The sequence below is a fragment of the Heloderma suspectum genome, chromosome 4 (genome assembly GCF_057233095.1).
Source record: "Heloderma suspectum isolate Gila_16-S chromosome 4, 16-S_ref, whole genome shotgun sequence".
Lineage (NCBI taxonomy): Eukaryota > Metazoa > Chordata > Lepidosauria > Squamata > Helodermatidae > Heloderma > Heloderma suspectum.
The window spans coordinates 264,676,098-264,741,352 of record NC_139461.1 but is presented as its reverse complement, the minus strand read 5'-3'; the positions used below and the strand labels follow the sequence as shown (position 1 = coordinate 264,741,352).

The following is a 65,255-nucleotide window of genomic DNA, read 5'->3' as shown; positions in this document are numbered from 1 at the left end:
TTCTTTACCCTGTTTGCCAGCTGAAGAACATTCCATGGAATCTGGTCTCACCACTGTTTTGTTCTAGCAAATTGGGAGCTACTCTGTGATATTCTACTAAGGACTGGGAATTATATATTGGTTGACGATCCAAGATGGCGACGGAGTAGTAGCTTGTTTTGGCATTCCTCCCTATCTGTGAATTATTGGGGAGTCACTTGTGGTCTGCCTATGGATTAAGGACCCTTGCCTGTGGTCTCCTCCCTGTGGCAAACCAGAGCTTCTGGCAGGATCTGGCCCTTGAGCTGCTGACAAGTTTTAACTGCTCCATTTCCTTTGCAACTGTTTTCTTTGAATATTGCCCGTGTCTATTTAAGTTAGTGTGTTTGTGCTTATGTGTCAGTGTTTGTGTGCTTGTGGGGTTGAAACTTTTGAATGAAATGAACTGGTGAACCTCACACCGCTGGCAACTAAGGTTGTATTTTATTTTAAGGTGCTTGCTGGCCTAGCTCAAGCTATTTTAATTTATTTTATTGTGAATTTTCCGCTTTGTCTTAATTTTTACTATTTTAATTAAATTTATTTTAATTAGCAAGTATGGTTCTCATGAGACAAGGGTATAAGGCCTTGGGGATCTTCTCTCCCCCAGTGCTTGACCTTCCCCACCCCAAAAAGAAAACAAATAAACAAAAATTCCATGCTTTTTTGCTTTAAAAAAGAAAGACGGCAATAAGTCTTCCTGTTCTCTTTCCACCTCATCAGTCTGCCCTAATATCTTGGATTGGTCTGTAAATTACCTCCCTTGCAACAATTCTACCATACAGGATAGGGAAGGGGAAACTGATCTTGCAACAGAAATTGCCCAAGCTAACATCACACATGCTGCAAGTACAAAAGAGTCCCCTCCTGCATGGCTGGGAGGTAACCATAGGACCTCTGTGTTTACTCTTGAATCTTCCCCTATCCTAACTGTGGAAATTCTTCCATCGGTGAAGAGTGAGCTTAAAGTGGGAATGAAGATTTCATCATCATGGACTTAACAAAGAAATTTTTGGCAAAATGCTACAGTTTCTTAACTACCATGGCTGAACTATATAAGAACTTTGAGGCCTCAGTGGACACCCTCTCAAAAAACGAAGTTATAAGTGATGGGCTCCCTTCTAAAATAGGTCCAAAAAAGGGCACAGTTAACAAACAGCTTAATAAAGTAAAGAAAAATTGTCAAACTAGGAAGATAGATAGAAGAAAGTATAAAAATGTTAAAACCTTTAGGAACAGTAAAAAAAAAACATCCCAACACTACAATAAAATGAATTTCCGCAAACTTTTCAAATTATTAGATGACCCCCTCCCAAAGTCACCAAAACATCAGCACCAACAAAGAAAGAAGTTTAAGACATCATTATCTAAAAGAGCATCTGCTGCCGCTAAGGGATTATCGAAACAACCTTTAACTGAGACCCCTGAGAGCAGGATTCCTAGTGTCTCTCCTTCTGCACAAGATATAATACAAGATCAATGGCAGCATGTACTTGTCTTTGGGACAGACTTAAGGATCAAAAATCCAAATGGAACTCCTCAAAGAATTAAGCCAAAGATAAATGAAAAATTGTGTTTGGTTCTAAGCCGCCAAAAGTTGGTTTTTTCAAATTTTCCAAAGCCCAACGGTGCACTTTCTCAAATAGAACATAAAATGCATTTCCTTCAATTGGTTGATAAAGTAACTCTGCAGCTCATTAATTTTGATGAGATAGTAAATATAGAGTATTTGTTTTATGATTATCGTCATGCCCACTCTATGGTGACTTTTAGTTCTTGGCAAGTTTTGAAGAACATATATGCTAAAAAAAGAGGATTATCTAAAACTGGGACTGTTTGTGTCTAGATTTTTCTAAAATAATAACACAATGGCTATATACCATAAGGATCCAGGATCATTACTCACCACTCGTAATACTGGGAAGTTAATCTGTTTAGAAGATTTTTGGTACCAGGGCCATTCTCTTTACCCAAATACGTCAAGTATGTTAGAAGAAGAACACTTAGCCCTTCAAAAGCAGAACACCCCTGTAGAAGAGGTGTTCCTTCTTCACACCCAAGCCCTGGATACAGCTCCACAGTACAGGAAGACCTACCAGAGATAATACTTAGTCAGCTCCATCTTGACCTGCAGTGCAGGGAGGAGGATAAATCTCTATTTCCTCTAAATGAAGAATGTACATTTGAAGAGGAACTCTTCCCTGAAGAGTGTAAGCTGTTGAAAAGCTTTGATGCCCTTCCAGGGTGGGATCAACAGGCGATTTTAATGAGACTATCGTCTTTACAAAAATTATAAACATCCAAGCAGCATCAGGGCATGAGGACTTCTCTGAGTAATGCTCTTCCAGTTGGCCATCCCCCACAACAAACAGAAGTGGCATCAAGCAAGACAGAGACTAATCCAACTAGGAGGTTGTTCATAATGGGAGAATGTAGACCCCCTTCCCCCAATCTCCTGGAGGACAAATGTGGGAAGGAAAAGCCAGCACATTTACGACCTTATCAATAGGATTTATTCAAACTATTCTCTGGTATACGTGATATGGTCATTGTCAACTCTGCCCCTTTAAAGGGTCCAGATTTAGTTCAGCAGGGCTATTTTCAAGACAAGCTCCAAAGTGTTGTGGCAGAGCTTAATCCACTGCCTACCCCTTTTGTACCTGCAATAAGAGATAAAATTACTGCCCATTTACTGACTCCAACTATACTACATGCTGCTCAAAATTGTATAGTTGAAGACCATCCCATAGGAGTAGACCCTCTATGTGAATATCACCAACCTGTACCTAATAAAAGTCCATCGAAGGGCAGAAACTATAGAAAAGAAGTCACAGACGTTCAGCGTAATAGAGATACCTGGTAAACCTGCCCCTAGCATGTCTGCAGAGGTAGAGCAATGTTGACTACCCACCCATCCTCGCTCTAAACACCCTGTGTTGATGAAGATTCTCTCCTGGAATGTTGCAGGTTGGACTTCTAAACTAGCAGATGAGAACTTTAAAGAATTCTGTGACCAATTTCAAATCATTCTTATTCAAGAATCCTGGGTCACATTAACAACTTTTCCCTCTCTACCTGGCTATGTTCCCTACTCATCGCCTGCAATTAAAGTAGAAAATAAAGGGCATCCAAGAGGTGGTCTTGCCACCCTGGTCTCAGTTGACTTTAACGCAATCATATCACCTGTTGATATAGGCTTTACTAACAATTTCATAACCCTCCAAATTGCCTGGACATCTGGTTTAAAATTTTTCCTGATTAATATTTACTGTCCCCCATATAATTTAAAGCATGAGGGATCCCAAATTTGAACAGATTTAGATCATGTACTTACTTTTTTATTTGACACTAATGTTGACCCTCTAATTATATTAGCAGGAGACATGAATGTCAGAATTGGGCAAAATAACAACAAGATAGGAGAAAAGATGGGATTAAGCCCTGAAGAGCTCACCCATCTCCCCATCAGGAACTCTAAGGATTCTGGGATTAATAAAGCTGGTCAATTACTATTTGCCCTTGTTCTTAAATTCCATCTACATATTTCTAATGGGAAGGATGGAGATTATGATACTGATTCATATACATATGTTGGACTGAGGGGCAAGAGTGTGTTGGATTTTATGATCCTCTGTCAACCTGTTGCAGCCCATTTTCTGAACTTCAAGGTTGCCATCAGGCCAGACAGTGATCATATGCCAATCCACCTCTCTCTTTCTTGGAGCATGGGAACCTTGCCTTACCCTTACCTACAATACCATCAGAAAATCTGACTGTTCAAGGCAAAAGATGTATACAGTGGAATGGAAAGATACAGGAAGAGATATCTCAATTCCTGGTGTCCCCTGGAATGCTGTTACTAAGAGATAAACTTCTGATGGCCGGAGATCCCCTGGTAATCTTCGAGAAAATGGTTCAAATGATTAGACCTTTATTAGTCACCTCTAAAGCTATCCATTCACTGAAACATCCTAATAGAGGTTGGTTTGATGTTCAGTGCATATCCTAGAAGCATACTCTAGCAAAGGCCATAAGAAAACTGAGGTGTGAGGGCTCCGTTGAAAATTTTACTTGTTTCATATTTCTCCGAAGAAAATATAAAAATTTGTTTCGCTCAAAAAAGAATGCATACATGCGCAAATCATGGATGGAATTGGGCCTGGTGGCTAAGGAACAGGACTCATCTCGATTTTGGGCTTTAGTAATCAAAGGGCTCCGTGGTTTTAGTAGCCCTATTGACAATAAAATTACATCAACACAGTAGCAGACCTATTTTTCTGCACTCTACAGTCACTCCTCACCGTGGACTGCTACAGCCCTACTATATAATACGGAGCTCACGTTGTCCCCTCATTGTCTTGAATGGGATCCAGTTACTTCAGATGAGATAAAAGGCTTAATCAACTCCCTCTCTACAAAAAAAGTGCCTGGTGAGGATATGCTCCCCAGAGAATTGCTCAGAGCAAATTCTGATTGGTGGTGTCCAGTCCTCGCCACCATATTCACTTTTATAAATTCTCATGGGAGGGTTCCTCAGGGCTAGGGGGGTTAGTATCATAGTGCCAATTCATAAGAAAGGCTCTAAATCCGATCCAAAGAACTTTAGACCAATTAGTCTGCTAAGTATCATCTCTAAATTATACACCAAATATCTAATACGCAGACTAGAGTCTTGGGCTGCTGAAAACTCAATCATTGCTGAACAACAGGCAGGATTTAGAAAGGGAAAGTCCACAATAGACCAATGTTTTGTCCTTCACCATCTTATTCAAAGGGGCTTGCGTAACTCAGTGAAGCCATAAGCTATGCCGTGCAGGGCCACCCAAGACGGACAGGTCATGGCAGAGAGTTCTGACAAAATGTGGTCCACTGGAGAAGGAAATGGCAACCCACTCCAGTATTCTTGCCAAGAAAACCCCATGGAACGTATCACAAGGCTAAAAGAGATGACGCCGGAAGATGAGCCTCTCAGGTCGGAAGGTGTCCAATATACTACTGGGGAAGAGCAGAGGGTATTTCCAAGTAGCGCCAGAAAGAGTGAAGCGGCTGGGCCAAAGCCGAAAGGACACTCAGCTGTGGATGTGTCTGGTGGTGAAAAGAAAGTCCGATGCTGTAAAGAACAATATTGTTTAGGAACCTGGAATGTAAGATCAATGAATCAAGGTAAGCTGGAGGTGGTCAAACACGAGATGGCAAGATTGAACATTGACATCTTGGGAATCAGCAAACTAAAATGGACAAGCATGGGTGAACTTAATTCAGGTGACCATTAAATCTACTACTGTGGGCAAGAATCCCTTAGAAGAAATGGAGTAGCACTCATAGTCTACAACAGCAACAAAGGCCCAGAGAATCCTGGGAATTGTAGTATGCACAATGGAGATCTGTCCTGTGCTACAGCTGCTGTTGTAGTTGCAACAGGATAGAAGAGTCAGCAAGTTCATCACTTGGTAAGCCTGCCAATGCTGCTGGGCATTAGTAGGCAGCCTGTGGGGGGGGGGGGCAGAGCCCCGCCTCCTGGGGAATCCGGCAGGGGCTTGAGCCACACTGTGAAGCGTACAACCTGGCTCAGCGGCCTAGAGGAAGAGAAAGAGAGTAGTAGGTAAGAAGGGAGGAGGTTGGCTACAGCAGTGTTTATTTATTTGTTATTTATTATTATATTTATATCCCACCTTTTTTCCTTTTGCAAGGAACCCAAAGTGGCTTACATGGCCTTCCTCCTCCGTATTTTATCCTCACAACAACCCTGTGAGGTAGGTTACGCTGAGAGTCAGTAACTGGCCCAAAGTCACCCAGTGAGCTTCCTGGCCAAGCAGAAACTAGAACCTGGATCTAGAGTCCCAGTCCAACACTCTAACCACTGCACAACACTGGCTGCAACTATTAGACACCCCCATTCCTCACTATCCTCCTGCTTTTTGCTGCAACCTGCTTCATTCAAACATGCTCGTCATCCTGCTCTGCCTTGGAAGCTAAAAGAGGGAAGGCAGGAAGGAAGAGAGGAACTATGTCAGTACAAGTCCTGGGTGAGTCACGCAATAACAAAGGAAGATGGAGCAGAAGGGAAAAACCACTCAAACAAATGTATTCCCTTGCCCAGATATGAGATGCCCTGCTGTATCAGACCGGGGGGGTCTATCTAGTCAAGCATTCTGTTTACAGTAGTGACCAGCAGATGCTTCCAGATCAAGGGTGGGCAACTTCTGACCCTCTACATATATTGGTCTACAACTCCCATCAGTCCTCAGCTTTGGCTATGCTGGCTAGAGCTGATGGGATTTGTAGACCAAAACATTTGGATGCCACAAGCTGCCCACCCCTGTTCTAAAAGCTTACAAGCAGGACATGAAGGCAACAGGCTTTTCCTTTCCCAATTCCTGGTATTCAGAGATATGCTGCCTCTGACCTTTAAGGTTTCATTTAGCTGTTATAGCTAATATAACTACTGATAGACATATCCTCCATGAATTTGTCTAATCCACCCATCCCCCAATCTAAGCTACGTTTGTATGATTCTCTGGGCAAAAGGCCACCATTGGGTTTCCCCAATCCTACCCTCATCCCCAAACAAGAGCAGTACACCCCTCCTCCCTCAGCTGATCTGTATTGTAAGAATACCTCCACTTCAGAATTTGACTCTGAAGTCTTGATCTTACAGTAGCAGTCACCTCTTGGCAGTGATGAATGTAGAAATGTGTATTGCAGGAGCAGTTACATTCAGAGTGTGCTTCTGTGGAAAAGAAAGAAAAAATGATATCCATGATAGTCACAAATGAAAATTGATATGAAAATAGGCAGAGGAAGCTACTGTTTGAAAAATGTGGGAGTATCTCCTTACATAATATTTACAAGGTCGTACAGTGTATAATCCCCTTCATGGATCACTACCTTGTTGTATTGTTCATTTAAGGCCTTCTTAAATGAACAATGCAAAGAAATCAAGGAAAAGAATAAAATGGGAAAGACTAGAGATCTTTTCAAGAAAATCGGAGATCTCTAGGGAACGTTTTGTGCAAAGACGGGCATGATAAAGGACAAAGAAGGCAGGGACCTAACAGAAGCAGACGAGATTAAGAAGAGGTGGAAAGAATACACAGAAGAACTATACAGGAAAGATCTGAATGTCCCTGATAGCCATGATAGTGTGGTCACTGAACTTGAGCCGGACATCCTAGACAGTGAAGTCAAGTGGGCCTTAGGAAGCATTACTAACAACAAAGCTAGCGGAGATGACAGTATTCCAGCTGAGCTACTTAAAATCCTAAAAGATGATGCTGTTAAAGTGCTGCACTCAATATGCCAACAAATTTGGAACACTCAACAGTGGCCACAACACTGGAAAAGGTCAGTTTACATTCCAATTCCAAAGAAGGGCAACGCCAAAGAGTGTTCAAACTACCGCACAATTGCGCTCATTTCACATGCCAGCAAGGTGATGCTCAAAATCCTACAAGCTAGGCTTCAGCAGTATGTGAACCAAGAACTACTGGAAGTACAAGCTGGGTTTCGAAGAGGCAGAGGAACTAGAGATCAAATAGCCAACATTCGCTGGATCATGGAGAAAGCAAGAGAATTCCAGAAAAACGTCTATTTCTGCTTCATTGACTACGCTACGCTCCTGAGAAAGCTGTACGAGGGTCAAGAAGCAACAGTAAGAACCGGACATGGAACAACCGATTGGTTCAAAATTGGGAAAGGAGTATGACAAGGGTGTATATTGTCACCCTGCTTATTTAACTTATATGCAGAGTACATCATGAGAAACACCAGGTTGGATGAATCACAGGTCGGAATTAAGATTGCCAAGAGAATTATCAACAACTTCAGATACGCAGATGATACAACCCTAATGGCAGAAAGCGAAGAGGATCTAAAGAGCCTCTTGTTGAGGGTGAAACTGGAGAGTGCAAAAGCTGGTTTGAAACTCAACATTAAAAAAACGAAGATCATGGCATCTGGCCCCATCACTTCCTGGCATATAGAAGGGGAAGAAATGGAAGCAGTGACCGATTTTATTTTCTTGGGCTCCAAGATCACCACAGACGGTGACTGTAGCCATGAAATTAAAAGACGCTTGCTCCCTAGGGGGAAAGCTATGGCAAACCTAGACAGCATAGTAAGAAGCAGAGACATCACCTTGCCGACAAAGGTTCGTATAATCAAAGCTATGGTTTTCCCAGTAGCAATGTATGGCTGTGAGAGCTGGACTATAAGGAAGGCTGAGCACAGAAGAATTGATGCTTTCGAACTGTGGTGCTGGAGAAGACTCTTACGAGTCCCCTGGACTGCAAGGAGGTCAAATCAGTCCATCCTAAAAGGAAATCAACCCTGAGTGCTCATTGGAAGGACAGATACTGGAGCTGAAGCTCAAATATTTTGGCCACCTAATGTGAAGAGAAAACTCCCTGGAAAAGACCCTGATGCTGGAAAAGATTGAAGGCAAAAGGAGAAGGGGACGGCAGAGGATGAGATGGCTAGATAGCATCACCGATGCAATGAATATGAACATGAGCACACTCCGGGAGAGAGTGGAGGACAGGAAGGCCTGGCGTGCTATGGTCCATGGGGTCACAAAGAATCAGACATGACTTAACGACTGAACAACAACAGTGTATAATATCAGTGGCTGTTCACAATAGCAATACGAAGCATGTGTTTTCCTTAATATTCAATAAGATAATGGCCTTCATTTTGATGAGGAAATGCACAGCATAAACGCAAAGGAAATTTTGACATGTTTTGTGGTGACTCCTATGGCTATGTAAACCAGAAACCACTTACTTTAGGCAGCTTCATTCTACAAAAAAATATGTATTCAAGTTCAAATGAAACTGTTATTGAACAGTAAGTACATGGATTTGTGTAACTTGCCATCTGTTTATTTTTGTTTATAATCAAAATGTCATGTATATCAAAAATTGGAAGCACCATTTATATCTCCCCAGCCCCATATAGAGTGGGAGGGCATGGAGCCCATAGAGTGGGAGGGCATGGAGCCCATGTATGTGAACAGGAAGGCAGGAGTGAAGGCTTGAACGGGAAGGCTGAAGGATTTTCAGTGCAGGAAATTCCTACCTCCCCTTTGCTACTGATCAACACACTGTAAGGGATTTCCTGCATTAGCCAATCCTGCTCCTTTCAAGACTTCTCTTGGTGACCCATCTTCAGGGTCCTCACCCTCTTTGTGTGTACATGGTGCTGGAAAATCTGGTGTGACTTACACCAGAGTTGCTTTATATAGAGAAAGCACGGCAACACAGTATTTAGTATTGAAAGCAATAAACACAGGCTAGAGTCAGTTTAAAAGAAATTCAAATCAACTTACTTTATTACACACTGTCAGAGAAGGCTCTCTAATGCTGCTTAACTACAAGCATTAGTTAATGCTGGGTTTATGAGCGTAAGTAACCGAAGGCATGAAATATGGCTACTAGCTTCCTTCAGAGAGAGGCTGCATGCAGCTTGCTGCAGAGGCAGAGGAAGAAGGAAGAGGAAGGGAATTGCAGACAATAGGAACTGATCAAGTTAGAGGACATTCTCTACCACCCCCTAGTGTCTGGAAGCATGCAGAGTTGTGCCTATTATCCAACAGATAGAAGCGGAATCTTTGTCATGCCCATTGTTCTGTGCGTAGGTTTTAAGGTGGATGTTTGGGACTACCTGGAACCAAAGGTGGCAACACTATTTAGATTTCTGTTTATTACATGTATTCCTCCAAGGAACTCATTGATTCATCTGCCATGGAATCTTAGCCTGGCCTGCAGTGTTGAAGGAGGGTGTTTCAGCACACAGTGTGTTATTGTCTGTTGAGCCTTAAAGCAAGTTCATGTGGAGGGATGGCGAGTCTTTGTAGGCCACACAATTGTTCCTGGTGACCTGAGAGTGCCCTCACCACTCCCCTGGCGCTGTGCATTACAAGAGAAGATCAGTAGTAGTGATCTCAATAATTGTACAACACCTAGCTTTTCAGGAATAATAATAATATTTAGAACAAGCCATTTGCACACTTTTTTTCAGAAAACTTGTTCTCCATTCCTGATCTTCTAAGGTTGCAATCCTTAGAGATTTTATTATATTAAGCAGTATTACTTATAAATTAATCAGTAATCCTGTACCATCCACCTGGAAGTAAACCCCATTAAACTCAATAAGGCTTACTTCTGAGTAGACAGGTATCAACTCGTCTTATCATTGAGGAAGCCTAGGGTTGGTCCCGAACATAGCTAGACGGCCCTGCTTTAATGACAACCCTGGCGGTCTCACAGAGATCACTGAAGGCACCTGGGTGGGTGACATTAGTTACTGAGCTCCTACTTACCTTTAGTGCAGACGTTCCACAAGATATCAGTGATAGACTAAGGATGCAATCCTATGTTTACACAGAAAAAAGTCCTTCAACTCCCAGCATTCCCCATGCTCAGGAGCGCTGCCCACATCTCTTAGCGCAACCCTATGCATGTTGAGATAGAAAAAAAGCCCTACAACTCCCAGCATTCCCCAGCCAGCATAGCTGGCTGGGGAATGCTGGGAGTTGTAGGGCTTTTTTTCTATCTCAACATGCATAGGGTTGCGCGCTAAGAACTAAATTTAGTGATTTTCTTTGTTTCTTTAGTGATCTTATTATATTATTATGTATGTTCTTTTTCTTCCCTTTATTTTTTAAAAAAAACTTTTACTTCCAAACACAATTTCACGGGGGGAGAACGGGGCTGCCCTTGATTCTATCGCCAACCCCACGACGACAGCGGCCTCAGCAACGCGAGCCGGCTCGACTAGGCCTCGCAAGGCAGGCGTTGGGGGGGCTGCCTCGGGGTCCTCCCGTCCTGCAGAGGCCGCTGTCGGCTTCCGCGGCACGGGCCGTCGAGTCCCGAGTCTCCACCCCGGGCCGGGTAGACGCTGACTGACCCCACCCATCGGCAGCTGAGCGACTCGAGCCGAGCGAGCGAGCGAGCGAGCGCCCGGAGGCAGAGCGCGACGGCGGTAGCGGCAAGGCCGGCTCGTTCCGGGACAATAGAGGCGCCGGGCCTGGCTGCGCTGTGCGATCGGGGGCCGGGAGCAGAGGCAGGCGGCAGGATGCTGGCGCTCTTCACCAAGCTGCTGGACTGGTTCCGGGCGCTCTTCTGGAAGGAGGAGATGGAGCTCACCCTGGTGGGGCTGCAGTACTCGGGCAAGACCACCTTCGTCAACGTGATCGCGGTAAGATGTGCCAGGTCACGGGCGGGCCCGGCCGGGCCCGGGGCGAAGAACCGCCGTCGCCCCCCTCCGCTTCCTTCAGGGTATCTCCCCGCCCAGGCAGCAGGACGGAGGCCTGCCTGCCTGCCTGCCTCCCTTCGAGGGGAGAAGGACGCCCCTCCCCAAATCATGTGCGTGGAAGGAAGGACCCCCCCCCGCTGGGAGGGGGACACGATTACCGTCGCCTCCCCCCAAAACGAGACCCTCCTTTGCCGCTTTCTGTAGGAAGGAAGGGGAGCTGCTCTCCTTTCCTTCTCCTCCCCCCGTGTAAATGGGGTGGGGTGGGCGGCATGTGCAATGCGGGCAAAGCCTCTAAGAGCCCTCTCGCATTTCCTCCCCCCCACCCGCCCTTTACATTGCTTGTCGTCCTGGCCGTCTTTCTGGGGATGAGGAAGAGGGCCGGTTTCGATGATGATATTATTATTATTATTATTATTATTATTATTATTAATAATAATAATAATAATAATAATAAGTCTCACGTCCTAAAACCGATTCAGAGTGCGGGGGGGCCGCACGTATTTGACTCGGACCGTCTCTTGACGGTCTTTTATGCTGCTTTTCAACCGCTTTGTGGGCCGGGGGGGTATTACTGAGTGGAGAATCGCAAAGCTCAGGGTTGCTGGATATAGGCTGGGTCCCTCGTGGGGCGGAAGGAAGGACGCTTGTTCCATCTCCTGTGATGGATGGTAATTTCATCTCCATCGTTTCTGATCAATATGGCAATTAGCAGGGACTGTGTCTGTGTGGGGTATTTTAACCTTAGAAAACGAAATTTAAAATTACAAGAGGATTTTCTGTGCAAGCGGTTTAGAGCACAGTGTAAAGAAACCATCTTGGGAAAACAAGAAGATCCCAGTTGCAGAGAATTTCCCAGATGGAAAGCATTGCATGCTCCCCCCCCCCCCGCCCCATGCAGTCTGCAGTAATGGCTTCAAAGTGTGCATTTAATGAAGGGGGGGAAGGAAAGAGACATTAGACAGCACATGGGATGTTGAATATTGTCCACTGGGAATATTGAAAGCTATCTTAAGCTTTCTGTCCCAGGGCCTTGAATGGAACCTGCTGATCTGTGAGAGCTGTGCCGTTGATTTAGAAGGGTACATTGTTCTAGGTGAGTTTGCGGAACTGGAGTTCTTCCATCTTCTGCTCTTCCTGGAAAGAGGATTGCAGCATGGCTCACGCCAGAATCACGCGGCACCACTGTGAATACTAAGCATTTTTTGTTGGTAGAAGGAAGTGGATGGCAGTCATGAAGGTTACTATTGCCTATTGCCTCTCCCCATCCGGCTTTCATAAATCTGGAACCATCTTGTCATTCCATCCCAGCTTTTGGGATATAATACTAGGGGCAGGTTTGTGTTTATTTGCCTGGGAGTTTTCATTTCTCAAGAGAAATCCAGTTTTTATCACCACACCCACACCCCATCAATCCTTTAAAAAATATTTTTACTTTACTGTGAGTGTTTTCTTAAAGGTAATGCTGGAAATCCAAGCGCATCATGAGACATTTGACTTGAGTGCTTCTAAATTAAACTTCATACGTTTCAGTATAATTTTGAATATGATTTGCTGTACACTTTTAAATATATTGTCTGGGGTTTTCTTTTGCATTCATTCATAATGTTTTGTAAGGTGGAGAAGAGGACTCTGTAGACATTGATTCTGTCTTGATTTCTGAGTGCTGAAGACATGACAATGCAAATTCATAATATGCCAAATAGCGAGTTCTGTCTAGTGTATTAGAGATGCTCTAGCCCCGTCCTCTGATTCAGCAGTGTTTTCTGGATAGAGGCATAAATCTGGCACATGGTTTCTAAAGGTTTCAGACAAAGGTCTCTGGAACCATACACCTTCACTTTTTAGTATGCTTATTTAGATTTCTTTCACCAGAAGTACCGGAGGCCTTGTTTTATCCCAATTTTTTAAAATGCATTTGTCCCGCTCCTGTTTTTAAGATTTGCTGCATGACTAGTTTGAACCTGGTTCTCCCGCCTCCAGAGCAGGCAACATATTGCCAGGTTTTTTTTTGTTTTTTTAAATTGCTATTCTGATGACAGGGTGGCGTTAAGGATATGGCTTTTAAGAAGAGTGGGCCAACCAGCTTGTTGTGCAAAATAATGATATTTGGCAATGACTGCTAATTTCAGTGTTTGGGGTGATGTAGACAACTTGGCAGAGGCAGAGGAAGCTTTTAGTCAACCTCTTGTTACAGCTGCAGCCTCCAAGGTCCCAAGGTGGGGGAGAGGAAGGTAGGCAAGTGTGCAGAGCAAGGGGAGGCATCCCAGTCCCTTTGCAAGTGACCTGATTCACACATAACACTAACTCATTGTTTATTTAACCAATAGTTTGTTGTCCTACCCAGGGTTTGTCTGGCAGGTGATAGAACAAGCCATGGTTTGTTCTCTCAATCTCTGGGTTGTTTCTTCCTTTGCCTGCTCCCTCCCTGTATCCCAAATGCCTTTCTGGCACTGTAGTACTGGCAAGTAGAGTGGCTGGGTGTTGTTGTTGTTTTTACCACTCTTGCTTTCTGCCTCTGTAGTCTGGCTGAGCAACCCATGGTTCTGGGTTTGCACATAATGCAACCCATGGTTTAGACAATTTTTATTTATTTATTTATTGCATTTATACCCCGCCTTTCTCCCTCTCTCAAGGAACTCAAGGCGGCTTACATTATCCTCCTCCTCACCGTTGTATCCTCACAACAACAACCCTGTGAGGTAGGTTGGGCTGAGAGTTCTTCTATGACAACTCAGAGTTCTTCTATGGTTTGTTAGCACGATCATGTTGACACATTACAACAACCCAGAATTTAACAACCCATACCATGGGTTAGCGTTATGTGTTATGTGTGGGCTAGGCCTCTGTCTTTGAGTCTTCCTTGTTCTTTGCTGCACAAGCTCATTTACTCTCAACTGCTTATCTCTTTCTTTTGCTCCAGTCTCCATGCCTTCTGCCAAGCGGGTTCTTATACCTGAAGAAACATCCATATCTTTCTTTGTCAAGCTACTTTCCTCTTGTCTTTTAAGTAATATGTAAGACCTGTTTATTTAGGGGTGGGGAAGTTATTTTGTGCTCCTCCACAGCTTGTTAACCTCCTGGGCAGGGCACATCTCTTATGTTCTACTCAGCACCTTTCCTGTTTAGGAGCTTTCTGGTAGCTTTTTGTAAACAGCCATCTCCAGTAGAATTACTGTCGTGAGAATAAGGCTGTATCCTTGAATCCATGTGCCTACCCTAAGTCTTCCATTACAGTGTTAACTGATTTTGTAGCTGTAAGACTTTCTAAGTGATGCCATACAGAAAACTCCTTTTAATATAGACGGTTGCTTTATAAATGCCTGTGCAAGAAAAAAAAGCTGCATCAGATAACCTACACAAGCACTTTTGGAAGGAGGGAGGTCACCTGTGAGAATGTTTTATATTATATGGTAATGTAATTGAAAGAGTGTTACGTGCTGAGGATAAATTTTTTTTAGTCGTGTTAACACCAAGCCTAAAGCAGTCATTACTCTCTATTATTGTTGAACTAAAGGAGTGTTAAGAGTAGGTCACTTCGTGCATTTCAGTATAGGATTTGTTAAGGTGTTACTTGTAATATAGCTAGTAACATACTTAGAATGTAATATAATGATCTTTTAGACTGGTATGATTAGGCTATTGCATGACATTAAAAAGTCATAAGCAAACGAGCTCCACAGATGAAAGCTTCCCTTAGTCAGGTTTTGCCCTTTTAGTGTCTGAGGTCATTCTATTTGTTCTCTGCTTGTCTGGCCTGTTTTCCTGGAAGACTGAGCAAGCCCTGAATGTCTAATGAGCAGAAGAGCTTCGTGTGTGTGTGTGTGTGTGTGTGTGTGTGGAATCCAACACAACTTTAGGCTAATCTTAGAAACAATCACAGCACAAAAACACAAGTGTAAAAAAGTTTCTCTTTTTCCTCTTCTGAAGTAATGCAGGCTGCTTGACATACTGGAATAGAGCAGGAATCCAAGAAACTTACAGGTGAAGCTGCATCATATAGGCAGGCTTCTCTAACCTTGTGCCCTCCAGGTGTTTCAGACTTCACTCCTATTAGCCAGAGCCAGCACGGGCAATGGTCAGGAATTCTGGGAGTTGTAGTCCAAAATATCTGGAGGACACTAGGTCGAGGAAGGCTGGTATAGGCCTTGGCGTAGCTTTACCCAAGATAGTGTAATGTTTGCTGGTGAAAAGTGTGCGGAGATGCTTCTGTTGCTATAACCCCTGTATAGTTTGGGCTGTTTCTGTGGCATGTGTATCAAATTACAGTGTTTGTTGTATGTTATTTATTACATTTATATCTTGTCTTTCCTCCAGGAGCTCAAGGTGGCAGACATGGTTCTCCATCCTTCCTCTTATTCTCTCAGTGAACCTGTGTGGTTAGACTGGGAGACAGTGATGGACCTTAAGATCCACCAAGTCAACTTCATGGCTGAGTCAGGATTTAAGCCTCAGTCTCTTCCATCCTAGTCTGATCCTCTTAACCAGTACATCACACTGGCTCTTAACAACGACAGATGTATCTCCCTGCTTTTGTTAGCAAACCCCTCCTAATGCTGCATGACATGATAGTGTCATGCTGAGTGGAGCTTCAGCTAAGATCACTGGGTGATATATTGGCTGTAGCTTTTTCGACTTCCTTGCTGTAGCTCACATGAGTCCTCAGACTGATTCGTACAAAGCTGCTTGCTTGCTTTTATGCCCCATGTTTACAATAGCCAGGGTCTTAGAGCCAGTGTGTTTTTGTGCAGTGGTCTTCAGCCTTTCCAAGCTTGGGGCCTCCTGTAAATCCAATTGGCAACTGGGCAGTCATTTTTTTAACCTTAGGAGCCATCTCACACCATGCAAGCAGACTTCCACTTCCCCCCTGCAATCCCTGTGGGGGGGTTTGAGGACAGCAGTCCGGAGAGCTGTTTAGCACCTTCAAATCGGGGGCGGTGGGCAACAGGGGCTTGGTGTGTGAAGAGGGGGAAGCACCATCCAAGTAGGGGCAGTGGCTGAATGCACGTTTCAATTTTCATTTGGGGTGGGGCTGATCTAAACTTCCCTTTATTATTCTTGCAGTCCTGTGTTGATTTGCCCCTCATGAAGGGGGAGGAGCAGGAAGGATGGGTAAATTTGCTTTGTGTAAGAAGATAGTTGAGTCTGGAGATGGTCAGAGGAAGACAAAGAAAGGGTGAAGTAGGAGTTAGGAAAATTGGAACATGTGATTAGGAGAAAGGGAATGGGATGAATGAGAAAGCAGGGAAACAGAAAATGGTGATGTGGCAGGGAATGAGCCAGAGGCTGAATATGGAGAGGAAAATCAGGGTAAAGCAGTGGATGAGGGAGGGCTGAGGAGGAGAACATGCTAGAGGAAGGAGATGGACACAGTAATGAATAAAGGGGAGAAAGTGAGGAGGAAAGATGTGGTGTGTCAAGGGAACGTGGGTCAGAAGAGAATAAAAGAAAAGGAGAGGTGGAAGACAATCTTATTGTTGGTCGTTTAAACCGTTTAGCTATATATGTGTTTGAGTGTGCTATCTGTTCATATGTTTTTATGTAATTTTTTTTTTACTATGTATAATGTTTTTGAGGTTTTTAATCTTTGTAAACTGCCCAGAGAGCTTTGGCTATTGGGCGGTATAGAAATGTAATAAATGAAATAGAAAATGGAGTGTGGACGGTAAAATTGGCAAGAACTGAAATGGAGTGAATTAGGAGACGGGTGTATAGACAAGGGAAAACAAGGAAAAGAGGAAAAGCAGTGTGCGGGGTGGGGATCATGGGAAACCAAAGTGAAGAAAGAGAGGGATGAGGCAGAAGAAGGCCAGGAGAGGAGTAAAGGAGAAGTGGAAGAGGAAGTGAAAGAGGGAAGGAGTGAGGGAGCATGGTAGAAGACCATGGATAGCAGATGGAACAGAGGAGGCACCCTGCTGGAAGGTTTGGGGGTCAGCTGCAGCTGTGGTTGCTGTCCTGCAAGGGACAAAGAGCAGCACGACTGATTTGGCAACTTTCAATATGTGAGGAGGGGGGCTGCGAGAGATGACTGGGTGAAACCCAGTTTGGCTGGGTAGCTCTGCATCCCATAACATCCCAGTCTGGCAGGTCCTGGCCAGCTTCATCTTCACTGTAGGATTCAGCCCAATCAGTCTGGAGCCAGAGTGGAGCAAAGAGGAAAAAAGGTACCAGTTGCCTTGTTGAGAAGCTGTTTCACTTGAAACCTTTTTAAAATGGTGGTATCAACATTGTACCACTAGTGGGTCACAGTTTGACCTAAACTGAGTCAGCAATGTACAAAGTGCTGGAACTAAACTGTGGAGAACCCAGAAAAGGGGTTTAAATCTTGGCCCAGTCACCCTCCTTCAGCCAAATCTACCTTACAGGGTGGTTGTTGTGAAGCTAAAGGGGGATGATTCCATTCTTCCCTGGAATGATCTGTCTATGGAACCAACTGGAACAAGACCTACAGTAGGAAGGGACCTCTGTCCCTCCCACTATCCATTAATGGAAGGATCCAAAGCAACCTTTTAGATAAATCTTCAGGTGGTGGTTGCCTACCTGGTGCTCTGTTCTCACCTGTTGTTGCTCCTCATCCTCCCTCTGTTGCTGCCTGCTGTTCCCCTTTCTTTGCTGCTGGGCTGTCTAGCGAGCTTGCCCTGGATTCATGGTGGTAGGCATAGAAGGAAGCAAGCAGCTACCACAGCACTATGTTGTGTTCAACACAACACAGCCCTACAATGGCTGCGTACTTTGAAGGGGCACTTGGCCACGTGGAAAGTAACGACACTTTGGGAGTGGTTTCAGGTGGAGGACTCCCAGCAGTACCAGTCAGAAGGCATTGTGCAGCTGTTCTATCTTTTTCTCCTTAAAGGAAAGATGGAAGAAGCTGTAAGAAAACACGGAAGGGTCTTGAGTAGAAGTCATTGTCTGGACCCCCTGTACACTTCCATGAAGGAGGCAGGGCGATGGCACCATAAAAGCCTTGTCTGGATGCACTGCAGGTGACTGTCAGAACTCTTGGCTGAGCTGAGAAAGGATCTTGGTGGAAAATGTCTTTGGGCTCCTTTTTGTTTTTATTTGTTTTCTCTCCTTCATTATAACGCTAGTGGTTTTAAACTTTACTTCTAACAGCGTTTGAGGAAACTAGCCCTGTCCACTATGCTAGAAAAAAAAAAATTGCCAGTTGCTGGAAGCTTGCAGATCAGTATAACTTTTAAACCCACACCCATTTAGGTTTTAGGGCTCTTGTATAACTGTCACATGTAGCTTGGTATGTTGGGCCAATCCCAAAAGCCTGGGCTCTTCTCAGTGGGTTCGGTTGTTGTCCTGGGGGAATGCTGTTCCTTTGCTGTCGGGTTAATTTTTATAGAGTCTGGAGAAGGGGGCATAATTCAGATTGCTCTTGCACGCATACAAATGAAGTCTTTGTTGAGAAAACCCCCATGTTTTCACTCTAAATAAATTGTATTAATAAAATGTACATATAGAAAGCTACTCTGTTGTTTGTCCAGGAGAGAAAATGGGCATGTGAAAGGCAGCAGGAATGTGTAGTAAAGGGAGCTCAAATAGGGGCAGGCACATGCAGGGCATAAAAGCTTCAGCAATGGAAACTCTTACAGGCAGGCTGCTCGCAAGCTGAAAATGCTGAAGATTAGGAATTGGCTTTTTTTAAAAAAAATGAAGGTGGATTTTCATTAATGTCTTCCAAGATGCAGCATGAAATTCCATCTGAGCCACTTGGGCAATAGTGCCTTGAAAGAAGGAACCAGATAGTTTTGATATGGCAAGTTGAAGCTGAAACTTTATATATGAATATCTGATATGATAGCAGTTGTGAAGTAAATTAGAAATACATTTGTAGTTTTCACTACTTCATAATCGTCGCTGGCTTGCATTATCGTGGGTGCAATTTAAGTAGGTTTTTAAAAATCAGGATTTTCCAACTATGTAGCAGGGAATTATTTCGAAACTATTATGCAAGCTGTGACTGTTACTTTGGTTTAACTCTTGACTGGTTTCTCCAGTATGCAACATTTCGCCCTAATATTAAATTATGACACTTTGGAATGAGAGCTAATAAGACTTGTTCAGCACCCAGTTTGATAGGATCTTAATCCTTAGGTGTAAGTCCTGAATACATAATATAACAGCCGGCTGCAGTATAATACTTGTCTATTCTGGCTGTCATATTCTCATTTTATTTTATTACACATGTGTAACTTGGTTGTCTGAGCAAGTTGCAATTGCCCTTGGGTGAATGGCAGCTAACTTACCACTCCCTCTATTAGTGTCATCACTGCAGTGTTCCTTTTCACAGGTAAGAGTCCTGTGGAGTGCCAACAATTGCATCTCTGGCCCTTTAAGACCAAGAAATGTAGCCTTTTTGGTCCCACGGTAATCTTTCTTGTGTAGGGTAGGAAAGCCATGTGGGACTGTCTCACCTCCAACTCCTAGCTGGCCTGGGATTGCTGTGTGTTGTGCTCCTTGCAGCCTGGGGCAGAACAGCACAAATGTTCTCCATGGTGAAAAGTGCACCACATTCCTTTCTGGGCTGCCTTGCATTGAGCTGGTCTGAAAAGTTGCTAGGATGGTCCAACCTTGCTCTTTCTGGTGGGGGAAAAATCAAGGGAGCAGTTGGGAGTGGACAGATAGAAAGGGGAGGAGAGGCAGGTGGCAGAGGAGAGGGGGGCTGGATAGCACTTCTTAGTTTCTTTAAATATGAAGTTGTGCACAAATTGTACAGTGGTTAGGTTGACTGCCCCAGCAGAGATTTTAAAGCCTGCCATGCTTCAGTGATGCAGCAACAACTATTTCAACCCAAGTTCTGTGCCTGCATAGTCTCCCAAACAATTTGTTCATAGAACTGCTATCAGAGTGGAGTTGGCTGGCTTTCTCCCAGAATGCTCCTGGACACCAGAAGGGGAATGATTCCTTTCTCTGTGGGAACCCAGAGCAGATTGATTTCACACAACATGAGCCATCTTGTGGGGAAGACAGAAGGGTGTTGAATTATCCCTCTGCATAAAATGTGTATGAATGGTACAGTGCTAAAATATTTGCTCCCAAATAACTACCAAAGTGCCCAAGACTGTTCAACTGAATACATGTGAATACAGTCATTAGTGGTCCCATGTGCTAGATCTTATCAACTTCTTTATATAAAATCAGTTACAAGAATTCAAAGCTAAGAGATGCTAGTAAGGCTGTGGCCTGCTTCTCACTTACCTTTTAGATTTTCCTCTATAATCTGTGCTGGCCAGCCACCAGAGTGAAATCCCAAGTGTACAGTCAGAGAAGTTAGTGATGAACAAAATTAGGTCCACCATGACAAAGCTCTTACATACTTAACAGTGCCTCAATTCAGACATTGTTCCAATTCAGACAGTAGGGCCATTTTGCACTAACCTTAATTTAGAGTTCTAACCATGTTTGAACTTCCAAATAATCAGTCAAAAGATGGTTTACGGATTATTTTATTTTCTGTCTGCTCAGTACTCCTGTTTTGAGCTGCTGTCCCCATCCCCCAGTCAGAAAAATGGTTATAATTGTGGTTTGTCAGTTCAGACATCATGACAAAATCATTGTTGGAAAAAATAATGGTTCACAAACCCACTTAAGAACATAAGAGCCATGCTGGATGAGAACAAAGGTCCATCTAGTCCAGCATTCTGTCCACACAGTGGCCAACCAGTGGCCTCTGGAAAACCCACAAGTAGGACATGAGTGCAGCAACTCCCTCTGGCCCATGTTTCCCAGCAACTTTAAACCATAGTTTCTAAATCTGGTTTCCAGCCAATTGCAAATGGTGGTTTGTCATTTTAGTTATTGTACCAAACTACAGTTAAGCTTCCTTTTACTGTTTGCTGTGGTATCTGAATTGAGCCTATGACGTTATTAGTGCAGTTGCAGGAAAGCTGTAATTGTAATGTAGTAAAGGAACTGTTGGACTGCTTGGATCTTGTAAATAGAGCTGTTTTGCAGTCACATGAGTAGGTTTCCTCCATATTGTTATCTTGAGCTGGGCATGTATCTTTGCACTGAAATCATTAATATTGAAACTGCTGATTCTATAGATGCACCTCCAACAATTTTAAAGCTCTTGTTATGTGGATAGCTGTGTAGTTGATGTTTTTACAGGGTTTCAAGTTAGGGTTACAGTTCTTTGTGTTCATGCCTGAAATCTACATTCAGACATGTAAAGGGGGGTAGCATCGTTTGAGGCTACGTTCTCTCCATTTATTTCCTGTATTGCAGATACCAAGCAAGGAGAGGATCCAGTCAGGAAGCCCTCTTTTTGGATAATCCCAGATCCATTTGCCTGTTTCCTGCTGCTGTGATCTTTGCTCCCACATTCTTCACAAACATTCTAGTCCTGCTGTGTGATCCTAAAACAGCTTTGCGGATAAATACAAAAGGAATACAAAGATTTACCAGCCCACACAGTTACCCACTCACCCCCATGTACCAGTAAGTTTGTGTCTTAAACTGTAGGGCTGGTAAGTGACTGGAGTATGTGTATGTTAAAATAAGCCTGTCTGCACCTTTAATTTAGGTTAAAAGGTCACTTTGTATAGGATAGTCTCTTGTTTCTTGTTCCCATAAATTTCATCAACCATAGGGTTGTATTTAAAACTCTCTTCTCTTTTATTTTTGGCAGTTTGAGTTGCGATACAAAGCAGTTCAATCCTCTGCAGTCCTTTTTCCCTCCCCTGCCTGCAGTAACCTGCACAGAGTTACAGAGCAGGCCTTTCTGCATAAGTTCTTCTCTCCCAAGCTTGTCCTCAGCCCATAGTGATCTGCAACTAAGATAGATCAAAAACAGTGGCATTACCATAGCTGTGCTACTAATTAGGCATTCATTGTCAGTGAATGCCTAGTTCATTTCAGTGGTATTTTCATCTTATCTGTCCATACTTGTTCCCTGTGATTTATGTTAACAGTTATCCTAAATAGATATGCTTCTGATGTTAATTGTATATGTCCATCTTTAAGCATAATAAAGCTGTGCATCATAAGTTGAAACCTAGGGATTTAGGTTTTCCTGATAGCCGCATTTACAGGATCCCATCACCTTTAGTGCATGTCTTCAAAAGACCAGGTGTGTTCAACAAAATGTATTCATAATTCAAATAGAGAATATTCTTGATAGCAGGCTGATGTAAATCAGGTAAGATTGTGTAGATATGTGTTCATATTTGCAGACATAAAATATATATCATTGCGAATACCTTAATATCGAGGGCTTGAAAATTGTAGCTGCTAACAAATTTGAAATACTGGTTCAAGCTTTCGAATGTCATCTAAAATCCGACACTGTCTCCTAAAAAAGGAAAGATTTCATTCTCACTGTTTCAAACATTTCCCCAGCACTATAAGCATTCATCCTACCAATGATGGTAGAAAGGTCTGGGAAGTGAATGTCGGGGAAGTGAAGAATCTTTAGCTGAGAATTTACTGCAAACCCTTAATGCCTCAGTTTGATGGTTCCGTTGAGGGAAAGTTGTGACATTTGCCCTAGATGGATTATATAAAGCAGGCATGGAGAACCTATGTCCACCCAGACGTTGATGGAATCCAATTCCTATCAGCCCCATCCAGCATGCTTAGTGGTCAGAGTTGATGGGAATTACAGTCCAACAAACCTGGATGGCTTCTGGTTCCCTATCGGGGTCTAAACCCCAAACAAGCATAAAGGAGGTGCTTTCAGAAGTAGACGTGGAGAACTAGGCATGTCCCTGACCTATTCTAAATGCCACAAATGCTAGAGGTTGCTGCTACCTGCCAAGCCTGTGAAGGTTGTTCTGCACACACTTTTCTAAGAAGGTTCCACACAAGCTCCCCTCCTCATGTGTTGAAAGATCATGTGAGGGGGAGGTTATGCAGTCATGCACCTTGGCCATGGCCCCCTCAGCAAAAATATTTTCCTACTGTCCGTGTGTTTGGCTGGTTTTGCCCAATTATGGTCCCCCTTGCGTGTGTGCAGAGCTCTCCCATGCGTCAGTGCACACATAGAACCCTTTTCCATGCCTACCCAGCACATGGGTGGCAGGGAAGTGTTTCCATGGCAGGAGTATGGTTGGGGTGTGTGGCCCTGGCACAGTGGGACTAAGCTAAGCACCCCCCCAACTTCTTTCAGTGGGGGTGTCATGTGAGCTTCTCTAATATTAGCATAGCAGAATGTACTTGGCATACTTGCAGAAGGAGTAATGGTTGCTTGCACTGAAGCAAGGTCCAGAAATGATGTGGAATAGAGTTTATAGAAAGCAATTGATTGGCCTGCAATTTTCAGCTATAAACGTGCACTCTTATGTCTAGACTGCATTTCCTGGGAGACTCTGAAGTTGGCTGGCCAGTCTGCCAGAAGTGGAGGCTTCCTTGGAGAACTGCATAACATGTGGCAAGGGGTTAATAATGATGCTGCTTCTGGATTAATTAGGGCGTTAGCAGTTTTCCCGCCTGTCTTTCCCCACCCCCACTCTTTGCATCAGGGTTGTAAGATTTTGGTTCTAAAGGGAGAAGTAATTTGTCTTTTTATTTCTGATTGGATCTAACTAGGTAGCACTAGACTGCAGCTTAATTCAGTGATAATTCATTGGTGTAATAAGCTAATCACATGCCTACAAATATTGCCTGTGCCCAGGATTCTGTTGGTTTTACTTCTAGGATTGCACTGTATATTAGATAAGGCTGAAGGATGAGAACATTTCCTTGGGGTTGTGATGGGCATCATGGGCTTTAAATCTAAAGATTCAAAAGTTGAGAATGCAAGTGACACCTCATTCATTATAGCCTTACAAGAGCCACATGTGAGCACAAAGAACTTGGGAAGATAAAATTGCTGAGGACTGCTTGTTTTACCTGGGAAATACCTTAGGGTGCTGAGCTGAAGGTTGTTTTAATGGCTCTTTGTAAGTTGAAGGGGGAAGGTGCAGCTCTTCTGCATCTGGGGGCAAAATAAAGAGTTCTGTGAGTGAGAGAGACAGAGATCTTGTTCATATGTAATGACAAACCCAGCAACAAACTTTGGGTTCTCTTCTTGGATTGTGGTTAACAACCCATAGTTATACCGTAGTGCAGGGTTTGCACGTAATGACAACCCATGATTCAACAAAAACCCATACTCTACCCATACTCTGAGTTGTTGTTACATGCGAAGCAGGTTAGAGTAACAAATAGCCTATAAAAGAATGGTTCCCAGGTTTATTACTCAACGCTCTAAGGTATATGTGCAGTCAGGTTAGCTATTTTCAGGTTGAGCTTGGCAGTGGGAAGGCTCAGCCATCAGAGATGTGCACTTGAACCCAGAGCATAGCCACATGTTCATTTCCAATTGCGACATCACAGATGATGATATGGAGTCAAACCATCACACAACTTACATAATTATTTTATTTGGAATAGATGGTCCAGCTTTTCTGCAGTAATGACTGATCTCCACATGAGAGGTCCTAGCCCTCTGTAGTTGGTGCACATCAAGATTGCTACTGTCCTAAAATATTTATTTAATGTGGGAAAGTAGCCTTGTAATAATGGGTGGATTCTGTACAAATCTGATTATTGTAGATGAAGTACAAGGTTGTCAGTGGCAGTTGTGAAGCTTCCCTGTGTGTTTTGGTTTATGTGAGCAGAGTTTTAGACTTCAGGGCTTCACTGCTGAAGCAGCAGGGAGATAATGAGGGAGGGAGAGTGTGTGCTTTGCCTGTACAAGGCCCAGTGTTTAATTCCTAAAAAGAGATGTGCTAGAAGCTATGAGCTGTCCTGAAAAACCTGTTGCTTCCTAGAGTATAGGGGGTAGGCTGTGGTTGTTCAGTGGTGTGTGAGCAAGAGAGCATTCTGTACATGCTCAAAGGAACTTATTTTTATTGTGCATATTTCGGCACTCAGCTCCGGTACTGAGAACGGGTAGGGGCGGGGGGGGGGGTTGCCCTGGCACAAATTCAGTCTTGACCTAGCCCCAAGTTTAATCCCAGTTAAAAAAACAAAATTAGGGCCACTTGAGATGTTTTGTGTATTTGGAAACAGATCTCAAATGCAATATGCATGTTCATGCTCAGTTATGAATGACATGTATGTGTACAAATTGCAGCCTGTCCCCGTAATTAATGCACATGCATGCCATTCATAGCAATGTGCTGTGTGAGGTTCATACAACTGGGGATTCGTTTCAGAATACACAACGTACACAGAACAATGTCTGAAATGTTCTATGACTGGAAAGCTAGGAATGGCTTTTGTTTTGAGACACTGGAAAGCTGCTACCAATAACTGGTTTGAACTAGAACTAGAAGATCCGTTTGGCCTGACTTGCTATAAGTTTGATTGTATAAAACATTTCTAGATGACACTTCATCCTTACAGATACCAGGGTGATATACAATAGGCTTGAATTGAACTGATCATGCCAAATATAGTGACCCAGGTCGCACGATCGCTGCGGCTTAAATAAGCCATAGTGGCTTGTTTAAGCCGCGGTGAATGCTGGTGCATCCTGGGTACCCTTTGCCTAATAACCTGCCTGAGCGCACGTTGTCAGGTTGTCCGAACCTGGGCTGCATGGCTCGTGTGATGGGGAAACAACCCTCAGATAACCTGACAACGGTTTAAAGAAGCCACCGTAGCTTGTTTAAGCTGCAGTGATTGTGTGAATCAGGCCAATGAATTAAAAGTGCAAGTGTGTTAAGCACAAAACCCATCATTAACATGTTCACTTCTGTGCTGTTTGTACACTACACTTCTTGCAGATGTGATCAGTCATAGTTTTCCCTTGATTTTTCAGCTCGTCTACACTCAGTGCTGGAATATACTCCTATATACCCCTCAGGGCATATCTACATGTTCAGCTGTTTTTTATACTCAAACATATTGTGCTCTGTTCATATGTATTCATATTCATGAGACTCTTATCTTGCATCTTTCCATACATTCCCCTTGTTAGGGGAAAACAGGTACAGATGGTGTGTTGCATTCAACTTAAAGGGCTGTCTTCAAAATGTGGTATTTTGTTCCCTTGTAAATCCGCTTTCCATCCCATGTACTTCCATCCATCTATTTTAAATGTGAGCCTTCAAAAAAAGTGGGGGAATTGTGTGCATAAAGTTTGACTCCTATGTGCACAAAGTGCTAGGTACACTCCAGTGTCCTAGACACACATACACAGAATGTGTGCTGTATAGTTCCAGAAACTTTTCTTTCTCGGGGGGGGGGGGGGGATGTTGTGTAAAACTATTCCCAGATTTTTAAAAGTTTTTTAAATATATAAGAAGAAATAAGAGAAAGCAGGGACTGTGTGGAGAAGTGGAAGACTTGGGGCCAATGGTAATACCCCCAATTGCATAATTACTTGTAAAACCCTCATTGTACTAGAATATGCATGGTCTGTTTCGCTTGTTGGTTTTGTTGTTTGTTTCTATTCTTTTGTAAGCTGCTTCAGGATTTGTTTCAAATAAGAAGCAGTGTATAAATGTTGTTAATAAAAAATAAATAATAAAACCAGAATTCTGTCTTGTTGTACTTAGTTATGCTGTAATTTTCAGAAGTACATGTAATACTGTAAAAATCTGGAAACCTGAGACACTCATCACAAAAACACAACCAAGATAGCAGTTTTATTTTGTGGGATGTGTCCAACACGTTTTGATCAAAGGTCTTGCCTGTAAGTATAATCCCTAACCGTTGAACATGTTGGCTAGGGCTTATGGGAGTTGGAATCCGAAACATCTGGAGGCCCTTGGGTTATCTCCTCTAATAGAGGTATTTTTAGTGAACCAAAATAACACAGGTTGACCCTTTGTTCCTAAGGAGAGCTATTGGTAAAAATGGGAAACTTTTTGTTGTTAACAGGAAAAGGAGGGGGGCATTTTTTTACTAAATTAATTAGAACTTTGAAAACTACACTGAATCCACAGAACTGCATCACTATATTAAAATTGTCTATATGAATCCTTTAAGTGTCTAGGAGAGAAGAAAAAAGAAACTACTTTCTAGTTATGAATTTGTTTATTGTTGGCTTTTATTGTTTTTATTGTTTTTACATTTTTATCACTTTTATCACTTTTAATATTTTAATTGTTTTTATGTATTTTATTGTTGTAAGCTGCCTTGGGAGGGCTTCTGCTCTGTAAGGCGGCCAAGAAATATTTTAAATTAATTAAATAAATAAATTTCTGTTTTGGCTTATCAAATTGGTAGAGTGAAGAAAGAGGCAGGCCTAAAGCTGGTAGTTTAGAGTAAGAGTCTGTGTTGTGAAGAATGTGTGCTTCTACCAGAGGTCTTCCTTGGGGACAAAGCATCTTCATGTCTTATTTCAATACACCCAAAAGAACTCTCAATATAGTGACAAGCAAGACCTCTGATTTAAGCATGCTGGCCATACTCAAAAGAAATGGTGACTTTCAAGCATCAGATTAAAGCAAGCCTCTTCCATTTCTTTTTGGATACTGAATCCCCCACTTGCTCTATTCTCTCCTGCCAACTTGAACTAATCTGCCCATTTAGTGGGGCCATTTTTGTTGAAGCACTTGGAGCCACTGGGGCTAAGTCCTGGATCTTTTAGAACTTGTTTAGAATTAAACTCAACAAGGCATCTCTACACTACAAATATAAAATGGTTTGACAGCCATTTCTTTGCCTCGGAGTCCCTTGGGAACGGTAGTCTTGTGAGGGAAACTAGGGGTTGAAAAGAATTCTGGGCAAACTACAGTCCCCGGAACCTTTTGGTGGAAACTGGAACGGCTAAGAACAACTCCTGAGGCTGGGAGTGCTTCCAGTTCCAAATATTAGTACATCCTTCTCCTACCTGATACCCTCCAGGTGTTTTGGACTACAACTCCCAGCATTCCTGACTATTGGCCATGTTAACTGGAGCTGGTGGGAGATGAATTCCAAAACATCTGGAGGGCATCAGTTTGGGAAAGGCTGTACTAGAAGCTCAGTACACATTCAGGAGCATCTTTGCTGAAGTTCGCAAGATCTGATTTTCAAAGCCCGTATTTGGGTAGCCTTTCACAAACTAGCCCTCCCTCCCCATAACATTTGTTTCTCTATGCAGTCCTGTATAGCATGGATTTCAATACCCATCAGCCACAGCCAGCATGGCCAATGGTCAGGAATGCTGGGAGTTGTAGTCCAAAACATCTGGAGGGGACCATGTTGGGGAATTGTTTATAGTCTCTGCAGGCCTTCCAAGACCCTTTTCTCTATTTCAAGGTGCATTTAAAGGCTGTGGTGGTATGTAGATTTTGTTCAGCTAGTATGAGAATTTTTTTCAAGGTCTTTCTTCTTTTCTCAGCATAGTTCTTGCTCTTCCCACTTAAGTTAATTGTGTGCAATGTGAAGTTGCAGAGTACAGCCAGTTACCTTTTGCTCTTTTCCGTTTTCATAGGGCAGACCCGTTGTATCATCAGGGCTGCCAAACGCTTGGTATTAGAGCTGGGAGCTTGGATTGAGTGTGAGTCAGCAGGTTGTGGCAAATCAGTCCAACGAGATTGGTTTGATTTCATTTATCCCATGGGGATGACAAATTATGAGGAAATGCACTCAGAATGAACACATCTCTGTTAGGTATTGCATATTACCATGTAACAAAAAATGTTTTTCCTCATCTCTGGCGTTGATTGTATACACTGCACTTTATTCAGAAAAGAGTTGCTGTTATCTTTAATGTAACTACCATTTACATTTGAGCTGCGCATCATTCTGCAATTGGTGTTCAGAAGGTGGGCTAAATTATTGTTATCCAGGTATCATTAATTTGTAACCTTTGGCTAGGTTTCAGAAACAACCCCAAACGATTTCTAAAAAGACAGAAATGTTGGTACAGTGTTTTGGTCAGCACCACAGGGAGCCAATGGAAATGTTTTAAGAACTGAATGTAAGTATTTGAAGTATGGACTTGTCAGTGCTCGCAAAATGCTATGTATCATTTTTTTATTTAAAATTACTTTTAGGCCACCTTTAAGGGTGGGACCCTCTTAAGGTGGCGTGCAAGATTAGCATTACTTCAGTAAGTGTATACAATAAAAATCCATTAGACTATATTCAATAAAATCCATAAAAACAGATCCCCCCATCAGTCAAAACCAATATATATAAACATTGCAAAGATCTGAGACCTGATGAGTCCTTTTGTATGAGGCAGATTTATGTACGAGTGATTTGAAAGTATTGCCCCACACACACACACACACACACAGAGGAGGAGGTGTCCTTCCAGTAAATTTTCAGCTAAAGTATTCATACCAGTCCCAGATGTAATCATGTCCAGTATAATGCACAATGTGGTTGCACTGTGGGTGGGGCTATGCTGCTATAGCTCTGTCCACCTTGGGCTGCGGGTCTCATCTGTCATGCAGTGTGGACAGCTTCACTGTAGAATGTATTGCCCCTCCCACTCTGCCCTTGTGTGATGTGGTTGCATCCTAAGTCCTGTTGGGTAGAGTTGGGTAGGCCTTGCCTGTGAGTTGATGATTCAGCTGTAGGATTATCGGGCGCCCCCACTGCATTCTCTGCAAGTCCAGCTACCTTGTAGTTTCTTAAGATCTGCTAGGCATGCTTTCCTTTAGGTACCATCTATATGCCAAGTATATAACAAGATATATGAAGAGGCAGTAGTAGTTCCCAGGTTATGGAACAGACTCCCTTTGGAGGCTGTCTTGGGCCTGGCTAAGAGGAAGGTAGATTAATACCTTTAATTGTGTACTGGTTTAACTGTTGTGACATTTTATGGTTTGGTTTTCCATTAATGTATTTTCCTTCCCATGTACCACATTGAACCGTTGGATTGGGCTATAAAAGTCACACTCACAAACAGGGGATCAGAAGCTGCTTGCTAGTCATGGCAATGACACAGCTGTATTTTCTACCCAGCACACCATGTTTCTAAGCTCTAAAAATGCAAGAGTTGGCATCAAATCTCCATAGTGGAGGGCATGAAATCTCTCATAGCAAAACTGAATTTTTGCCAAACAAGAAGTTTTGTCTGCAAAGTCCTGTATGATAGCAGTGGCTGAAATATTAAAATATTCTGCTTAACCTGTGTTAAAATTCGCCCCACTGAGAACAGGATTCTCAAGCAGCTGCTGTGGTGTGAAGTAGCCCAAACATCATCATTCCATATAATCGCCAAGTCCCCTCCCCCACAGCTAAAAGCATGATTATTTTATTATTTTCTTTTTTTATTTATTACATTTATATCCTGTCTCTTTTCCTAGTGCACGGAACCCAAGAGGGCTTACATAATCCTTCTCTCCTTTTCATCCTCACAACAACCCTGTGAGGTCGGTGAGGCTGAGAGTCAGTGACTGGCCCAAAGTCACCCAGTGAGCTTCATGGCCCAAGTGGGGACTAGAACCTGGATCTCCCGGGTCCCAGTCCAACACTCTAACCACTACACCACACTGGCTCTCTGTGCATGACTGCAGCACATTTCTAACTCGCCCAGACCCAAAACAGCCTCCACCCACCCCACACACAAGAGGAATGTCTGTATGCTTGGGGAACCCTGAGATGTGCAGAAGTACAAAAATATCTGGGGGGGGGGAACCACATAGGAGGCAGTGGTGTTTTTAAATTCCCTTGGGGACAGGGTCCTCATGACAGGCTTCCAAACGCTTTTGCTTCAGCTCCTGGTTGAGTGTGATGGGAGGAGGAAGGAGGAGGTAAGAGGAAAGGTGACGGAACAGAATAAAAGAAATGTGAGATGGAAGAGACTTGAGCAGAGGCAGATAGAGAAGCTGGATTTTTCTCCCATTTTCCATGGCAACTCCCACTTCTGTCCTGGGGTGGGAGGGGGAACGGCCTAAAGGAACCAGATTTATAGCCAGACTCTTATCAGTGTATGGTTCGGAGCAGTTGAGACATGGATTGTTGACATGAGGTTCCCCCCCCACACACACACACACACACGCTCAACTCTTTGAGATGTGGGGAACTCCACCATGCCACATCCATGCCCCCTGCTGCTGTTGCCCATGACGGAAATGCTTCCCTGCCAACCATGTATTCTGATGGCATGGGAAAGAGCTTTCCTTGCATATTGATGTATATGCATAGAGGTCCTCCACGCAAGGAGGGACCCTGATTGGGCCATAGTCCCTTCATATGTGGGGCAGCTTTGTGTGCATATGTCAGTGCAAGTGGAGAGACTTTTCCCATGCTAGCCAAATGCACAGACAGCAGAGAAGCATTTCTGCTATGGGTGTTGGTGCCTGGGTATGTGGCTAGCCTGCACAGCTCTTTAGCTCCCCTTACATAAGTCTTATAAAACAGGGGTGGAGTCAGGGGAGGGATATGTCAGTTTAGGAAAAAAGGAAAAGCAAAGAAGTCGGGAAGAGAAGTTTTCCCTTTCCCACTCTCCAGAACTACCACAATCCACTCCCCCCACCCCCTGCATTTAAATGCTCAGGTTTCGGACTGGCAGACAGATCAACACCTGAGCCTTCTAGTGCTACATAGAGAGAACGCACATGGTATGGCATGGTCTTGAGGGGGTGGGGGTGGAGAAACGGGGTCACATTTTCCTTTCCTTATTCTTCAACCTCACTCTGAAGTCTGAACTGCTCTGCAAGGCTCCTTTCCAGGCTGTCTGGAGCCTTGAACAACAGTACTCATAGGCAGTGGGAATACACTGCAAGACTATGGGACCTAGACTGCTAACCAGTGCCTGGTATCAGGACCATATTACATCTCTTTGAAAGACTAGCACCGGTTGCCAGTGCTTTCTCATCTTAATTCAAGGCATTGGTTTTAACCTTTAAAGACCTAAGTGGCTTAGGATCTGGCTATCTAAGGGACTGCCTATCTAGTTATGAACGTGCTCGGTTAAGATCTGCAGGAGAGACACTCTTTAGGGCACCATTGCCCACATGTGCCCATTTGCTGGACATGCATGAAAGGATTCTATGATATGACTTTCTCTTGTTTGCTCCCAAACAGTGGAATGCGCTCCTTCAAAAACTGCGATTGGCTCCCACACTCTTGGCCTTTAGAAAGGCTTTTAGAAATTTAGCCTTTTAAATTATGCAGCTGGTTTAATATTCTACTGTTTTAATGTACTTGTTTTTATTGTGTTAGGGTTTTATTGTTTTAAAATGTTGTACACTGCCTTGATGGCTTTTTAGCATATGTGGTGTATAAATGTTAATAAATAATAAATAAAAATTTTGGTGCATGTCCCACTTGTTGTCTTGTTAATAAGCAGGTTGTCAGTCTTTTCTTTCATTTTCTTTTTAAAATGTTTTTGTCAACACAGTTTATATTCCAGGGGGAAAATCCATTAAAGATAATGTAGAATTTCTCTTTAAAAATATTACAGCCTTAAGGAAAGAATAAGGATCTGGCCAACATGAGAATAGGATTAGTGTTTGTATTTATGCATTATATCTACACTCCACTTTTCAACAAAGATTGTTGTTCAACCAACCTGGTTTACTGCTGCTGAAATCCATCACAAAAGACACAGTGTGTCTAACAGCAGCAACTGAATTATGAACAATTTGCCAATACACAAAAATATAGAGAAAAGAGGAGAGAAGCAAATAATAAAATAGGCTAAGCTGTCTAGTTCTCAAAGTATCTCCAAGGGGGTGAAGTTAAATATGACCAACAAATTAACCTGAATACCCAGTTGTACAATCTCCCAAGCTATGACTGAGTGACTTGGTTTAAATCAGCCATCTTTACTCTTTGTTAACCCTTTTAGTACCAGATTAACAGTTTCTATCCAGGGTTTTTGCCACATTGATACCTGAAAACAAGGAAGGCTTAATTGGTGAGATAAAAAGTTGCTCTTCTGCAGAATGGCTGCTGCCAGGCAAATCTCTACATGGCATAAAGGCTTACAGGAAAAATTGCTTCGAATTTCAGCAGTAGCTTCTTGCGATGCAATAAAGGTGCCCTGTGCATGGATGAATTGTTTCAAAACAAATGCTAGAATCTCTATTTGTTCCTCAACCATATGAGAGTACCATGACCCCTGGCTCAAAGCCTTCTGTATTAGGATAAATCCAGGGAGCAAAATATCCTGAATTCACATTGATGATGAATACATGGTTGTCACTCTTGGAGTCTTATGAAACTGTGGCTTGTTCATCCTCTGTCCTGACAGGTTCTTGAACTGCGCTTTGTGAAGCTGCTCTGACTGCCCTATGAGTAGAAGAGAGTTCTACAAATAATTGGTTGGTTTTATTTGGTTCTTACACTGTGTTCTAAGAGCTGCTGGGCAATGATGTCCAGAAAAACCAGCTTTTGGGCAGAGGGAGAGGTGGGAAAGCAATGTTGACAGCGATGCTTTACTGTCTCTCTTAACTACGCAACTTCCCCGGGCAGTATGTCAGTGATTGGTGTTCAGGGAAGACAGGCTTTGCTACTTAGCATAATGAGTGTTCCCTGCATATGACACCAGGGCACAGATGGCCCTATGAGAGGATGGAGACTTCCATGGTGAAGTTCTTATGCTTGGATGTTGTGGACCATTCATTGTTTATCACACCCGATCCTGTGCTTTCTTCAGAGAGCTCAGGGTGGTCAATGGCATACATAGAGTTGTCACAGCAACTCTTGAGTTAGGCTTAGAGAAGAGTGCTTATCCCAAGTAATCCAGTGAGCTTCATTGCTTATTGGGATTTGAACTTGGGTTCCTTTGGCCCAAGTCTAACACTCTTGCCTACTACGCCACGCTGGCTCTCCTAGTTCTTAGCAATCTGTGTGCACAATTAAAACTCCTAAACGTGAACATTTACAAAGCAGAGCTAACTTATGTGGGATCTCCCTTTCTCACCATTCCCAGCTTTGCCATGCTTGTTGTGCCCCTTGTGTGGCATGTTTTGGGTGGTGGGACCCTAACTTTTGCTGATCAGGCAGAGGTTTTTTTTTGTTCAGCAGTGGAGTCGTGATGATTCCTGCAGTCTTGAGTCCTGGGACCTTTCTTTTTAAAAAAACAAAAAAACATGTTTATGGAGCTTTATAGTGGAATTCTATGTGTGTTTACTCAGAAGTAAGTCCCATTGAGTTCAGTGGGCCTTACTCCCTTGGTAAGTGAGTATAGGATTGCAGCACTAGTGGCTTAAAGTTTCACTTCAGTAGCTTCAAAACCTCTGTGAGATCCGTATCTCCAAATGACTTGTTTATCTCCTCATTTAGAAATCCCAGCATGCACTGTGTGCATTTTTCACTTTAACTCCACAGCAATTCTCCATTGAGTAGCATTGATAGTCTATTTCAGAAGAGCTTTCAATCAGAAAAATAGAGGGTACATGAGGTCACCCTACTAGTGTGAGATCTTAGCTCTGTGGAAGAGCCAAGGGCTAGAATAGCCTGGTATGTTAAATTCCAGGTGGTGATTGCACTGGTTGACCTATTGAAGCATGTTGCTCTTGAGCAGTCTATTATTCTCTCCTTGACCAGAATCGAGATGTGCCTTTTAAGGTGGAAAGCTAGGGGAGAACACACACAATCTTTGTGAAATGTTTGGGAGCCTTGGAAGAGTTGCTGATGTGTGTCGTATCTTGAAAAGCCGATGGCTAAAAGCACTAAAAAAAAAAATCTAATTGGAGAGTTGCATAAATTCATTGCTGACAGATAGATTGGAGCTGGAGACTTGCAGGCTCATAAAATTTTGGAGACCAGATGAAAAGCCAGAGAAGTTTTAGGATGCTGGTAATATTGAGCTTGTAAATCACTGAAAAAAACAGCAGTAGGCTGAACTGTGCTGACAGACATATTAATTTCGAAGGACTTCTGAAATTAAGGAATCAAATGTTGCAATGCATTGTATGTAGCACAGAACTGGAGCAGCACTGGTTTTCTGCAGTGCAGAGTTAGCCTTCCACTTTTCGGCTTGCTCTGAATTGAGAGTGTCAAAGCGACACAAAAGCCCACCCTTTATCTAAAGTTACGTTTGTAGGAGCTTCTTTGTTGTTCTTTGTTTTTGTTTGGCTCCTCAGTGTTCAGTGATAAGTGTCCCAGTGACGCATATTTATGCGCTTCCTTTAGGAATTGAGGAGGTTGTTTGGGTCTTCTATTTGTGACATCTTATTGTGGATTTGTGACATAAAATATGGATGCTTGTATTTGTGGACATTCGTCACTTCAAAACTGCTTTTTGCATTGAGAAGCGACACATACGTTTAAATAATAATGTGAACACAGTTGCCTTTTTGTCTAGACAGTTGCCTTCTAGTAAACTGGTAAAATTGAAAATCAGGTGCAAAAATGAATAGGAACTTAAAATCTCAATACTTTTTTCTTGGTCTAGATTAAGGCAGGGGTGAGGAACCTGTGGTCCTTCAGATGTTGTTGGACTCCAGCTTCCATTAGGCCCAGCCAGCATTGCCAGCAGTCAGGGCTGATGGGTGTGGTAGTCCAGTAACATCTGAGGTGCCACAGGCTCCTCTCCCTGGGATGAAGGAATCTGACAAGAAGACACAATACTCCTTTGACACAGCAAGGCACAGAGAATTGCTGAGTGGGGATGTTTGCAGGCACTTTGCACCTGGAGAATTGTACAGGAATTGTGGAAATGTAAGCTAAGTGAGAGGAATGGCGCTAAAGGTAAAAACAGGCTGGCTGAGGAACCGTGGTCTGGTGCATGAAAATTGTGTTCCCAGGAAGCTTGTCAGACATGGCATGAAGTTGCCTTGTTGGTTGCATCTCAAAAGGACCCAAATATGGAATGGGCCATGGAGCCCACATGATATGACATGCAGATAACCATAAGACTAAGATGGCAACCGTCCGTTGCTGCTACTTATGTGCTTGGCATGAAGCACGCCTCTGATTTCAGCATCATTTTTGGGGGGACGGGGATGGGTGGAAGTACCCCCCAAAATGTTCCAACTCTTGCACTGCCCATGTACAACTTGAGTGGAGGATCTGTCAGTTACAAGGTCGTATATCCTGAAATACACCTACCCTGCCACCCATCTACATACAGTGGGACAGAAGAAGAAGAAAACTGATTCGCTCATATATATTTTTTCCCTGTAGATTTGGTTTAATGATCCCAATCCGTGCACCTATAAGGTGCTTGAAGTTCTCATTGTCCATGCAGCCAATAGAACTGACATGACTGTTTATTCTGCACACCTTGTTTTTTGCACTCCGAGTGGGATCCCAAGGAAAAGGTTCATCTGCCCCATGCATCTTCCGAGCGTTCAACAGCAGAGAAACTGTTTTAACTACAGACAGTGTTGAAACACTCACTATTAACAGCTGCGGCATTCTATTATTTTTAAACCGAATCAGTGTAGGCAGCTGGTGTACTGCAGCGAATGCTTACTGTGACAGCTGATTACTACCAGTGGAGCTGTAGTGGAATATGTGGAGCCATTCATGTAGTGGCAGCTGTGGTGTATCCACTACTAGCCAGGAAGGTATTGCTTCAGGGCTTTGGCACTGGTTCTCTCCTGCCCCCGCATTATTTCTTCCATGGGGTAGATACCAGCTATATTATTAAAAAGTGCCTATGTACTTGGAATGTATAATGCTGGATTCTGTGAGAGCTACTCCCTTCCAGCTAGGAATACTGTGTGCTCTCAGCGGGGGCACACAATACACAGAAACTGCCAGGTCTTTCATATGAATGACTGGTCCATTTTTGTTTTGTTCTAGTCGGGGCAGTTCAATGAAGATATGATCCCAACGGTGGGCTTCAATATGAGGAAGATCACCAAGGGGAACGTGACTATAAAGGTAAGATGCAAAGTGTCTTTGCGAAGCCAGCTGCTATATTTGCAACGTAGTGCTGGAGACAAGCTTGGGAGGGTAAGGAAGTTCAGGCAAATTAATGGAACTACATTAACAACACTACCTTTACACACACACACCCCCCCAAAAGCCTACCTGCTTCTTCCATATGGAATCCCATGCTGGCTTTTAGGTGCCACAGGCTCTTGCGGTGCTCTGGTCAGTATTATGAAAATTAATTCCATGCTCAAATCACGGGGTAGTGAGCAGAGAAGGCCTGGCCCTCTTAGCTACATTTTTAGAAGGCTACAGGGAAGCATCATTTGACTAAAACTGGGGCCAATCAGGGTGGGAGCCCCCCCCCCCGGGGGGCAGAATTTGAGCACTAAATTGATTGCTGCCAGCTGTAATCTTCTGTTAATTCAGTGTGCTTTTGTGTGATGTGCTTAATTTTGCAGAACCTTTTTTGTAAACCACATTGGAGGTTTTAAGTCAAAAGGCTGGTTATAAATAAATACATGTAAGGCAAAGTATAATACACCCTAGAATAACCATTTATTTTGCTGTCTCACTATTGATGGGGGATTTTTAGATGGCCATTCCCTGACCATAGCTAGATACCTCAGTACTTCTGCAGATTATCTGGAGGATTAACTCTGTTCCTGCTAGAGAGGGCAGGTCTTTAATAGAAATCCTGAAAGGAGTTGTCCAAACAGTGTAGTGACAACAGAATCCATCTGGTTAATCAGCATCTCTAATCACGCCCATAAACAATTTAGTCTCCTTCAATTCCGTTTGTGCGCTTTGCCAGGGAAAACTATACAAATATATTTAATTAATGTAAATATCAGTTCCATTGCTTGGATTTGTACAAAATTAATAGATTTTAATTCATAATTATAGTCGGAATACACAAGCACTTTGCAGCTTTTGTGAATGTGAGAATGCTTTCGTGGAGTGGAAGTTCTAGCATTGCAGGTCAGAAACTCAAGGGCTCTCTAGGATGTCATGGTTAGACCTACAGATTGTTTCCTTGGCTGCAGAGGGTTGTGGGCTGTTGAGGGAGTGTGGCCAACCATACCTGAAATGGAGATGAGAGAACGTATAGTAGAGCAGGCAAGGGGCGGTGGGGTATGTGTGAGTCAAGGAGAAAGCTTGGGCTTGCAAGTTCACATCCAACTTCTCATCTTCACTCTTTCCCTCTCCCCACAGCTCTGGGACATTGGGGGCCAGCCTCGTTTTCGCAGCATGTGGGAGCGGTACTGCCGTGGAGTCAGTGCCATTGTGTAAGTAATTCCTGCCTGGGTTCTCAGTCTGTTCTCAAGTCTCTGAATTGCTGTACAGATGGAGATGCATTGACTTGTCTCTCTGCTGGGTGCTCAGAGCTTTTGAATGCAGAGGAAGAGCAAGCCAGAATGCCTCAGCTGCTGCTTACTGGCTTTGAGATGGCAGGGGAGCACTGGAGACTTGGAAGCGTGTCTTCACATCTGCTGGGTGATTGGAGCTTGGGCCTTCCCTGGCAGGCACAGAGGTGGAGAAAAGTGGCACACCTCTCCTCATTCGCTCTGAGTTGGAGCTGGAGGGGACAGCAAAGACATATCTGGTTGTCTGTGAGCTTGCTGGGCAGCTGGAGTTCCAAACACCTGGCAGACCAGAAGCAGAGAGAGCTGGCCTGCCCCCACCAGTCCTTTGCTGGAGTGTGATGCCAAAGGGGTATCGGCTTGTCCCCACACTCACACTGTGTTTCAGAGATACAGCACAAGGTCAGAGACAAGACTCTGCTCTGCCAGGCAGGGACATATCCTGGCGGCCACAAATTTTTGATTGGCCACCAAGGCCACCCAAAATGGGTTGACCCCTTTCCTTAATACAGAAAATTTGATCTGCTGGTGCATAGTCCAAAGTGTGTGTTCACAAGCCAGGTTGTGTAGGCCAGCCAGTTCAGCATCCTAGAAGCTGGAGTTCTGTTCATTTAGAGATCCAAGTAATTGTCTCTCACGAAAACATCAGAAAACATCACAGAGTTGACAAAGTCAAACTTACAGCATTGCTTCCCATGTGGTGAACTAGCAGCGGTCTTTGGCTCTTAACTTCCCTGTTCAGCTCCATTCAATTTCTAGCTTTTTAACTTGACTGGCCTACACAACGTGCTCTCTGAAGCATCTTCAAATGGATGCTGCCTGTGGTGGTATGGGACAATGATTTGGGGTGTGACTGATTCTAGTAACTGATCAAGTAACTGTCCTTTATCACGTGATCAACACAGTGGTGAATTTTTAATTTAATTTCAAACATTACTCTGAGTGAACCCAAGTCAGTTCAGCTATCAACTTGTACACCAATCCAACTTACAGTATGAAAATGATTTTGAAAATTTATTTGCAGAATAAAAGTAGGATTAATTGAGCTAGAAGAAAAGGAGGGTTTAATGACATTGGGTGGATTATTTTAGGTCCTTAAGATTCCAACAACATTTGGAGGGCTACAGGTTCCTCATCCCTGCTTATACTCACACATCATCTTGAAAGGAGATGTTCTGTTCCCTAAACTGGGACTTCACAGTAGCTTCTGAAATATTTAGAAGCCATTGAGTCAGGCATTACAGTTTGAAGACATGAAACGTGCTCTTGTGTATCTCTCTTAATCGGACTGATTAACATTTATTTATTACATTTATAGCCCACCATTTTTCCTCCTTTAAGAAACCCAAGGTGGCGTACATAATCCTCCATTTTATCCTCACAACAACAACCCTGTGAGGTAGGCTGGGCTGACAGTCTGTGACTGATCCAAAGTCACCGAGTGAGCTTCCATGGCCAAGTGGGGACTAGGACCTGGATCTCCCGGCTCCCAGTACAACACTCTAGCCACTACACCACACTGCATGACCACTTGGAGACAGACAAGCATGCATATGCAGCTACCTTTTACTGAGTCATGGCTGTCAATGGCTACTAGCCACAATGGCTTTATATTGCCTCCAGTATTGGAAGCAGTTACCACTTGCTGGGGAACATGAGCGGGAGGGTGCTGTTGCACTCAAGTCCGAGTTGTGGGCTTCCCACAGTCAGCTAGTTGACCACTGTTTGAACAGAATGCTGGACTAGATTAGGCCTTTGGTCTGATCCAGCATGGCTCTTCTTCTGTTCTTATGATTGTTCCCTCTAGCCCAGTTTTGTCTGCTTAGACTGAGAGTGCCTTTCACTTTCCAAGCAGAGGGCTTTCCCAACTCTGTGCTTCTTAAAGTTCATTAATTAGAGATGCTGGTAACTTAATCTTAGACCTTTTCTATGTAAAGCATTCCTCTGTTACTGCATTATGGCCCCTCCCTGTATGAACTTCCTGTCTACTGCTGTTATCTCAAGACATTATTGAATACTTTGAGTGGTTATTGAAAGTGGTTAACCTTTGAGTGGTTATTTTAATGTTGAAAGTGTCCCTTGGTCCTCTGCATGAAGTTTCCGCAGCCACCAGATTTATTTTGGCCCTTGGAAAGATGCAAGGACCTATCCCTAAAAAAATCTCCCCAGTCTCTTAGTGATGCATTTCTTTTCTGTCTCTTGGACCAAGAACAGGTGTCTGCTGGACCTTTCTGTTCTTCATTCCGAGTGTGTTTCCATCTCCATGGACATCTGTATCAAATTCCCAAGAGTAAGGGGTGTCTTGTCTATGTTACAGGGGTGGCTTCACTTCTGTGCTGAGGTCAGCTTCCTTTATACCAGGGGTGGGCAACCTATGTGGCCCTCCAGATGTTTTGGCATATATCTCCCATGATCCTGCACCATTGGCTATGCTGACTAGGGCTGATGGAAGTTGTAGGCCAAAATATCTGGAGGGCTACGCAAGTTGCCCACCCCTGCTTTATACATTGTAGAATGACACACTTTAATCTCCATTGGATGCTAGAGCTCTCCTTGCCTTTGAACTGTGTGAGTGCCCATACTAAGGGGTTCCAGCACACTCGAGTAACCATTGAATGGGCACTCTTATTTGCATCCTAGGTCAGACACAAAGCATTGCTTGTAGAATCTGCTAAGAGGCACGGAAGGCAGCGGGAAGAAGTTTCTTCAGACTCCCCGTTCAGTTCAGACTCTGTTAATAGGCTGCAGGGCAGGGCCCTTACTGGCATCTGCAGATGTCTTGTGCTGTCACTGAAAGATCTCTTGTCCTTGTGGATGCTTTAGTTCATGTTAGTGCTGCTTCTCAAAGCTCTGTTGCTTTGAGGTACCTGGTACGGGTGGACAGAGTAACCTCCCACTGGTCTGCTGCTTTCTGGGGACTGAAAGTGGCTGATCATGGTCATCCTCCCTCTGGCTCAAAGTAGAACAGGGCAAAGTCCTAATGCAGTGATTCTCAATTTTCTCCTCCCGCCGACCACTCGAGAATTGATGCAGTGGTTTGGCAGATCATTTTTTTCTTCAGTGCCAGCATCGTTGTCAAAACCAGTGCCGTACTATGAAAATCAAGGGCCCCGAGGCTAGGGTGATGAGAAGGGCCCCTTGAACTGGTACACTTCTCAGGGGAAATTAGTAGACTGCACCAGCATATTAGCCTATTTGTTTGATAAATTTGGCCCTGGTCAAAATGGCCTTGATCTCCATGGGAGAAAAGATAAATCCACTGCAGGGGAAAGTACATTGGTTCTTCTACACCTTTTCAATGGACCACTTGAATGGAGCTCATGGATCCATTTCAGAACCTCTGTCCTAGCTCTAAGGTATTTTGGTAAAGGCACCACCAAAGAACCAACTGCACATTATAATAAACATGCAGAGATACATTTCATCTCTAGCCTTCTGTCAATGAGTGTAAGAGAACCAGCTACATAGGCAAGTCAGCGATATTGCTACACAGGTCTAGGAGCTTAAACTGGCCACTTTCATCTCTGGAGTACAGCAAATAGCCTGGGGGAGGACGACTTTCAGCAGGAAACTGACACAGGCCCCTGATCTGGACCTGGAGCACATTCTAGATTGGGGCCCTTGTGACTTCTTTTTCTTCAAAATAAAAGAGGCCAGTTTCAGCTACTAGACCTGTGTAGTAATATTGCCCAGACTTGCTTATACAGTTGGTTCTCCTACAGTCATTGACAGAAGGCTAGAGATGGAATGTATCTCTGCTGCCTGCCCTACAGGTTGCAACATTCAGACTCCTGGCATAAACCAATTTTTTCCTGTTCCTTAAGGAGAGGGAAAGGCGAGGAGGAGTGCGGGAATACTCAACGAGGAGGGGAATAGGGGAAACCTCATTGTATTGAATTGTGTCTATTACTGGCTAAATCATTTTACACAAAGGAGCCTTTTAAAGCATGGCTAGATAGATTCTATAACTACACGCAAGTGCAGAAAAAGCACATGATTTTCAACTTGGCACAGAGTTTAGCATCCTGAGAATGCCTCACTTCCATTTTAAAACGCTCTGGTAGCTGCCAGGATAGGAGTGAAGGCACGTAAGCAATGGCTGATTAAGAACTAGAATGAGCCTTGCATAGCTCCTTCCTCCTTCCCCATCATTATTAGACTCAAATACAAAAAAATAAGCAAAAAGGGAAATTCCCTCAACTTCCAATCTTATTCAAGCTGTGGGATCTTTTTTAAGCAAAGAATTTGGCATTGCATAAGAAGCTGCCTTATACCAGATCAAACTTGTCCTTCTTGCCCAGTATTGTCTGTTCCAGGGGCAGGCATCCTGGTGCCTTCCACATATTTTGGACTACAGCTCCCAGAATCCCTGACTATTAACTCTGCTGGCTGGAGCTAATAGTAGTTGTAGTCCAAAACATCTGGAGGGCACCAGGTGACCTACCCCTGGTCTGTTCTGATGGGCAGTATCTCTCCGCTGTCCCAGGCAGCAGTTTTTCCCATCATCTGCTGCTTGATCCTTTTAACTGGAGATACCAGGGATTGAACCAGTAGAGGCTGGTGGTTCCAGTGTCAATGGGGCAGTGAATCCGCTCCAGGTTTCATTCAGAACCAGTCAAAATTTTAAAGGAGCTATCCAAGGTGTGAAGCACTGGATTGAACCTGGGACCTTCTGAAGGCAAAGCCTGTGCTCTTATCACTGAGCTGGTATCTCTCCCCAGAGTACGCATTCCAAGGAAGGGCTGTACGCAGATGCTGGTTTCCACACCACATTTTGGGGAATGGATATATTGGTACAGACACGTAGATACAAATATGCCTAGTCAAATAAATTTAAGAAAGAAGGTATCTGCTTCCAGCAGCAGTTACTCATCTTGGGAGTCAGGTTCTATTATGATTTGCATTTTTCAGAAGCATTTTCTCACATCGAGCAATCCTCATCCCTTAGAATGCATAAGTGAGAGCTTTAATTGCTGGGACAGCTTGCAGGGCTTACATTAAAGAAACCGTACCTGAGGATGAAGGCTTGGCAAATGGACTGCAAGTTGGTTCATGCTAAGAGGTAATAGAGTTGTCCAACCTTTGGCCCAGAAGTTTTCTTTTTTTTATCCTTCAGTTTGAGGTCACTAGGTGATAGGAAGGGCAGAAACCTTTTTGTCTTCTTAATATATCAAACAGAAATTGTTTCTTTGTCTTTCTGACAACTGGAGGAGATGGGAATTTGAGGGAGAGCTGGATCCAGCTTGCTGAGACTCAGTCCTGATAAGGCAGTTGCGTGATCTTGTGTGTTTCTTCAGAGACTTAGGATGAGGAGAACTATGAATTCCTTCAGAACTGTTAATACAGGAGTTGGGCAACCTGCAGCCCTTGGCCGGCTACCAGTTCAGACCTCTAGCAAGAGCCTTTGTCCTTCTCCTGGCAGTCAACTGGGTGGGTGCGGAGAGAGATAAGGGGTGGGAGGGGGAGAGAGAGAGAGAGAGAGAGAAGGTAGCCCCACTCACTTTCAGTGCTGGCCCTGCCCACAGCTGGCATATCTTCCTCCCTCAACAGATTACCCCAAGGGTAAAAGGCTCCCACCCTTGTGTTGAGTTAGTTTAGATTGTTCCGTCAGTATACATGTTACTTTACACAGTAGCACAGGCAAAAAAAGTTCGGTTTTTCTCCAAAACAGCTTGTAGGCTAAACCCAAGGGTAGCTCACATTTTGCATCTGGTCCACAAATAGTTCAAACAGAGCTGGAAAATGCCAGTCAAGAGTATGCAGAGTTGACTTGACAGCGTAGACCAGGGGAAGGCAACTTTTTTGGGCTGTGGACACATCTGGCAGTTTGAGAAACTGTCCTGGGCACCACCATAAAATGGCTCCCATGGTGTGACAAATAACCTGCCCCAAAGACTGAGTATACGGCAGAGGTGGGGTCTGAGCTCCAAACACACTAAACAACTCTTTTGATCGCACATTCAGCACCAGCAGAAACCTGTTTCACAGCAATCCCAGCTGCTGGTAAGAAATTGTGTTAATTAAAAAAGAAAGTAGGAGGGGTAGGGGGCCTTGGTGCCTGGGGGCACATAGGTACCCATGAGCATGACGTTGCCTACCCCTGGTATAGGCTCCTTAATCTCCTTATGTCAGGATGCACCCTAGCTGCCTCTTACAGTCTACTCCAATAGCCAACTCAAGACACAGACAAAAGTATTCTTTTCAAGGCTTTAATCCTTTTACAACTTAATGACTCTTTCAGATGCTAATCACCAGCAACTAAGCAAGGAACAGCACTGGGGAAAGATAGCAGAGTAGCCTATGCTCCAGGTTAGGCAGTTGGTCCCCGTTTGAAGGAGAATCATGGGAAGACCCTGAACTTATGGGCTAGGGAGAGATCCTCCCTCTTTCCCTTGGGTCCTCGGGATGCGACTGTTGCTTGCGCGCCAAACGAGCACTACGCCTCCTTTCCACGCCCTCCATCTGTCGTTACTCCCTGCATCGGTGTCGAGCGTCCAGCAAGCCCCCCTCCAGCACTCTCTCGCTGCCAGGGTCACTATCTATCCCAAGAATGCTGGCAGGAGGAATCTCTGCCAGCTGCTGTGCCTGTGAGAGATGAGCGAGCTCCTCTCCCACAGATTGCTGTTCCTCCTCAGAATCAGAACTGCTCTGGGGTTCTATCGGCTCAGTTTCCACCCTGACACCTTAGACATCTGGGCTTCTGCTCTTTCTACCAGCTTTTGGGTACTTCTCAACTGGGCTTGTGATGACCACTCAGAACCTTTCTCGAGAGGCAACACAGGCTAGGTTCAGTTAAAAAAAACAACAACCTTATGCAGCATATCCTGCTACTATTGGAGAAGTATTTTCTTGTAGACGTCCATGTTACGAAAGGCTCCTCAGCTTCACTGATGCCAGGGGAATACCTACAATAGCATAAAAGAACTTGATGTAGGAAATCTGTGCTCAGGGTCCCATATTCACTGCCTGTTAGCTTTCTAGGTGAACTTAGCCTAGCACATTTTGCCTTATGAATAATTTAACATAGATGCTGTTTGCCTGTGGTGAATCAAGTTCCCATTGTGGAACCAGCAGTTAGATTAGCTGAGTCGTTGCATTGCCCACAAGCATCTAAGCGTTTCTTGGGAGGAGGGGCGGGGGGAAGCACAGCTCTGCAAAGGGGACGTGGATATCAAGTAGAGAGAGAGACACACACATTCTCAGAGCTGTAAGTTTGGTGTGTAATAAGAAATCAGAAGGCTGCAAGTAGTGGCAAAGGGCTGATTTCCATGGTAGCTTCAGAATCTGATGATGGGTGGTCAGTAGGTCTAAGACTCCAAGATTGCAATTATACTGAATGGCTTGGGTCCAGGGTCACTCGAGCAGACATCCGCTCATGCAGTGGGACTTCCCTGTCTTCTCCTCCCCTTGCAGCCCCCCAGTGCAAATCTTCTCCAGGGAGCCCCCAACCCTCTGGAGCAGTTTTGAGGGATGTGCGGGGGGCCTACAGGGGGAGGGGAAATCTGTTCTGCCAGTGGATTTCCTTCCACTGGCAGAACCACACTGTTGGATCCAACCCAATGTGCCTCTATGACAGAAGCAAGTAACCTGGACAAAATCTTCCCAGCACTCTCTGCCCTTTCCCTTCCCTCCCAATATTACTAGCCCTTGTGAATTTGAACATGTGTTAGCAATTGGCTGGTAAAATCTTAGAGATAATCCTGGCCTTACAGATCTCCTCTCCGTGCTCTCACTCTTCTGGGAGAATCAACCTTCTTTCCCAGTGCCCTGATGACAAATACAAACACTATTTTTAAAAGTCTGAGCGACACTCCACCCAGTGGCCTCAGCGTACTATGTAAACTGTGCAAACTGAATGGATTTCTACCAATTTGACCAGTGTGTAGCACTAGCGTTCCAGTAGCCAGTAGGCGTGTGTGGTGAAGGGTGACTGACCTAATGCAGGATGGTGAGGTGGGAGAGGCCCTGGGTAACCAGTTAAGTGGATAAGACTCCGATGAAGGTTCAGAGTAAGCCACCTTATTTCCTGGGGGCAGGTCAGGTGCATGTGGTATTTTAACTCCTTCCATGGCTTTGTCTGCTCCCTGCAACTCCACTGGTCACCTCATGAGCTCTGTTGCTAACATGCTTGTTTCATTCCAGATACATGGTAGATGCTGCAGACCAGGAGAAAATTGAAGCCTCAAAGAACGAACTTCACAACCTGCTTGATAAGCCACAGCTCCAGGGAATCCCAGTAAGTTGATCCAGTTCTGGAGAAGCCCAGAGATGTGGCTGTGGTTGAGTGAGTAAACAGGTCCATCTGAGTGTGTGCTGGGCCATAACCAGCAAGAGTTGCTTAGTAGCCAGTGCTCCAGACCCGATCCTTCCTCTGTTTTCATGCTCTGCTGTGCCACACCCTGTTGTTGAGATGTCTCTTCCCAAGATGTGGCAGAGTAGAGCATGGTTTTGGCCAGAAGTGGCCCTGTTTAGAATGTCATATGGAGAATCTATTACTGCAGCATTTGTGGAGATGTAAAATTCTCTCTCTCCCCCCCCCCCCCTCACATGCAGAAGGTCAGATAGATCCTGAGAAGTCAGGCTGGAATTTTGCAGTGTAAATAGTGTTTAGTTTTTGCCAAACCCACAGCTTGGGACATGGTGTTGGGGAATACAAGGCGCCTCTTGAGTTATGCTGTCTTGATCAGTGTTTGCCATTTGGCAAACTCTTAAGCTTTCATTTCAGTAGGATGATGCTCTTTCACAGAACAAATGCAGTGCTAGATATCTGTGCTAGATGGAGCATATCATAATAATGCCTGAAAGTTAAAAAGTTGAGCAGTGCTTAGGCTGCAATTTACCTTTCAAAAGAAAACCACTCTTATCTGTTGACAAACAGCCACCTTAACAGGCCCACAGAGGGAATAGAGAGCTTTGATGTAATTGCAGTACAAAGTAGGAGGTACGCAATTGGGTAGCTGGACTTTAATAGCAGATCTGTACATCTGGGCAGCTTTTTGTTCAGCGGTTAAGTGGTGGTGGCTGCTCCTGGGGAATGCACTTAAAAAATTAATCACAGATGCCTATCTGTGAAGACTATCAACAGCTACTAGTCTTGATGGCTAGGTGCTACCTCCAGTACCAGAGGCAGTGGGCCCAGCAAGTACACCAGTTGCTGGGGAACATGGGTGAGACGGTGTTGTTGCATTCATGCCCTGCTTGTGGGTTCCACATCGACAGCTGGTTGGCTCTTCTGTGAGCAGAATGCTGGACTACATGGACCCTTGATCTGATCCAGCATGGCTCTTCTTATGTTCTTATGCCCTCCATGATCACACACACGCGTGTGAGTGAAAGAGACAGACAGACAGGCTTAAAGTATTTTATTTTGAATGACTGTGCATATCCGGCATTCAGGTTTAAAGCTGCACTATGCTTTGCTTATTTTACTTCTGGGTTTTTATCACAACCGTTCTGGCATTTTAGAGGTTTGTGGCTTTTGATATTTGTGTTTGATTAGCTTTGTCAGTTCCTCTGTTGGATAGCTGTAAACTTTTATTGCTATCATTTATTCCACACACACACACAAAACAGATTACATTTTGGTTGAATTTTCTCCTATATCCTTGTGAACTATGCTGGGCTGATAGTTTTGGGGTGTTTGATCTACTGGGTTTCCCAAAGTGGAGCATTGCCTCCGCCTCTTCCTCTCACCATTCCCTGCTGATAGGGAAAGCTTTTTAGCACTTGCTGTGCACATGAAGAGATACCAATCGGACCAGGCAAGCAATCCTAAATTTAATTTATCAGAGAAACAGGCTCTTAAGAAGGAGCTGTGGGCAGATTCAATTTGTCCTGCCAACTCTTCCTTTCCCGACACTCATCCAAGCAGCTGCTAGAAGTGGAGAGGACAGACTGCTTCCTTTCTACAATAGTTCTGGAACAAAGGAATTACTTAAAGACCTTCCCTTGCTGAACTTCCCTTTGTTCACTCCCGTGAGCTTGCCTGGCAGAACATGCAAGAAAGAGCCAGTGTTTTCTCCGTGTAGCTTTGAATAGGAGACTAAGGTAGCACCAGGGCACACAGCTATGCTCTTAATGTTATGATCCCCTTGCCCTTTTCAGATGTTCACTCACACACATACACACACACTGTGTGATTAGAATTGCATGAGGGGAGAATGAGAATGAACCTAGTGCCTTCACCCTCTGTGTCGTGTCTTTGTCTCCTGTCCCTGCAGCCCTCCATGCTTTGGAGGGGTAGCTTCTGCAGCCGGGGAATCTTTTGTTATTTGTGTGGGTTCCCAGTGGGATCTAGAACCCAGGAAAATCAAGATCCTAAATCACTCAGAAAGCCTATTCAAGGAAGAGAAGTGCCCCCCCCCCACTGAAGCTAACCCCTCCAAAACATAGAGGACTGCAAGGACAAGCGAAGAGGACACGACAGAGGGGGTGGGGCCAGTGCCCGCCCTTCCTCTCATGCGATTCGAACCACATGGGTGTGAACTTCTGAGCAGGGCTATTCACAAGTCCAGGACTTGTCAAATGTGGGTGCTCGCTATTATATGGATTCCAAGGATGCTTCACTGTGAAATGGGAAAATGCCCACTGCTGGGGATCTTTCTCTAAAGCTGAAGTCCCATTTGACATATGCTGCAGCTGAGCTCCACAAAAGGACTTTGTTCATATTTGTTAGAGGGTGGGGAGACACGTAATTGACAACCTGGTGTGGGTAAAAACACCCAGGTTTCAAGGCTGCTCTAACTTCCCTCACTCTACCAGTGTCCTCCCTGGATGTCCTAGTGCTCAGGAACATGGTATATGGTCAGAAGCATCTGCATTACATCTCTGTGTCCCTTGAAAGCTCTTCCTGCCCAGGTCTGGAGCTAACTTTTCTGTCTCCATGCTTGGCAGAAGCTCCCCTGGTTTACTGAGTTCAGAGAGTATCAGTCTTATTGAAAACATGGGTGTACAGGAGTTACCTTGCTTGACCAGTGGAGCTTCCCCAGACTGTTCCAGAGGCAGGTTGTTACGTGTGTGCATTGGGCTAAGAGCTCTGTCCTCTTTGCTTTTGCAGGTTCTAGTTCTTGGGAACAAGCGAGACCTGTCTGGTGCCTTGGATGAGAAGGAGCTCATTGAGAAGATGTAAGTATCTGCCGTTGCAACTGAGTTGTGCAGGTATTTGCCTCCTTGGCTTCAGCATCTCAAAAAGGGGCCATTGCTGAGCTTGGCTGAGGCACTTGAATTGCAGTGAACGGTTTTGTGTTTTATGTAATTTCTAAACTGCCCTTTCATCCACTGGATCTGGAGGAGGTATACACAACATTAAAAACAAGCAACACATCCAGTATAAAAACCATACTATTACCATGGTTTTGGCATACTTGTGTTAACTTGGAAATCAGATCTGGATGTGTTTAATGCAGTTAAAAGTTCATAAGCCTAGATCGTAGTGGCCTTTAGATCGTAGTGGCCTTTTTGAACAAATGTGTATCAGTAATTGCTACAGTCCTGTATGTTTTGTTGTCCAAATCTGCAAATGTTTCCCTTCCCTTTTTCATATCAGCTTCATATCTGTCCCCATAGGGCCAGTCTGTAGTCACTTGGGTGGTGTTTGAAATACCTCCTGGCAGTGTTCCCACTATCAGCCTTTTCTGCACCACCATCGTCCAGACAGTGTCCTTGTTAATGGCTCCCAAATGTGATACCCCCTTTTCTAAAATGTGTCATTTTACCTACCCAGCCTACCCAATTTCCTGCTGTATAGCCTATTATACAGACTTCTCTACCAATAATTACTCAAGCTTTTGCTCTTTGAGCTCTTGTCACGATCTTCTGCTGAATATTGTTTAAATCATGGGTGGGCAACTTGTGGCTGATGAGAGTTGTAGGCCAAAACAGCTGGAAGGCCACAAGTTGCCCACCCCTTGTTTAAATCTACTGAATCCAACACTCCACTAAATGCTCATATCTGTATCCAACTTTTTTCACTGGTGGTTGCTTTGGGAGCAGAGATCTAGAGGAGTTAGTGCACATATTCTTTTATTCTTTTTTCCATTACCTTCTATTTTTAAGGAGCTTGATTTGCCATACCCCTTCATTTTCCTCCATCCAGGAAGGGAATTATTTCACCACACTTGCATTCTGAACAGAAGGTCCTATAGTTTCTGGAAGAGGGCTTGTGATTGTGAAAACTCATAAGAGGTGGTTCTGACCTTACTCTCTGGTGGCACAGCCAGGGCTCCTGTCAGTTGCTATAGAGCTGTTAACATTTGTGCCTGCTCCTGAATGTGGCCACATTTCCAGACATCTCTATGACAGCCTGCATCTGAAGATGGGAGGCTGTTTCCAAGTGACAGTGTGATACAAGTTAGGCCAGGGCATCTGTTTCTCCACTGTAAAAATCTGAGTAATGGGTAAAAAATCTGCACTGCCTTAAAGAGTAAATTTGCCATTAGGATGGCGAGGAAGCATCTGCTTTCTTTCTCAAAGCTGCTATATGATCTCAGTTCTGGAGTGTCTGGGCTGTAGAAACACTCTCAATTCATTTCGCAAGATGGCATGCTTGTTGATAAATTCAAGAGGGGTAGAAAACAGCAAGGACTCTTGTGGCACCTTAAAATCTGTCAGATGTACTGTGGCATAAATGTCCATGGACTAGAACCCACTTTGTCAGATGCATGGTGTTCTCTGTTGGCTGTATATATAATTTGTGTGCACGCACATGCGCGCGCGCACACACACACACCTGGTTCTCACATAACAGCAATTCCTGGGTTATTTAACCCAGGAATTGCCAATATCTAGCAGGAGAGTGAGTACGGTACCTCCCTTGCACTTGTCGCTTTCGCTTTCAATTAACAACCCAGGAAAGCCTTTCCTGGATTGTAATCATGACATCTGAACCCAGAAACATTGGGTTGTTTAGGAGTTAAAAAGTTAATGCTGGGTTGTTAACCCCTAAACAACCCAGAGTTTCCAGGTTTGGATGTCACAATAACAAGTCAGGAACAAGGCATTCCTGGGTTGTTAATGGAAAGTAGAGGGGACAAGCATATGGGAGGTGGCACGCTCTCTTGTTGCTTCTCGGCCCCGACAACCCATGGTTTAAACAACACATAGGTGGTTGTTACATGCAAACCAGGCCGATGTATACAAGGTAAGAACAGTGATCCATTTACAACAGCAGTCGTATGTGATAATACCTTTCTAGCTCCAAGTGGGAGAAGAAATCCATGGTCCCAATTAAGTCCAAATTGAATACAATAACATTCATTGATAAATTCTAGTTCAGCTATTTCATTGTAGAGTCTCCCTTTGAAGTGGTTTTGTTGAAATACGCTGACGCTCAGGTCAGCAGCAAGGTGTCCTGGGAGAGTGGTCTTCTCCCATTAGTTTCTGAATGTTATCATTTTATGTCAGACTTGTGTCTTTGCAATGTGTGGAGTCAGATCTGTTTGTCCTATGTAGACAGTAGAAGGGCACCATTGACAGGTGATGGCATATGTTGTGCTGGAAGATAAGCAGGTGAATAAGCATCTGAGCGCATGGTTCATATGATTAGGTTTTGTAATACTGTTGCCTCAGGAGAGCTGACATCTGGGTTTGTTGTATGGTCTCGTCCTGAGGTTTGTGTTAGGTGATCCATTGTTGCTGGTAAGTAGTAGATTAGGGTTCTGAGCTAGTTATTTGTGGGACATTACTGACTTACTGAGGAAATTGCAGTCCACTGGCAATCTCCCAGTGAATTCCATCCTGGCTGTCATGGATGTATAGAGGCTCCCTGCATCCAAGATGTATGGAGATGGAGTACAAGCCATCAGGACTGTTAACCCTGATGACGCTACACTACAGCATATCTAGTCACCAACTTTGCCACTTTGTGCATTTTGCATAGAAATGTCACAGATGTACTGTACCTCTTAAATTTTCATGGCCTTTTGGGCCCACTTTTGACAGTGTTTTTTTCTCTGTGTAAGTATTCATAGCTGGGGACAGGGCCTTATGCGTCTGATGAGGGAGATATTTATCCACAAAAGCTGTCTTCAAAGTGCCACAGAACTCTTTACTGAATATGTTGTGTTGATGATTGAACCTGGGTGAAGCCTCAGAGTTTGCCTATAAAAATTTTACTATTGCAGAAATGCAAAGAACTGAGGAAACCCTGGGCTTGGCAGGAGGTGTGAGTTTTCTTTCCGTACATTGAGCCTTACACTCCCTGGACCACATGGTGGCACCAGAGGCAGGCCTGTATTTTTCATCTCTCCTTTTTCTGGTACGGACTGGAGGATGTGGTGAAACCGAGATCAAGCAGTTCAGGGGTGTTTTATCACTATCACCTGCTAAAATGGGGTGACAACAACTCAAGAAAGCAATGCTTAGGATTGGCTTCCTAAGACACCTTAGGAAATTGGAAGGGACAGGGAGAGAGGAAAGAGTAGATCCTCACTTGAGTTCTGCCTGTGAGGCCTTCACGGGGACTATGCTGCCTTTTACTTGTTCCATTTGTCCTGCAGAATTAACATGTAGGGAACTTTCATCTTGGTGTTTGTTTGTTTATTTATTACATTTATAGCCCACCTTTTTTGCAAGGAACCGAAGGCGGTATATGTAGTCTTCCTCCTCTCCATTTTATCCTCACAACAACCCTGTGAGGTAGGTTGAGCTGAGAGTCAGTGACTGGCCCAAAGTCACCCAGTGAGCTTCAAAGTCACCCAGTGAATGCGGGCTAGAGCCTGGATCTCCCGAGTCCCAGCCCAACACTCTAACCACTTCACCCCACTGGCTTTTTTAGCATCCTGCACTAATAACCTTCTTTTGCCATTGAGGAGATGCAAGCTGAGGTGTCAATAGCAATCTCATAATTTTTGGCTGCCCTTGGAGGCCAAAGGAGTTGCCACCTGCTACCCCCACCCTTCCTTTCCCAACAGAAAGGCTGGGCAGGAAGTGGGCACGGTTGGGCACTGAAGGCTCCACAAACACTTTCAGGCAGGGGGGGCCAACATCCCCACCCCACCAGCCTGGATGTTAGTATTTTGCTGCTGGATATTTGTCTTGTTATCTCTGTTACGAATATTGATGTTTGTTACTTTGGATTTTATTCTGGAAGCCACCTTGAGAGGGTTTCTACCCTTGAAAGTGGCGTAAGTATCTTTTAAATAAATGTGCACATGGGGCCTATATGCATTAAATCCAACATGTGTAGGCCCAAATCGGATTGAATGTGGACTATTGTTCATGCATTTCCAGTGGGCCCAGAGGTGAACAGAGGTGGGAGGCATGATTCCCCACCCATTCATAGGGAGAAGATCTGAACTCACCCTCTTAGCACATGTGTGGTACTGCTAGGGAAACGGGGGGATCTTTTTTCAATTTCCTTGGCCCACTAATTAAAGGGGCACAAGAGTGCCCCTTTAGTTAAGGTGAGTCACAAAAAGAAAGGTTCCCCCATTCGAAGCCTCAAAATTCTACTGTTTATAAAAATGACCCCTGTTGAGCTTACAGTGTGAAACATGGCATCCATAATCTACCTGATGAGCTTTACAATTTCAAACCAATCTGATACGAATTGCCACAAATACAGCAAGTTCATAAAATGTTGCAAATTGACACATTTGTACTTTTTACTCCAAGCTGCGGCTCAACATATGTATTTCTTTCAAATCCTGGGGGGGAAACTACTGATGTACTTTATTCAGGCTTGTCACAGAGGTGTGCCTTTTATTGGTTTGGTGATATTCTAAGCAACAGTTTAAAACCTGTCCAGGTGTTTCTGCCCCATGAAAGCCTATAGCAGCTACAGTCAGCAAAGTTACGTTGGCTGTGCTTAGTTTCACTATGAAGCTAGAATGCTGCCAGGACTCCAGTGATTTGTATTCCACTGTTCCTGTCAGTACTTTGACAGCAGGGGTGGGGTAGCAGGAAACTGAACTGAGATAAGAGTGAGGTAATTTTGAAGGCTGAATCTGTCTCACTGATTAACAGATCACTGATGAAGAGAGGGAGGAAAAGGAAAAAGCTATGCTGGAATCTTAAGCAAGGCTTACTCAGAAGCAAGCTATTATGAACATATAGGGACATATCTATTCCTTTGTACACATCTACTCAGTTAATGACTTGTTAGCATTTTGTTTTTTAGTTTGTTTTCAAAACATTTTAATAATACATTTCCTTTTTAAAAACCAGGGAAATACAGTGATCTGCCAGTTTAAGGCCAGAATTAAGGCTACCTCATGTGGCCTCAAGCTCCACAGTTGGAAGTTAAGTCTGATGCCTTAACAGACGTGCCCAGTGATCGGTGATGATGTTGTGCAATGTCACAAATTGTGCTTTCTTACAAGCAACAGTCAGGGGTCAACTCACAGGAGGATTCCTCTAGCAATACAGTATGGTTCAGATGCTTCAAAAAGCAATATAGCACCAGGACAACATGAGGCATCTTTGCTGGTCCCAAGCACTCCATCCTCCCCATCTGGATTTGGGCCTGAAAGACCAAAGAAAAGTATGGGTACGTGGAGGGTAAGTTGTAAACAAGCAAAATTTGTGATCATTACTGACCATGGGGCATGCCTGTTAAGGCATCAGCCTTAGCTTTCAGTTTCCTGGCTTTGTATTGCCTGAGCCAACATGAGATAGCCTTAACTCTGGTCTTAAAACTGGCATATATTCAGTATTCATTGAATATATCCTTTTGTTTATGTCATCCTGTTTGTGCAGTGCTTTCCACAAGGATGTCTGATCTCTCATGCTTCTATTTCTCCTGCAGGAACTTGTCTGCCATCCAGGACCGAGAGATCTGTTGCTATTCAATCTCTTGCAAAGAAAAGGACAACATTGGTAAGTATGGAAGGGAACGGGGAGGTCACGTGGTCAGAGCACCTGAAAACTTGAAGGGTAATGGTGGAACCGGGAGTTAAATGCACAATAATATCTAGTCTTCACCTGAGGATATCCTACCTTATGCCCAGGGCGAATTCTAGGGTTGGGGGGCAAAGTGAGTGGTCACCTAGGGCGCCAAGAAATCCAGGGCACCAAATGACACCTAGGCAGGCAGCAGCAATAGTGGCCGGGCAAGACTTGGCACGCAGTAAAGGCCAGTCTAGTGTGCAGCTGTGCGCTATTTTAAATCACAATACTTTCCCTGGTGTGTGAGGCAGTAAGCGGAACCAATCAGGTTGCTAACTTTGGGGTATGTGCAGCCAATGAGGACATTGGAGCGGTCAGAGGCCTGTCCCCGTTGCTGCTCCAGTGCCCTTATTGGCTGTGTCTCCCCAAAGCAGTGTCTGGTTGGTTCAGCTTGCCTAGGGTGCCAAAATACCTTGAGACGGCCCTGCTTATGCCCAGTTAGAGGCTTTGCCATAATGTGAGCCCAGTGGCCAAACCATTTGAGCTATGGGACTGATTGTATAAGAGCGCTGAATGTCCTTGGGGCCTGCCTCCTCCATACATCACTGAGTGGGGCAAAAAGGGTTCTTGTAGGTCAGGGGTGGAGAAATCATTCCCTTGCATGCAAGGGTCATTCCCTTCAGGAGAGTGTGTTGGGGCTTGGGCAGCAGGGTTGCAGGACTGGATCATGAGCTCACCCCAGTATTTGGGGAAATGTCTGTCCTTAGCTCTAAGTTGACTGTTTGTTTTCCTGACCTCCAGCTAAGCAGCAGACAGTTTGGTGCATCTTACTTTTTCTTGATGGTCATTGATTGTATCTTGTATTTGACAGACATCACCCTACAGTGGCTTATCCAGCACTCAAAGTCCCGGCGAAGCTGAGAGCCCTTTGGCCACCTCTTGGATCGGGAAGATGCCATTGTAAAAGCCCAAATGCACCTCCTCCTTCCTGTTCCCCCATCTCCTGCTCTTTCCATCCCTCTTGCCCACATCCTTTTCCCTAAATGGGTATTTTTAGGGGACCCCAGACTCCTCTTCTGCTGAGATTGAACTCCTGTTTTTATTGTAAAGAAACTGTCTGCCCACCCCCACCCCTTTCCCTCGCTCCTTACTCTGGTTTTGGCACTGTTCTGTTGTCGTCAGTGTGTGTACAGTATATATATATATATGTATATATATTTTAATTTTTTAATTTAAGCAATTACGCTGTTACTAAATGGGGCCTGTGAGCTGTCAAGGGGGCAGCGGCAAATGGATGGGGGTAGTGAAGTACCAAACGCAGTATTGGGTATATCGTGAGCAGCCCAGGGCAGTGGGGACCTTGCTGGGGGAAGAGGAGCATGGCTTTGGGCGGCATCCTCTCTGCAAGAGACCTCCTCCCCTTCCACCTCCGGCACCTCACTTCTCCCTCAGTGATGGAATCTGATGCTTTCCTCTGGGTCTGCGTCTTTCTCTGCTGCCCCAAGCTGCTCAGTGATGTGAGTGGGGGACAAGCCCCTGGGGAAGGGTTCCTAGAGCAGGATTGTTCACTTTGGAGTCCTCTGGTCTAGGATGTTAGAGGGGAGTCAGTGCTGTCTCTTCTGCCGCTGAATCCTGGGCAGTAAAGACCAGTTCTGTTTTTTCCTGGCAAGGTAGGCTGTGAAGGTGCCTCTACGTTGTGATTGAGCTTTAACTCCCGCTCAGCTTGCTCTTGGACTCCCTGAATTATCATCTCCTGCTGCCATCCTGTACAGATCCATATCTGGTGGATGCAGAGTTTCCTTGCTCTTGCAAGCCTGTATGCTAGCCTGCCGCCTAGGGCTGGAGTCTTTCTGTAGGGAGGGGATCAGCACCTGAGCAGACTTAGACAGTCTGGGCCTAGAGTTCTAGGGTGCCACCAAAGACACCTGATCTGGAGGGCCAGGGTTCATGGAAGCCCTGTTCCTGGGCCTTCTGAACACACAGACTCTTCAACTTGGGGCAGTTTACGCCCAGGTTCCCTTCCAAGCCCTTTGGGCAAGACGTAGATCTTGGGATGATTGCCTCGAACCCTACCCTGTTGATGTGGCTTTCGGTGCAGAGGAGATGGGAAGTGTCCAGTTTGCAGGTGTTTCTGCCGACCACAGCCTAGTCACTAGGAGCAAGGGCTGTTCTTTGGCCTTCTAGGCTAGAGAGCCCCCGCCCCCCTCCACGAGCCCAGAACTAAGACGCTGCCCCTCACCAACTTTAGGGTGTGAGGCTGTGGTCTTGGGATTAGGCAGTTTGGTAGAAGAGGGGGCGGGTTCTTGTTCCCTCGTGCCTGCACACGTGATGGTCTGCAGTGCGGTGAGGACGGCTGTTCCGGACTAGGGAGGCTAATCCAGGCCAGCAGAGGTAGTGACTGTCCTGTGCAGGTGTCTGCTCACCTTGGGATTCACGGGAGCCGCAACGGGGCCCAAGAAGGGGGTTCTGGGAAGGATTGTGCGGCTTCGTGTGCCAGCCCCGCTTGCTCCCTGTTAAGAGCAGCTGACTGCAGGCTACAAGCAGCCAGGTCTTTCCCGTCCCATTTAAGCTACGGATAGGCATGAGACTGCAGGGCCCTGCCTGCCCTTGCCTGGCCCTGTCCTGCACGGAGCTGCTCCCCTTAGGGGATTGGGCTTTCTAACCGCATCTTTTTTTCCCCTCCTCTGTTCTCATTTTCACAGAATTGCACAAGGAGATAGTTTACTTTTTTTTATTTAATGAATTGTAAAGTGTCATTTATTCATTTTTTAAATATATTTTTGGCTCATTTTTTGACCCTCTCTGTTGGGAAATGAATCTTGTAACAGTACATTTTTTTGCCTCCTAATAACAATAAATTAACAATTTTGTGTTGGTGGTGGTTGCACAGTGGCCTTATTTCCTCTCCCCTGGTTTGTTTTCTTGGTCCTTTTCTCTCACTCGCTCAGGTTGAACCTGCTGCCTGCTACAGACTTGTTTAGTCTGGTTTCTTTTTCATTCTGGATGAGCAAAACCTTCATGGCCTTGAGGGTAGAGCCTGTACAGCAGGGATGCACGGCCCTTTTGGCTCTGAGGACCATATCCAGTGTTGGCCGGGGCCCTGCGGGGCTGTGTGTGTGTGTGCGTGTGCACACGCATGCACGTATATACACACATTCTCTCTCACGCACACACAGACACACACTATCCCCCATCCCAGTGATCCTGCAGCAAGATCATTGAGATGGAGCCAGCTCTGGAGCAGGGATGGGGGGGAGGTTTTAATCTCACCCCCATCCCAACGATACTGCAGCAAGATTGCTGGCGTTGGGCGAGTGGCTGCAGAGTTTCCCCAGCTTGCCCTAGCAAGGGAAATTCTGCCGTCCTCTCTGATTCTTCCCCTGCCCCTGATGCTAACAATTTGCATGGCTCTTCCACACAAGAGAAGAGGATTCTATTTCCCTGAAGGAAATGTAAGCCAGGCTGAAGGGAACATGAGGGAGGCTGGTTTTCACAATGCATACATGTTCACTGCTGTTATCTTTGGCAACCATAGGAACTTAGGAAGGTGCCTTATACGGATTCAGACCACTGGTCCATCTAGCCCAGGATTGCCGACACTGACAAGCAGCAGCTCTCCAGGGTTTCAGGCAGGATTCCTTCCTAGCCTTACCTAGAGAAAGTGGGGATTGAACCTGGGACTTTCTGCATGCAAAGCAGCTGCTCTAGCACTGAGCTATGTCCCCTCCCACAGTGCTGACTATATTTCCTTGCAGTATTGGGTAGAAGTCAAACCTATCCAACTACAGCAAATTGTATAAGAACATAACAGCCATGCTGGATCAGACCAAAAGCTTATCCCACAATCTGTTCCCACAGTGGCCAATTGAATGCCTCAGGGGAGCTCACAAGCAGGACATGAGCACAATAAGCGCCCTCCCAGACGTGATCCCAGCAACTGCTGTTGAGAGTCATACTGCCTCTGATACTGGAGTTAGCATATAGCCATCATGACTAGTAGCCATTGATAGACAGCCTTACCCTTCATGAATTTGTCTAATCCCCTCTTAAAGCCCTCCATGTTGGTGGCCATCGCAACATCTTCTGGTACCAAAATTCCATAGTTTAATCATTTGTTGTGTGAAATAGTACTAACTTTTATCTGTCCTGAACCTCCCTCTATTCAACTTCATTGGATGACTGGGGGTTCTAGTATTATGAGAGGGGGAGAAAAACTCCCTATCCACTTTCTCCACACCATGTATAATCTTATAAACTTCTCACATCCCGCTTTACCTTGTTTTTTTTAAGCCAGAAAGTTTTCTTTCCTCGTTGGGGAGTTGCTTTGTCCTCTTGATAATTTTGGTTCTTTTTTCCCCACCTTTTCCAGCTCTGCAATATTATTTTTGAGGTGTAGTACACTGGCCTGGCCTATCTTTTAAATGCAATGTGCTGGAATAGCCTGAATGGGAAGAGAAGTATGTACCACCTACTCATCAAACAACTGTGGAATTCATCAGCAGTTGCCCAGTTTTTATGGCTTGCTTTTTCCCCAGCACAAGGATATCCTTTCAACATGGCCGTTCTTGTCCTAACAGTAAAGAAGCAGATGGCCCTGTTTCCTAGACTGAACGGAGGACCCCCTCTTGCCCCCAGTAACATTGTACATGTATGTGCCTATATGCACACTCACCCTGTGCACAAAGTCTCCCTTGGTCTGAAGTACGTAAATATTTGTGCTTTTTTCCTCTTCTGGAGGGCTTTGATGACTAAGGCTGTCATGGACAGTGAAGTGGCCACCCACCTTCATAAATAGTGGGAATGAACCGGGGCCAAGGAAGTAACAGTTGTTTAGCAGTAACTAGTAGTAAAACTCCTGAGCAAATGAGCAGATGGCATTTTTCTGGGAATTAAGACATTGCAATTGTTGTAGTCTCTAAGGTGCATTGCACTTTGCCAAAAATATGTTCACGTTGCTGCAGACTAATATCACTAACCTTCTGGAATCTGGCTTATCTCAGTAACCCTTTTCTCCTCCCCCAAACAGGCTTGGATGTTCTAGCGAGGCTCAAGACTTTGACCTTAATCTAAGTGTACACTTAGTCCAGTTTCTGATCCATGGTAACTTAAGACTTGAGTATAAGAATTGCTATTCTGGATCAGGGCGAAGATCCATATAACCAGTTGAATGCCCCTGGCAAAACTCACAAGTAGGGCCTGAGAGACGGAGAGAACCATCCTTTGTGTGTTATCTTTCCCATCTGGCAGTTACAAGCATACAGCCTCTTAACCACTACACCACACTGACTCTTTGGAGAGATCAGCAACCTGGTGCCCTCCAAATGTTTTGGACTACTGCTCCCATCAGCCTCGGATTTATTTATTTATTTATTTATTTATTAAATTTATTAATCGCCCATCTGACTGGTCACCCAGCCACTCTGGGCGATGTACAACCCACCATAAACAATTTAAAACAATAAAATTTTACCATAAATTTTTTTTAAAAAAAATACCCTAACCCACCCCAAATGCCTGCCTGAACAACCACGTTTTTAATGCACGACGGAAGCTCATTAAAGAGGGGGCATGACGGAGTTCCCTAGGGAGGGAGTTCCACAGAGTGGGGGCCACCACAGAGAAGGCCCTCTCCCTCGTCCCCACCAGTCTAGCTGTCCTGGCTGATGGGACAGAGAGAAGGCCATCCGAGGCTGATCTTGTTAAGCGGCCTGTCTGGTGTTGCTGGAGGCGCTCCTTAAGATAGGCTGGGCCGGAACCATATAGGGTTTTAAAGGTCAAAACCAACACCTTGAATTTGGCCCGGAAAACAACTGGTAACCAGTGCAACTCCTTCAGCACTGGAGTGATGTGATCTCGCCGGCGGCTGCCTTTAATCAGGCGAGCCGCCGCGTTCTGTACCAGCTGCAGTTTCCGAACCGTCTTCAAGGGTAACCCCACGTAGAGCACATTACAGTAGTCTAAACGAGAGGAGACCAGGGCATGTACTACCGATGGGAGCAGATGGTCGGGAAGGTAGGGGCGCAGCCGCCGTATCAGATGGAGTTGATACAGCGCTGTCCGGCTCACAGCTGACACCTGAGCCTCCATGGACAGCTGGGAGTCCAAAATGACCCCCAGGCTGCGGACCTGGTCTTTCAAGGGTAGCTGTACCCCATTCAACACCAGGTCAACATCCCCCAGCCTCCTCTTGTCTCCCACCAAAAGTACCTCGGGTCTTGTCAGGGTTGAGCTTCAGCTTATTCCTCCCCATCCAGCCACTCACCGTCTCCAGACATTTGGACAGGGATTCTACGGCCAACCTTGGTGAAGATTTGAATGAGAGGTAGAGCTGCGTGTCATCCGCATATTGATGACACTGCACCCCAAACCTCCTGATGATAGCCCCCAGTGGCTTCACATAGATGTTAAATAGCATCGGGGAGAGGATGGAACCCTGTGGCACCCCACAAGTAAGTGGCCACGGGTCCGAAACCTCCTCTCCCAGTGCTACCCTCTGGTACCTGCCAGAGAGGAAGGACTGGAACCACCGCAATACAGTGTTTCCAATGCCCAACCCCTCCAGGCGGTCCAGGAGGATACCGTGGTCAACGGTATCAAAAGCCGCTGAGAGGTCGAGGAGAACAAGGAAGGAGCATTCACCCCTATCCAGAGCCCTCCTCATATCATCCACCAAGGCGACCAAGGCCGTTTCTGTCCCATGCCCAGGCCTGAAGCCCGACTGAAATGGGTCTAGATAATCAGTTTCTTCCAAGTGTGCCTTCAACTGCACCGCCACCACCCGCTCAATCACCTTGCCCAAAAATGGCAGATTTGAGACTGGGCGAAAGTTGTTCAGAACTTGAGGATCCAAGGAGGGCTTCTTTAAGAGCGGTCTTATCACTGCCTCCTTGAGGGCTGATGGCATCACTCCCTCCTCAAGGGAGGCGTTCACCACCGCCTTGATCCCCTCACCCAGTCTCTCTCTGCAGCTCATAATGAGCCAAGATGGGCAAGGATCAAGTAAGCAGGTGGTTGGCCTTACAGATGAAAGCACCTTGTCCACTTCATCAGGAGGAAGAAGCTGGAACCGATCCCACAAAACCCGTTTGCCACAGGCCGCCTCTTGCTCACTAACTGTATCCACAGTGTGCAGAGTAACACACCTAATCTGATCAATTTTATCTGCAAAGTGCCTTGCCAAAGCCTCACAGGAGGCCTTAGAATGCTCCAGTGGTTCCGGAGCCACAGGACCGACCAGGCTCCGGACCACTTGGAACAGCCTCCTGGGGCAGCACTCTGCAGACGCGATGGAGGCAGCATAATATTCCTTTTTTGCTGCCTTCACCGCCACGTGATAGGCTGAAGATATAGCTCTAGCCCGTGTCTGATCGTCTTTGGAGCGAGACTTCCGCCACCGGCGCTCTAGCCGTCTCACCTCCTGTTTCAGAGCTCGTAACCGCGGATTGAACCATGGTGCAGTCCGAGCCCTGTTCAGGGGGAGAGGGCGTTTCGGAGCCACCCGATTGCGGCATTCCAGCCACCCACCAGTGTCTCGACCGAGTGGCCGTTGGCATGCCCCAGAGAATCCCCAAGCGCGTTCAGGAATCCATTTGGATCCATAAGACGCCTGGGGCGGACCATTTTAATGGGTCCTCCACCCCTGCGGAGGGGTTGTGGAACCGAGAAGTCCAACATCACCAGATAGTGATCTGACCATGACAAGGGGGTGGTGGATATACCCCCGACTTCCAGATCACTCCCCGCTTCTCCAGAAACAAACACAAGGTCTAGTGCATGACCGGCTACATGGGTGGGCCCAGTTAGAATATGGTGCAGCTCCCAGGAGGCCATGGTCTCCATGAAGTCCCGAGGTGCTCCTGTGAGGATGGCCTCCGAATGTACGTTGAAGTCCCCCAACACCAGTAAGTTAGGGGACTGTACACGCACATCAGAGACCACCTCAAGCACCTCGGCCAGGGAGTCAGTCGTGCAGCGGGGTGGACGGTACACGAGCAGAATCCCCAGACTGCCCTTCGGGCCCAACCTCCAGTACATGCACTCAACAACCTTGGTCTCCCGGAGAGGGGGTCTGGTGAAGACCAAGGACTCTCGGTAGATAACAGCCACTCCCCCGCCCCGATCCCCAGCCCTCAGCTGCTGTGCATACGAAAATCCAGCTGGACACATGGCTGCAAGGGTTGGAGCAGCAGCCTCGGCCAGCCAGGTCTCCGTAATACATGCCAGGTCTGCACCCTCATCCAGGATCATGTCATGGATGAGGGAGGTTTTCTGGGTAACAGACCTGGCATTGCAGAGCAGCAAACGAAGGCCAGAAGATGGGGTCACGCCTCCCCCAGCCATCCTTTGGCTCTGGACAGGCCCGGAGCAGGGGACAGATACTACACATCTCTCCCTTGTTCCCCTTAGCTGGCATGGCCTGCCCCTAGCGCTCCGCCAGCGCCTGCCGCCCAGCCTCGGTATGTTCTGGCCCCCAACACTCCCCCCACTGCCTCCATCAGGTGGACACATGCCCCCTCGCTCCCGCCTATCAGGCAGGCTACCCACCCCTAAAAACACAACAAAATCCCCCCCAACAAAATAAAACAAACAAACAAAACAATTAAAATCCCCTTAAAAATGCCAGGCAGGAGTCCACAGGGAAGGCCTGGTGGCGGTGGTAGCGGTGACGGCGGCAGCAGGCCCAGCGGCTGCAAGCACGCCTCTTCCCCGGTGGTGGTGGTGGTGGTGGTGGTGGTGGTGGCGGCGGCGGCTTCTCCTGCAGGCCCTGGCTCTCCCAAGCCACCTCAGCCAGCCAGCTTATGTAGCCCCTCCAGGGAGGGGCAGGTGGAGCAGCACAGCTGGCTCGGTACCTGGGGGCCTGGTCCTGCAGGGACTGGCGGTCTGCCAGGCAGAAGTCCACAAGGAAGGCCTGGTGGTGGTGGCAGCGGCGGCGGCAGCAGGCCCAGCGGCGGCAGCAGCAGGCCCAGCGGCAGCAAGCACGCCTCTTCCCCGGTGGTGGTGGTGGTGGTGGCTTCTCCTGCAGGCCCTGGCCTGCAGGCCCTGCATGGCATGGCCAATGGTAGTAGATTATGGGAGCTGTAGTCCAAAACAAATGGAGGATACCGCACTGCCTAGCTAATAGGTGCTGACAGATTGAATCCTCCATCTGTTTTTCTTATCCTATGGTTTTCAAGTGTTCAGCCTTCAGGGAATCTTTTCCACGTTGAATTGACTGCTGAGTAATCTCTTAGCATCAGCTTGCTGCAGTTTGTGGGACACATCCTTGACTATACGCTCAGTCCACATGAGGCACTGGTCAGGCTTCACTGTCTTCACAGGGCAAGTGAGTTTCTGTGTGTGCGCGTGCCTTAGAATATCCTTTCCCAACCTGGTGCTCTCCAAATGTTTCGGACTACATTTAGGTGCTGTGGATGTAGAGGAAGAGTGGCTGTTCTCAGGGTGTCCCTGCCAAATGAGGTACAGGGGGTGGGTACCAGGGAAAGGGCCTTTTTGGGGGTGGTGCCCTGGGTGTGAATGCCACCTCCGGAGAGGCTCATCTGACACCTACATTGTGGTCTTATCGGCACCAGCGAATACTTTATTGTCCAAGGTGTTTTATGACCTTCAGTGTTCTTAGCTCTGCTGTGTTCTTGTTGCTGGTTTACTGACTTCGTTTTATACTGTGGTTGGTTTTACTCTCTTTGATTTTTAAGGACATTTGTTGATTATTATTTGTTAACGTTCTATCTAGAGGATATTATCAATATGGGTGGTATACAAATGACGTCAATAAAATAGCGATGGGCAAGAGAATCTTGGCTTCAGGGGGAGCCTGTCTGCACTTCATGCTCTTACTGAGAAACCTCTGCTTAGCTTCCAAGGAAACTCTGTGTTCTCCAGAATACAGGTTGGAAACCACCAGCTTAATTATTTTCAAATTTCCCATATTGGTTGAGCAGTAACTACTTTCTGTAATGCACAGAACTCCCAAGTCACTTCAACTCTCTTCTTGCCCTCATGCTGAGCCTGCATGTTGGGGGGAAATGGCACCACCCCAAAGATTCCTCTGATCCTGTGGTTGTTTGGAATCAGTACTTGTCCATCCATTTTTTTTTTTTACTTTACTGTCCATTGTTAAGCCATTGGTGCCAGTGGCTATGC

The 65,255-nt window shown here is 45.2% G+C and overlaps 1 protein-coding gene across 1 annotated transcript; it reads left to right on the top strand.

Moving 5' to 3' along the window:
• Nucleotides 1-10,912: 10,912 nt before the first annotated feature.
• Nucleotides 10,913-57,992, top strand: ARL8A (ARF like GTPase 8A). The gene is made up of 7 exons (XM_084853635.1): nt 10,913-11,214; nt 36,856-36,936; nt 38,143-38,216; nt 46,434-46,527; nt 49,348-49,415; nt 55,036-55,106; nt 55,987-57,992. Exons 1-7 carry the CDS (start codon nt 11,092-11,094, stop codon nt 56,034-56,036), a joined length of 561 nt encoding a protein of 186 aa, XP_084709761.1. The 5' UTR covers nt 10,913-11,091; the 3' UTR covers nt 56,037-57,992.
• The last annotated feature ends 7,263 nt before the right edge of the window (nt 57,993-65,255 follow it).

What these genes read in the sequence shown, in the direction of transcription:
- ARL8A (XM_084853635.1), top strand. Translation starts at nt 11,092, where the DNA reads ATGCTGGCGCTCTTCACCAAGCTGCTGGACTGGTTCCGGGCGCTCTTC. An exon ending in AGGGGAACGTGACTATAAAG is followed by an intron (nt 36,937 to 38,142) that starts GTAAGATGCAAA and finishes CTCTCCCCACAG; the next exon opens with CTCTGGGACATTGGGGGCCA. An exon ending in CGTGGAGTCAGTGCCATTGT is followed by an intron (nt 38,217 to 46,433) that starts GTAAGTAATTCC and finishes GTTTCATTCCAG; the next exon opens with ATACATGGTAGATGCTGCAG.